Source organism: Triticum aestivum, chromosome 3A, assembly GCF_018294505.1.
Source record: "Triticum aestivum cultivar Chinese Spring chromosome 3A, IWGSC CS RefSeq v2.1, whole genome shotgun sequence".
Classification (NCBI taxonomy): domain Eukaryota; kingdom Viridiplantae; phylum Streptophyta; class Magnoliopsida; order Poales; family Poaceae; genus Triticum; species Triticum aestivum.
The window spans coordinates 230,819,649-230,891,737 of record NC_057800.1 but is presented as its reverse complement, the minus strand read 5'-3'; positions in this window follow the sequence as shown (position 1 = coordinate 230,891,737).

Below are 72,089 nucleotides of genomic sequence, written 5' to 3'. Positions count from 1 at the left end.
TCCACCGATGTACTTCTTCCTCCTATATATATCCACGTACCCCCAAACATCCAGGAGCACCACGAAAACCTAATTCCAAAGCCACAACCTTCTGTACCCAAGAGATCCCATCTTGGGGCCTTGATCACGGAGGACCTCTACATCAACTCCATGGCCTCGCTGGTGATGTGTGAGTAGTTTAGTTCAGACCTTCGGGTCCATAGCTAGTAGCTAGATGGCTTCTTCTCTCTCTTTGGATCTCAACACAAAGTTCTCCTCGATTCTCTTGGAGATCTATTCAATGTAATCTTCTTTTGTGGTGTGTTCGTCGAGATCCGATGAATTGTGGGTTTATGATCAAGTCTATCTATGAAAAATATTTGAATCTTGTCTGAATTCTTTTATGTATGATTGGTTTATCTTTGCAAGTCTCTCCGAATTTTCAGTTTGGTTTGGCCTACTAGATTGATCTTTCTTGCAATGGGAGAAGTGCTTAGCTTTGGGTTCAATCTTGCGGTGCTCGATCCCAGTGACAGAAAGGGAAACGACACATATTGTATTGTTGCCATCGAGGATAAAAAGATGGGTTTTATATCATATTGCATGAGTTTATCCCTCTACATCATGTCATCTTGCTTAAGGTGTTACTCTGTTCTTATGAACTTAATACTCTATATGCATGCTGGATAGCGGTCGATGTGTGGAGTAATAGTAGTAGATGCAAAATCATTTTGGTCTACTTGTCTCGAACGTGATGCCTATATACATGATCATGCCTAGATATTATCATAATTATTCACTTTTCTATCAACTGCTCGACAGTAATTTGTTCACCCACCGTAATACTTATGCTATCTTGAGAGAAGCCACTAGTGAAACCTATGGCCCCCGGGTCTATTCTCCATCATACAAGTTTCCCATCTATTTTATTTTGCTTTATTTAATTTCAATCTATATCATAAAAATACCAAAAATATTTATCTTATTATTATCATATCTATCATATCTCACTCTTGCAAGTGGCCGTGAAGGGATTGATAACCCCTTTATCATGTTGGTTGCGAGGATCTTATTTGTTTGTGTAGGTACAAGGTGACTCGCGCGTGGTCTCCTACTAGATTGATACCTTGGTTCTCAAAAACTGAGGGAAATACTTACGTTGCTTTACTGCTCCACCCTTTCCTCTTCAAGGGAAAACCAATGCAGTGCTCAAGAGGTAGCAAGAAGGATTTCTGGCGCCGTTGCCGGGGAGGCTTACGGCAAGTCAAGTCAAGATTTGCTCTCCCAGCAGCTAGACATTTCTGGCGCCGTTGCCGGGGAGATCTACGCCAAGTCAAGACATACCAAGTACCCATCACAACTCTTATCCTTCGCATTACATTATTTGCCATTTGCCTCTCGTTTTCCTCTCCCCACTTCACCCTCGCCGTTTTATTCGCCTTCTTTTCCATTCACCTCTTTTTCGCTTGCCTTGTCGTTATGGCTAGTCCTTTATCTATGCCCTTGTCTCCCGAGAATGAAGTTCTTAATTTTAAAAAAGGGAGGGAGAAAATCTAAAAGATGCTTGGTACAGAATTTGCAATGCGTAAAATAGATCTACTAGGAAGCAATCTACTTCCGTTCTTCTTCGCAATTTTTATGTAGGCATCACACCTTGGAATTGATATATTCTTGATACCTTTACCGGAGGAAATTTCTTGGGTAGCCATACTTTTGATTCTTATAATGCTATGATAGATTTGTTTGGCCCACCACATCTTTTGGTTAATGGAACTACTTTAACTTTGGAACATGTGATGCAAAGGCTTGAAATTATTGAAAATAAAGTTGCTACCATAGAGTTATTGAAAATTTGGATAGAAATATCCACCACCAAGTTACCCAATATGGATCTAAGGTAGGATTGGCTCTTAAATGTTTTAAAGAAAAGGGACCTGTGGTTAATGAAAAGATAGATCAAGATTCCACTAGAATTGATAAAATTGAGGATATTATTACCAACCTTGGGTCTGCCTTTTATTCTGTGAAAAACACTCCTCCTAATGCTAAGATTGCCAAATTGATGTATCTTCCTAAAAATAAGGGTGAAACTTCTAGTAAGGTAAATGCGGACCTCAAATCCATAAGTGTTCACCCCAATTTTCTCACTATCCTTAAGGAACATTTTGCTACAAATGATTTTCTTGATTTCGTGCCTAGGAGTATGATAATTAATAAAAAGAAAGAAACTCCTAAAGTTATAGGTGTCATATTGAAGAATTACCTACCAAAGATGACAATACCTAGATCTATCTTCGCTTTTATGCTTAGCTAGGGGCGTTAAACGATAGCGCTTGTTGGGAGGCAACCCAATTTTATTTTTATTCCATGATTTTTGCTCCTATTTAGTAATAAATAATTTATCTAGCCTCTGTTTTGGTTGTGTTTTTTGTGTTTAATTAGTGTTTGTGGCAAGTAAAACCGTTGGGAAGACTTGGGGAAAGTCTTTTTGATCTTGCTGTAAAAAATAGAAACTTTAGCACTCACGAGAATTGCTGCCATTTTTATTTGAACAGTGATATTTAGTTAATTCTTTTTGCAGGCGATTAATAGATAAATTTCTCACGTCCGGAAAGTTATTTCAGAATTTTTGGGGTTCCAGAAGTTTGCTTTAGTTACAGATTACTACAGAATGTTCTTTTTTTGACAGATTCTGTTTTTCATGTGTTGTTTGCTTATTTTCATGAATCTATGGCTAGTAAAAGAGTTTATAAACCATATAAAAGTTGGAATACAGTAGGTTTGACACCAATATAAATTAAGAATGAGTTCATTACAGTAACTTGAAGTGTTTTTTTGTTTTCTTTCGCTAACGGAGCTCACGAGATTTTCTATTTAAGTTTTGTGCTGTGAAGTTTTCAGGTTTTGGGTAAGGATTCAATGGATTATGGAACAAGGAGTGGCAAGAGCCTAAGCTTGGGGATGCCCATGGCACTCCAAGATAAAATACAAGGACACCAAAAAGCCTAAGCTTGGGGATGCCCCGAAAGGCATCCCCTCTTTTGTCTTCGTTCATCGGTAACTTTACTTGGAGCTATATTTTTATTCGCCACATGATATGTGTTTTGCTTGGAGCGTCTTGTATGATTGGAGTCTTCGATTTTTAGCTTACCACAATCATCCTTTCTGTACACACCTTTTGAGAGATACACACATGAATTGGAATTTATTAGAATACTCTATGTGCTTCACTTATATGTTTTGAGCTATATAGTTTTTGCTCTAGTGCTTCGCTTATATATTTTAGAGCATGGCAGTGGTTCTATTTTATAGAAATAATTGACCTCTCATGCTTCACTTATATTATTTTGAGAGTCCTTTAGAACAACATGGCTATAATAAAAACTTTCATGTAAGTGCATTGAATACTAAGAGAAGTTTGATACTTGATGATTGTTGTGAGATATGGAGATGGTGATATTAGAGTCATGCTAGTTGAGTAGTTGTGAATTTGAGAAATACTTGTGTTGAAGTTTGTCATTCCCGTAGCATGCACATATGGTGAACCGTTATGTGATGAAGTCAGAGCATGATTTATTTATTGGTTGCCTTCCTTTTGAGTGGCGGTCGGGGACGAGCGATGGTATTTTCCTATGAATCTATCCCCCTAGGAGCATGCACTTAGTACTTTGTTTCGATAACTAATAGATTTTTGCAATAAGTATGTGAGTTCTTTATGACTAATGTTGAGTCCATGGATTATACGCACCCTCACCCTTCCACATTTGCTAGCCTCTCTAGTACCGTGCAACTTTCGCCAGTACCATAAACTCACCATATACCTTCCTCAAAACAGCCACCATGCCTACCTATCATGGCATTTCCATAGCCATTCTGAGATATATTGCCATGCAACTTTCCACTGTTCCGTTGTTATGACATGCTTCATCATTATCATATTGCTTTGCATGATCATGTAGTTGACATCGTATTTGTGGCAAAGCCACCATTCATAATTCTTTCATACATGTCACTCTTAATTCATTGCATATCTCGGTACACCGCCGGAGGCATTCACATAGAGTCATATTTTGTTCTAAGTATTGAGTTGTAATTCTTGAGTTGCATCTAAAAATAAGTGTGATGATCATCATTATTAGAGCATTGTCCCAGTGAGGAAAGGATGATGGAGACTATGATTCCCCCACAAGTCGGGATGAGACTCCGAACGAAAAAGAAGAGAACGAAAAGTGGCCAAAAGAGAAAAAAAGAAAGAAGGCGCAAATAAAAAAATGAGAGAAAAAGAGAGAAGGGACAATGTTACCATCCTTGTTCCACACCTGTGCTTCAAAGTAGCACCATGATCTTTATGATAGAATCTCTTATGTTGTCACTTTCATAAACTAGTGGGAATTTTACATTATAGAACTTGGCTTGTATATTCCAATGATGGGCTTCCTCAAATTGCCCTAGGTCTTTATGAGCAAGCAAGTTGGATGCACACCCACTTAGTGTCTCTTGCTGAGCTTTATACACTTATAGCTCTAGTGCATCTGTTGCATGGCAATCCCTACTCACTCACATTGATATCTATTGATGGGCATCTCCATAGCCTGCTGATACACCTAGTTGATGTGAGACCATCTTCTTCTTTTTTGTCTTCTCCACAACCACCATTCTATTCCACCATAGTGCTATATATTGCGTGAAGATTGAAAAAGTTTGAGAACATTAAAAGTATGAAACAATTGCTTGGCTTGTCATCGGGGTTGTGCATGATTTAATATTTTGTGTGATGAAGATAGAGCATAGCCAGACTATATGATTTTGTAGGGATAACTTTCTTTGGCCATGTTATTTTGAGAAGACATGATTGCTTAGTTAGTATGCTTGAAGTATTATTATTTCTATGTCAATATTAAACTTTTATCTTGAATCTTTCAGATCTAAACATTCATGCCACAATAAAGACAAATTACAGTGAGAAATATGTTAGGAAGCATTCCACATCAAAAATACTTTTTTTATCATTTACCTACTCGAGGACGAGCATGAATTAAGCTTGCGGATGATGATACGTCTCCAATGTATCTATGATTTTTTGATTGCTCCATGCTATTATATTATCTATTTTGGATGTTATTGGGCTTATTTTTACACTTCTATTATATTTTTGGGACTAACCTATTAACCGGAGGCCCAACCCAAATTGCTATTTTTTTTGCCTATTTTAGAGTTTCGTCGAAAAGGAATATCAAACGGAGTCCAAATGGAAGGAAACCTTCAGGAGTGTTATTTTTGGAACAAACATGATCCCGGAGACTTGGAGTGGATGTGTAGCGGCCCGAGCTCAAATGGTCAACTCTCTGTGCTTCAGTGTCATCCCTGGATCGGTAATGCTGACACACACTGTACTCGAGGATTTATAACAGAGTAGCAATCACACACTTATTACATCGAATGTCTCAAAAGAGAACTTATTACAATATATATGGCTTAAGGCCATCTAATACGATAACAGCGGAAGGCTTGGAAGATAAAGGGAGTCCATCAACTCCAAGGGCATAGCTGAGCTGCACGGCAACGACCTAACGAACCTTACTCCTCGTCTGAAAAGTCTGTAGCATAATACGTTGCAGCTCGAAAATGGGTCAGCACATGGAATATGTTGGCAAAATAACACAGTAGAGCAAGAACAGAATAATGCTATCACTATATGCTTATTTGGCTGGTGGAAAGCTCTATGGTTATAGTTTTTGTGAAAAGCCAATTTTTGCCTACAACAAAGGAATAGATTTTATTTAACTGTCATGGTAGTTGAAACATCATTGAGAAGGTTCCTCGAACTCAATCCCAATTAAAGTAATTAACAACCCAACAATATTATTTAGTAGTGGTGAGATACTTAGGATACTCCAAGTACTAGATACTCAAGATGTCCATAACCGGGGACACGGCTAACCATGATTAGTTTATACACTCTGCAGAGGTTTGCGCACTTTTCCCCACAAGACTCGATCTCCTCCATTGGATTTCTTGCACTACATGGTGTTTGAGAAACGGATGACCGAGACATAGTCTTTTAGAAGCATTAACTCCTTACTCCGGGCAGACCATACCAACCTACATCCCTCTACCTGCTGATCCACCTCTTCGGAAGCTTCACGCAACTTACTCAACTATGCTAGAGCCCACAATAGCTTGTGGTTGCACACGGAAGTTTCTAGCATGAAAATATCTCAGTTCCCTTTGAGCCTGGGTGGCGGACCATAGGATTATCACACGGGTACTCCGGGATATCCTAGGACAACACTGGATTCCCCAGGTGCCCAACAAACAACCAACCCAGATGTGTATTCAAGCTGCCACCTTAAGTTGAACCATTAATTAACAATCTCACATCTGTCATGGATTTCACTCACCCAAACCATGTCTACGAGCATTACATAGCAATATAAGCAATACGTAGAAGTAACTCCCAAGGTTTGAATATAATAGGGCAATAGGTTCTACCTCATCAACTACTTCCCAACCCACATGTTAATCACATCCTAATCATGCAATGTTTGAGGATTGGAACTAATGCATAAAAAATGGGTGATAAAGGGGTATGATCAAAGTGTTACTTGCCTTGCTGATGATCCGCAAAACCTAGGGACTCATAGTAACACGCTTCGCACTCCGGGTGTTCTGTCGCAAACAAACAATAGCATACATAAGCAATCAAACAAAGAAACATGGGTAAATCTTAGATAAGAAGATCTAACCAGAAAGTTCAACTTAAGAACTCTGGTTTGCGAAAATAATGAAATCAAACAGAGCAACGAAACTCAAACTGCGAAAGAAACAAGATCCGTTTACTAATCTGGACTATGGTCAAATTTTACAACACCAAAATCATGTTCAAGTTGATTAAACGGAAAGAGGGTTTCGAGACAAAGATGTAGGCGCTTGAATCGCCTGATTCCGATAAACGAGCGAAAAGATAAACTAAAACGAAAATCGGATCAGAAATCACGATTGAAAATAATCGAGGAAAATCCGAGAAAAAGAAAACTGACAAACAGGCTAACGAACGAACGTTCGTTGTCTGCGGCTAACGAGTGAACACTATTCATTAGAACAAACGTACGAACGAACGCCCGCAAAGTAACTAAACCGAGAAAAACCGACGAACCGATCTAAAAAAATGAACTAGGGTTTCTAAAAACAACTGGATCGTTTTTTTCTAAATCGAACGAACGGTGGCGGCGGCTTATACCTCCGGTGGCTTCCGCGGCGGGGCGGCGAGGCGGGCGGCGGGGTGTGGCGGCGGCGAGCGGCGGCGGCGGCGTGCGGCGCAAGGCGGCGGGGCAGGCAGCTTGCGGCGGTAGTGGCGCGGCTTCGGAGCTCCAGGGGGGCCCGGGTCGGCTTATAAGAGGGGGGATGGTGTGGCTTGGGGAAGGGGGTGGGGCGCGTGGCCGACTCAGCCACGGCGAGCAGCGGTGGCGGGCGCGGTCTCCGGGTAGGAGACGGCGGCGCGGGGAGGTGGGCCGGCGGCCTGGCTCGGCTGAGCCTTGGCCAAGTCGGGTGCTGCAGTTTTGTTTTAAAAAAAATTCCGCTGGAACTAAATAAATCCTAGAAAATAAAATAAACACCGTCTAAATAAAATATGTAGAACAAGATGAACATTTTCTTGGCCCTAAAATGCAACTTTGAAAAACATGCAATTTTTCTAATTCAAACAAAATAGCAATAAACTACGATTAAAAAAATCAAATATTTGATTTTAATATTTTTCCTCCAATATTTCATTTATTTTGGAGAAGTCACATTATCTCCTCTCATATATTTTAATCTGAAATATTTTCGGAGAGAAAAATAATTAGAACCAAAAATCCTTGTTTCAATATTTGATAAAACTCAAATATGAAAACAGGGAAATTCCCAACTCTCTCCGAGAATCCTTGAGTTGCTTAGGATTTCGAGGATTCGCGAAACGAAATGCAATAAAATATGATATGCATGAATGATCTATGTATAACATTCCAAATTGAAAATTTGGGATGTTACAAACCTACCCCCCTTAAGATGAATCTAGCCCTCGAGATTCGGGTTGGCTAGAGAATAGGTGTGGGTGGTCTTTGTGAAGATCATCCTCTCGTTCCCAGGTGGCTTCATCCTCGGTATGGTGGCTCCACTAAACTTTGCAAAACTTGATAACCTTGCTGCGGGTGACTCGGCTGGCAATTTCAAGAATCCCGACTGGCTTCTCCTCATAGGTCAAATCACTGTCCAACTGAATCGCCTCCAAGGGTACTGTATCTCTTAATGGTATATCGGCCATCTTAGCATGACACTTCTTCAGCTGTGAAACATGAAATGCATCATGAACTCCTGACAGTCCTTCAGGTAACTCCAACTTGTAGGAAACTTCTCCCATACGTTCCAAAATTTGATACGGTCCTACAAATCTCGGGGCTAACTTTCCCTTAACTCCAAAATGTTTCACTCCTCGCAGGGGTGACACTCGCAGATATGTTGTGTCTCCAATTTCATAGGTTATTTCCTTGCGTTTTGAATCTGCATAACTCTTCTGCCTGGACTGAGCTACCTTCAGTCTATCTTGGATCAACTTAACCTTTTCTTTAGACTCCTTGATCAAACCTGGTCCAAACAACTGTCGGTCTCCAACTTCATCCCACATCAACGGTGTTCTTCACCTTCGCCCATACAGGGCTTCGAATGGTGCCATCTTCAAACTGGCTTGATAGCTACTATTGTATGAGAACTCCGCGTAGGGCAAATTGTCATCCCAACAAGATCCATAATATAGCGCCCAAGCTCTCAACATATCCTCCAGAATCTGGTTGACTCTCTCGGTCTGTCCATCTGTCTGCAGGTGGAATGCCGTACTGAACTCCAACCTTATCCCCAAAGTTTGGTGCAGCTGATGCCAAAACTTTGAAGTAAACAGTGTTCCTCTATCTGATACGATTGTCCTCGAAACTCCATGCAGACATACGATCCTGGTCATATATATCTTGGCCAACTTTTCGCACTTGTATAGGTGGTTTTCACTGGGATAAAGTGAGCTACTTTGGTCAAGCGATCAACTACCACCCATATAGAATCGTATCCTGATTTGGTCTTGGGTAATCCGGTGATAAAATCCATGCCAAGTTTATCCCACTTCCATTCGGGTATCGGCATAGGCTGTAACAATCCTACTGGCTTTTGATGCTCAACCTTCACTCTCTGACATACATCACATACGGCTACATACTCGGCAATATCCTTCTTCATACCAGTCCACCAGAAACGTTCCTTCAAATCCAAATACATCTTGGTGTTTCCGGGGTGTATCGAGTATGGTGAGTCATGAGCCTCCTGAAGTATTAAATTCCTGATCTCTATGTTATTGGGCACATAAACACGATCCTCAAACCATAAGGTGTCGTGCTCATCCTCACGAAAACCTTTGGCCTTTCCTTCACTCATTCTCTCTTTTATCTCGGCAATCTCTTTGTCATCCTTCTGAGCTTCTCGAATCTTTCCTAATAATGTAGACTGAACCTCCATTGTTGCAACAAAACCTCTAGGAACAATATCCAATCGAAGTTCCCTGAGATCCTCTGCTATCTCCTTTGGCAATCCCGTGCTCACTAGGGTATTAGCATAACTCTTCCGACTAAAAGCATCGGCTACGACATTGGCCTTGCCTGGATGATAGTGAAGCTTCATGTCATAATCCTTTATAAGCTCCAACCATCTCCTCTGCCTAAGGTTTAGCTCCTTCTGTGTGAAAATGTACTTCAAACTCTTATGATCCGTGTATACATCACAACGATTTCCAATAAGGTAATGTCTCCAAGTCTTCAACGCATGCACTACGGTAGCCAACTCCAAATCATGCGTGGTATAATTCAATTCGTGTGGTTTTAGTTGCCGTGAGGCATACGAAACAACTCTTCCATCCTGCATAAGCACACTTCCAAGTCCTAGGCGAGAGGCATCGCAATACACTTGAAACTCCTTACGTATATCCGGCAGAATCAGCACTAGGGTTGTGGTCAAACATTTCTTTAACTCCTAAAAACTCTCCTCACATTCTTCTGTCCATTTAAAATTGGTATCCTTCTTCAATAACTCTGTCATTGGCTTCGCAATCTTGGAAAAATTCTCAATGAATCTCCGATAGTATCCTGCGAGTCCAAGAAAACTACGGATCTCGCTAACTGAAGTGGGTGCCAACCATTCAGTGACTGACTGAACCTTGGTGGGATCTACTGCTACACCTTCTCCCGATATAACATGTCCAAGGAATCCGACTTCCTTCAACCAAAACTCACATTTGCTGAACTTGGCATACAACTGGTGTTCCCTGAGTTTTTCGAGAACTAAACGCAAATGCTCTTCGTGCTCTTACTCATTCTTCGAGTATACCATTATATCATCAATGAACACCACAACAAACTTATCCAAATATTCCATGAACACCTTGTTCATCATGATCACGAAATAGGCAGGGGCGTTAGTCAGTCCAAACGACATGACCGTATATTCATACAACCCGTATCGTGTGGTGAATGCTGTCTTTGGTATGTCCTTCTCTCATATCTTCAGCTGGTGATATCCAAATCGCAGGTTGATCTTTGAAAACACCTTGGCTCCTTGAAGCTGGTCAAACAAATCATTGATCATCGTCCGTGGGTATTTGTTCTTGATCGTCACCTCATTTAGCGCATGATAATCAACAACCATTCTTAGAGACTTAACCTTCTTCTCGACCAAAAGCACTGGGGCTCCCCATGGTGATGAACTCCGTCGAATGTAACCTTTCTCCAATAACTCCTTGATTAGTTTCTTAATCTCCTCCAGATCATTTGCGGGCATCCGATATGGTCGCTTCGATATAGGCCCGGTACCTGGCAATAGCTCTATCAAAAACTCGATGTCTCGATCTGGTGGCATGCCTGGCAACTCCTCTGGAAAAACATCCGGGTAATCCTTCACTATAGGCACTTCCTCCTGAACAACTCACGTGAGGGTATTCACTTGGCTACTCCTTGGCGCATGCCTAGATACATACTTAATCCTTTTTCCCTCAGGGGTGGTGAGACAAATTGACTTAATAACACAGTCAATGCATCCTCCATACTTTGACATCCATTCCATGCCTAATATCACATCCAATCCTTCTGACTCCACGATTATTAGGTCGGATGGAAAAACATGGCTACCAATGGTTAAGGGTATCTGGTCGCACCATCAACTAGCCATATAGTCTGCTCCAGGTGAACTCACTAACAGATGGGTCCTAAGGGTTTGGGTTGGTAGTTTAAACTTATCCACGAATTCCCTTGATATGTATGAATGCAATGCACCAGTATCAAAAAGAACAAGGGTGGCAAAAGACTTAACCAAAAACTTACCAATAACTGTGTCTGGCTGCTCTTCAACCTCCTCCATGTTAACGTGGTTCACTTGTCCTTTGTTGAATGGATTGGGCTTCTTTCCAGCGCTCCCATTGTCGTTTCCATTCTTCGCTTCAGGGCACTCCATGGCATAGTGTCCAGTCTTCCGGCACTTGAAACAAGTAACGTGGCTTAGGTCTCTCTTGGCGGGTGTGGCTGGATTGGAACGATTCTGATTGTTGCTTGCTCCATTCCCATTCCCATCCCTTGGGCCAGTATGATTATGGTTACTTCCTCCATTGTGGGTGTGGCCTCCATGGTTATGAACAAGTGATACGTCCATTTTGCGTCATGCTTTTATATCGATATTTATTGCAATATGGGCTGTTATTACACATTATGTCACAATACTTATGCCTATTCTCTCTTATTTTACAAGGTTTACATAAAGAGGGAGAATGCCGGTAGCTGGGATTCTGGGATGGAAAAGGAGCAAATATTAGAGACCTATTCTGCACAGCTCCAAAAGTCCCGAAACTTCACAGAAGACATTTTCAAAATATATACAAAATACTCAGTGGAAGAAGTTCACTAGGGAGGCCACACCCTACCCACGAGGGTGGGGGACGCGCCCTACCCCCCTGGGCGTGCCCCCTACCTCATGGCCCCCCTGGTGGCCCTCCGATGTCCATCTTCTGCTATATGAAGTCTTTCAATGAGGAAAAATAATAAGCCATCTTCTCGAATGAAACTCCGCCGCCACGAGGCGGAACCTTGGCGGAACCAATCTAGTGCTCTGGCGGAGCTGTTCTGCCGGGGAAACTTCCCTCCGGGAGGGGGAAATCATCGCCATCGTCATCACCAATGCTCCTCTCATCGGGAGAGGGCAATCTCCATCAACATCTTCATCAGCACCATCTCCTCTCAAAACCCTAGTTCATCTCTTGTATCCAATTCATGTCTTCAAGTCCGGGATTGGTGCTAGTAGGTTGCTAGTAGTGTTAATTACTCCTTGTAGTTGATGCTAGTTGGTTTATTTGGTGGAAGATCATATGTTCAGATCCTATATGCATATTAATACCCCTCTGATTATGAACATGATTGTGCTTTGTGAGTAGTTACGTTTGTTCCTGAGGACATGGGAGAAGTCTTGCTATTAGTAGTCATGTGAATTTGGTATTCGTTCGATATTTTGATGAGATGTATGTTGTCATCCCTCTAGTGGTGTTATGTGAACGTCGACTACATGACACTTCACCATTATTTGGGCCTAGAGGAAGGCATTGGGAAGTAATAAGTACATGATGGGTTGCTAGAGTGACAGAAGCTTAAACCCTAGTTTATGCGTTGCTTCGTAAGGGGATGATTTGGATCCATATGTTTCATGATATGGTTAGGTCTACCTTAATACTTTTGTTGTAGTTACGGATGCTTGCAATAGAGGTTAATCATAAGTGGGATTCTTGTCCAAGTAAGGACAGTACCCAAGCACCGGTCCACCCACATACCAAATTATCAAAGTACCGAACGCGAATCATATGAGCGTGATGAAAACTAGCTTGACGATATTCTCATGTGTCCTCGGGAGCGCTTTTCTCTATATAAGAGTTTGTCTAGGCTTGTCCTTTGCTACAAAAAGGATTGGGCCATCTTGCTGCATTTTTTTACTTTTCTTACTTGTTGCTCATTACAAATTATCCTATCACAAAATTATCTGTTATCTCTTATTTCAGTACTTGCAGAGAATACCTTGCTGGAAACCGCTTATCATTTCCTTCTGCTCCTCGTTGGGTTCGACACTCTTACTTATCGAGAGGACTACGATAGATCCCCTATACTTGTGGGTCATCAAGACTCTTTTCTGGCGTCGTTGCCGGGGAGTGAAGCGCCTTTGGTAGGTGGAATTTGGCATGGAAAAATTATATAGTGTGCTGAAATTTACTGTCACTTGTTACTATGGAAAGTAATCCTCTGAGGGGCTTGTTCGGGGTATCTTCACCCCGACCAGTAGAGAAAAGAGTTGCTCCTCAACCTACTGAACCTACTGAAAATGAAAATGTCTGCTTTGAAATTCCTTCGGGTATGATAGAAAAATTGCTAGCTAATCCTTTTGTAGGAGATGGAACAAAGCATCTTGATGAGCATCTAATATATGTGGATGAAGTTTGTGGATTATTTAACCTTGTAGGTGTACCCGAAGATGTTGTTAAGAAGAAGGTCTTCCCTTTATCTTTGAAGGGAGATGCATCGACATGGTATAGGCTATGTGATGATATGGGGCATGGAACTACAAACGATTGAAATTGGAATTTCATCCGAAGTTTTATCCTATGCATCTTGTTCATCGTGATCACAATTATATATATAATTTTTGGCCTCACGAAGGAGAAAGCATCGCTCAAGCTTGGGGGAGGCTTAAATGAATGTTATATTCATGCCCCAATCATGAGCTCTCAAGAGAAATGATTATTCAAAATTTTATGCTTGGCTTTCTGATAGCAATCACACCATGCTTGATACTTCTTGTGCTGGCTCTTTTATGATGGAGACTATTGAATTCAAATGGGATTTATTGGAAAGAATTAAACGCAACTCTGAAGATTGGGACCTCGACAAAGGTAAGGAGTCAGGTATGACACCTAGATTTGATTGTGTTAAATCTTTTATGGATACCGATGTTTTCCGTAAATTTAGCACTAAATATGGACTTGACTCTGAGATAGTAGCTTCTTTCTGTGAATATTTTGCTACTTATGTTGATCTCCCCAAGGAGAAGTGGTTTAAATTTCATCCTCACATAGAAGTAAAAGTAGCTGCACCTATTAAAGTTGAAGAAAAGACTATCACTTATAATGATCCTATTGTTCCTACTTCTTATGTTGAGAAACCACCTTTCCCTGTCAGGATAAAGGATCATGCTAAAGCTTCAACTGTGGTTCATAAAAGCAATATTAAAACTTATACACCTTCTGAGCAAACTAAAGTTGAAATTGATATTGCTATTGTTAAAGATCTCTTGGCTGATAATATTGATGGGCATGTTATTTATTTCTATGATGAAACTGCTAGAATTGCTAAACCTTGTGCTAAAGATAAACCTAGACCTGTGGTAGGCATGCCTGTTATTTCTGTTAAAATAGGAGATCATTGGTATCATGGCTTATGTGATATGGGTGCCACTGCTAGTGCAATACCTATTATCCTATATAGAGAAATCATGCATGATATTGCACCTGTTGAGTTAGAAGATATTGATGTCACAATTAAACTCACCAATAGAGATACTATTTCACCAATGGAAATTGTTAGAGAAGTAGAAGTCTTGTGTGGGAAAACTAAATATCCTGCTGACTTTCTTGTTCTTGGTTCCCCACAAGATAGCTTTTGTCCCATTATATTTGGTAGACCCTTCCTGAACACTATTAATGCTACCATAGATTGCAAAAGGGATGTTGTTACTATCGGTTTAGATGATATGACTCATGAATTTAATCTCTCTAAATTTAGTAGCCAACACCGTGAAGAAGAATTACCTAGTAAGGATGAAATTATTGATCTTGCTTCTATTGCCGTACCTCCTAGTGATCCTTTAGAACAATATTTGCTAGACCATGAAAATGATATGTTTATGAAGGAAAGAAGGGAAATAGATGAAGTATTCTTTAAACAGGAACCTATTATGAAGCACAATTTGCCTATTGAAATCCTAGGGGACCCTCCTCCACCCAAGGGTGATCCCGTGTTTGAGCTTAAACAGTTGCCTAATACTCTTAAATATGCTTATCTTGATGAGAAAAAGATATATCATGTTATTATTAGTGCTAACCTTTCAGAGCATGAGGAAGAGAGATTATTGAAAACTCTGAAGAAGCATTGTGCTGCTATTGGGTATACTCTTGATGATCTTAAGGGCATTAGTCCCACTCTATGTCAACATAAAATAAATTTGGAAGAAGATGCTAAACAAGTTCGTGATCATCAACGACGACTGAATCCTAAAATGAAAGAAGTGGTAAGAAAAGAAATACTAAAGCTCCTTGAGGCAGGTATAATCTATCACGTTGCTGATAGTTAGTGGGTAAGTCCTGTCCATTGTGTCCCTAAGAAGGGAGGTATTACTGTCGTCCCTAATGATAAAGATGAATTGATTCCTCAAAGAATTATTATAGGTTATAGGATGGTAATTGATTTCCGCAAATTAAATAAGGCCACTAAAAAGGATCATTGCCCCTTACCTTTTATCGATCAAATGCTAGAAAGATTATCCAAACATACACATTTTTGCTTTCTAGATGGTTATTCTGGTTTCTCTCAAATACCTGTGTCAGCCAAAGATCAATCAAAGACTACTTTTACTTGCCCTTTTGGTACTTTCGCTTATAGATGTATGCCTTTTGGTTTATGTAATGCACCTTCTACCTTTCAAAGATGCATGATGGATATATTCTCTGACTTTTGTGAAAAGATTTGTGAGGTTTTCATGGACGATTTCTCCGTCTATGGATCTTCTTTTGATGATTGCTTAAGCAACCTTTATCGAGTTTTGCAGAGATGTGAAGAAACTAATCTTGTCTTGAATTGGGAAAAGTGCCACTTTATGGTTAATGAAGGAATTGTCTTGGGGCATAAAGTTTCCGAAAGAGGTATTGAGGATGATAAACCCAAGGTTGATGCTATTGAGAAGATGCCATGTCCCAAGGACATCAAAGGTATAAGAAGTTTCCTTGGTCACGCTGGATTTTATAGGAGGTTCATTAAGGACTTCTCAAAAATTTCTAGGCCTTTGACTAATTTATTGCAATAAGATATACCTTTTGTCTTTGATAATGATTGTGTAGAAGCATTTGAAATACTTAAGAAAGCATTGACCTCTGCACCTATTGTTCAGCCACCTAATTGGAATTTACCCTTTGAAATTATGTGTGATGCTAGTGATTATGCTATAGGTGCTGTTCTAGGGCAAAGAGTTGATAAGAAATTAAATTTTATTCAATATGCTAGTAAAACCCTAGACAATGCTCAAAGAAATTATGCTACTACTGAAAAAGAATTCTTAGCAGTTGTATTTGCTTGTGATAAGTTCAGACCTTATGTTGTTGATTCTAAAGTAACTATTGACACTGACCATGCTGCTATTAAATATCTTATGGAAAAGAAAGATGCTAAACCTAGACTTATTAGATGGGTTCTCTTGCTACAAGAATTTGACTTACATATTGTTGATGGAAAGGGAGCTGAGAACCCTGTTGCAGACAACTTGTCTAGGTTAGAAAATGTGCTTGATGACCCATTACCAACTGATGATAGCTTTCCTGATGAGCAATTAAATGTCATAAATGCTTCTCATACTGCTACATGGTATGCTGATTATGCTAATTACATTGTTGCTAAGTTTATACCACCTAGTTTCACATACCAGCAAAAGAAAAAGTTCTTCTATGATTTGAGGCATTACTTTTGGGATGGCCCACATCTTTATAAAGAAGGAGTAGATGGTGTTATTAGATGTTGTGTACTTGAGCATGAACAGGAACAGATCCTACACAAGTGTCACTCCGAAGCTTATGGAGGACACCATGCTGGAGATAGAATTGCACATAAGGTATTGCAATCTAGTTTTTATTGGCCTACTCTCTTCAAGGATGCCCGTAAGTTTGTCTTATCTTGTGATGAATGTCAAAGAATTGGTAATATTAGTAGACGTCAAGAAATGCCTATGAACTATTCACTCATTATTGAACCATTTGATGTTTGGGGCTTTGACTATATGGGACCCTTTCCTCCCTCTAATGGATATACACATATTTTAGTTGATGTTGATTACGTTACTAAGTGGGTAGAAGCTATTCCAACTAGTAGTGCTGATCATAACACTTCTATTAAAATGCTTAAAGAAGTTATTTTTTCGAGATTTGGAGTCCCTAGATATTTAATGATTGATGGTGGTTCATATTTTATTCATGGTGCTTTCCGTAAAATGCTTGCAAAGTATGATGTTAATCATTGAATTGCATCCCCTTATCACCCTCAGTCTAGTGGTCAAGTAGAATTGAGTAATAGAGAGCTCAAATTAATTTTGCAAAAGACTGTTAATAGATCTAGAAAGAATTGGTCCAAGAAACTTGATGATGCATTATGGGCCTATAGAACTGCATATAAAAATCCCATGGGTATGTCTTCGTATAAAATGGTTTATGGAAAAGCATGTCACTTACCTCTCGAACTAGAACACAAGGCATATTGGGCTATTAAAGAGCTCAATTATGATTTTAAACTTGTCGGTGAGAAGAGGTTATTTCATATTAGCTCACTCGATGAATGGAGAACCCAAGCCTACGAAAATGCTAAGTTGTTGAAACAAAAAGTTAAAAGATGGCATGATAAAAGGATACAAAAGCGTGAGATTAGTGTAGGTGATTATGTATTGCTATACAACTCTCGTTTAAGTTTTTTTGCAAGAAAACTTCTCTCTAAATGGGAAGGTCCTTACGTTATCGAGGAGGTCTATCGTTCCGGTGCCATAAAAATCAACAACTTCAAAGGCACAAATACGAAGGTGGTGAACGGTCAAAGAATCAAACATTATATCTCAGGTAACCCATAAATGTTGAAACGAATGTTATTGAAACCGTAACCCCGGAGGAATACATAAGGGAAACTTTTCGGAATGTTTCAGACTCCAAAAAGGAATAGGTATGTGGTACGGTAAGTAAACCGACTCCAAAACAGTTTTTAAGGCAATATTTCTCTGTTTTGGAATATTCAGAAAAATAGAAAAATAAGAACCAGTCCGGGAAGGACACGAGGGCTCCACGAGGGTGGAGGGCGCGCCCCTACCTCGTGGGCACCTCGTGTGCTCTCCGGACTCCGTTTTTGTACACGACACGTATTTTGGTTGGTAAAAATTCATTATATAATCTCCCGGGGATTTTGACTCCCGTTTCACGCAAAAATCTCTTGTTCTTGTTTCGACCTGTTTTCTGACAGGGTTGTCGAAGCTAAGCATCATGTCATCTCCCTCCTCCTCCAACAATGAGGGCAACGATGCTTGGCTAATGAAGATAGAGCTGAAGAGAGAAGAACCCATGGAGATCAACAAGGATGAAGGGATCAAGAAGCCCACGGAGGACCAAGCTCCGGTAACAGAAGTCATCCTTCAATTTGATCACAATCTTCTTACCCCAACTAAGATTGAAGCTTTCAAGATGATCGAGTTAGCTCGTATACAAAATAAGTATCTCACACATGAAAATATTTTGTTGAAGGAGCATATCATCGCACTCAAAGGCATTATCCGCAAGTTAGAAGACCTCCTACGCTCGATGTGCGACTATCCATCATCAACAACTCCACCTTCTTCACCAACAAAAGAGACATAATCACATGGGTATGGGCATTCCCCTTGGCAACTTCCAAGCTTGGGGGAGTGCCCCGGTATCGTATCACCATCACTTTTATCTTTACCGTTTTTCTTAGTTCGATCCTTTTGGTAATATCTTGATCTAGTAGAATAAAAGTTCTTAGTATGATCTAGTTGTGAGTTTTGCTTTATAATTCCTCTATGTAATCGTGTTCGTGGGCTATATAATAATGATTAGTGTTGAGTCAAGGGCTTGATTATTTTGCCATGATCCTAAGGGAATAAAAGAAAAGAGAAAGAAATAAAAAGAAACAAAGAGATCATGTGAATTTTAAGGAGAGTAATGAGATCACATAGAAAAAGTATGATGAATAAAAGTTGTTGAGAGTTGACAAACATAGTTTTGGTCATCGTTGCAATTAATAGGAAGTAATAAAGAAAGATAGGTCTTCACATATAAATATACTATCTTGGATATCTTTTATGATTGTGAGCACTCATTAAAATATGACATGCTAAAGAGTTGACGTTGGACAAGGAAGAAAACGTAATGGGTTATGTTTTATTACATCTGAGATAAATTATATTGTCATGGATCATCCAACATGGTTGAGCTTGCCTTTCCCCCTCATGCTAGCCAAATTCATCGCACGAAGTAGAGATACTACTTGTGATTCCAAATACCCTTAAACTAGTTTTGCCATGAGAGTCCACCATACCTACCTATGGATTGAGTAAGATCCTCCAAGTAATTTGTCATCGGTGCAAGCAATAAAAATTGCTCTCTTAATATGTATGACTTATTAGTGTGGGAGAAAATAAGCTTTATACGATCATGTGATATGGAAGAAATAAAAGCGACAGACTGCATAATAAAGGTCCATATCACAAGTGGCAATATAAAGTGACGTTCTTTTGCATTAAGATTTTGTGCATCCAACCATAAAAGTGCATGACAACCTCTGCTTCCCTCTGCGAAGGGCCTATCTTTTACTTTTATCTCCTACCTTGCATAAGAGTCATGGTGATCTTCACCCTTCCTTTTTACATTTTATCCTTTGGCAAGCACAGTATGTTGGAAAGTGTTGGAAATATGCCCTAGAGGCAATAATAAAAGCATTATTATTATATTTCCTTGTTCATGATAATTGTCTTTATTCATGCTATAATTGTGTTATCCGGAAATCGTAATACATGTGTGAATAATAGACACCAACATGTCCCTAGTAAGCCTCTAGTTGACTAGCTTGTTGATCAACAGATAGTCATGGTTTCCTGACTATGGACATTGGATGTCATTGATAACGGGATCACATCATTAGGAGAATGATGTGATGGACAAGACCCAATCCTAAACATAGCACAAGATCGTATAGTTCGTTTGCTAGAGTTTTCCAATGTCAAGTATCTTTTCCTTAGACCATGAGATCGTGTAACTCCCGGATACCGTAGGAGTGCTTTGGGTGTACCAAACGTCACAACGTAACTGGGTGACTATAAAGGTATACTACGGGTATCTCCGAAAGTGTCTGTTGGGTTGACACGGATCGAGACTGGGATTTGTCACTCCGTATGACGGAGAGGTATCACTGGGCCCACTCGGTAATGCATCATCATAATGAGCTCAAAGTGACCAAGTGTCTGGTCACGGGATCATGCACTACGGTACGAGTAAAGTGATTTGCCGGTAACGAGATTGAACGAGGTATTGGGATACCGACGATCGAATCTGGGGCAAGTAACATATCGATTGACAAAGGGAATTGTATACGGGGTTGCTTGAATCCTCGACATCGTGGTTCATCCGATGAGATCATCGTGGAGTATGTGGGAGCCAACATGGGTATCCAGATCCCGCTGTTGGTTATTGACCGGAGAGTCGTCTCGGTCATGTCTACATATCTCCCGAACCCGTAGGGTCTACACACTTAAGGTTCGATGACGCTAGGGTTGTAGGGATATGTATATGCAGTAACCCGAATATTGTTCGAAGTCCCGGATGAGATCCCGGACGTCACGAGGAGTTCCGGAATGGTCCGGAGGTAAAGATTTATATATGGGAAGTCCTATTTCGGCCATCGGGACAAGTTTCGGGGTTATCGGTATTGTACCGGGACCACCGGAAGGGTCCCGGGGGTCCACCGGGTGGGGCCACCTGTCCCGGGGGGGCCACATGGGCTGTAGGGGGTGCGCCTTGGCCTACATGGGCCAACGGCACCAGCCCCAAGAGGCACATGCGCCTAGGGTTTCCAAAGGGGAAGAGTCCCACTAGTGGAAGGCACCTCCTAGGTGCCTTGGGGGGGAGGGAAACCTCCCCTTGGCCGCACCCCCTAGGAGATTGGATCTCCTAGGGCCGGCGCCCCCCCTTTGGCCCTCCTATATATAGTGGGGGAAGGAGGGCTTTTCATCCATGCCTTTGGTTGTCTCCTTCTCCCTCTCCAACACCTCCTCCTCCTCCATAGTGCTTGGCGAAGCCCTGACGGAGTACTGTAGCTCCACCATCACCACGCCGTCGTGCTGCTGCTGGTGCCATCTTCCTCAACCTCTTCTTCCCTCTTGCTGGATCAAGAAGAAGGAGACGTTACGCTGACCGTACGTGTGTTGAACACGGAGGTGCCGTCCGTTCGGTGCTAGGATCTCCGGTGATTTGGATCACGTCGTGTTCGACTACCTCATCCCCATTCTTTGAACGCTTCCGCTCGCGATCTACAAAGGTATGTAGATGCATCCGATCACTCGTTGCTAGATGAACTCACAGATGGATCTTGGTGAAACCGTAGGAAAATTTTTGTTTTCTGCAACGTTCCCCAACAGGAAGATCCTGGTATATATGGCTAATTGGATGTGAGTTTTCATGAACTATTATTGTTGATATTACCCTTGAGGTAAAATGTTGGGAGGCAAAACTATAAGCCCCTATCTTTCTCTGTGTCTGATTAAAACTCCATACCCATAAGTATTGCATGAGTGTCAGCAATTGTGAAAGACTATATGATAGTTGAGTATGTGGACTTGCTGAAAAGCTCTTATACATTGACTCTTTCCTATGTTATGATAAATTGCAATTGCTCCAGTGACTGAGATTATAGTTTGTTAGTTTTCAATGAAGTTTACAATTCATACTTGAAATTGTGATTGAATTATTACTCTAGCATAAGAAATCATATGACAAGAATTATATAAGTTGTTGTTCTAAGAATGATCATGATGCCCTCATGTCCGTATTTTATTTTTATCGACACCTCTATCTCTAAACATGTGGACATATTTTTCAATTTCGGCTTTCGCTTGAGGACAAGCGAGGTCTAAGCTTGGGGGAGTTGATACGTCCATTTTGCATCATGCTTTTATATCGATATTTATTGCATTATGGGCTGTTATTACACATTATGTCACAATACTTATGCCTATTCTCTCTTATTTTACAAGGTTTACATAAAGAGGGAGAATGCCGGCAGCTGGGATTCTAGGCTGGAAAAGGAGCAAATATTAGAGACCTATTCTACACAGCTCCAAAAGTCTTGAAACTTCACGAAAGACGTTTTCAGAATATATAAACAATACTCAGCGGAAGAAGTTCACCAGGGGGCCACACCCTGCCCACGAGGGTGGAGGCGCGCCCTACCCCCTGGGCGCGCCCCCTACCTCGTGGGCCCCCTGGTGGCCCTCCGATGTCCAACTGCTGCTATATGAAGTCTTTCGATGAGGAAAAAATAATAAGCCATGTTCTCGGACGAAACTCCGCCGCCACGAGGCGGAACCTTGGCGGAACCAATCTAGGGCTCTGGTGGAGCTGTTCTGACGGGGAAACTTCCCTCCAGGAGGGAGAAATCATCACCAACGCTCCTCTCATTGGGAGAGGGCAATCTCCATGAACATCTTCATCAGCACCCTCTCCTCTCAAAACCCTAGTTCATCTCTTGTATCCAATTCTTGTCTTCAAGTATGGGATTGGTGCTAGTAGGTTGATAGTAGTGTTAATTACTCCTTGTAGTTGATGCTAGTTGGTTTATTTGGTGGAAGATGATATGTTCAGATCCTATAAGCATATTAATACCCCTGTGATTATGAACATGATTATGCTTTGTGAGTAGTTACGTTTGTTCCTGAGGACATGGGAGAAGTCTTGCTATTAGTAGTCATGTGAATTTGGTATTCGTTCGATATTTTGATGAGATGTATGTTGTCATCCCTCTAGTGGTGTTATGTGAACATCGACTACATGACACTTCACCATTATTTGGGCCTAGAGGAAGGCATTGGGAAGTAATAAGTAGATGATGGGTTGCTAGAGTGACAGAAGCTTAAACCCTAGTTTATGCGTTGCTTCGTAAGGGGTTGATTTGGATCCATATGTTTCATGCTATGGTTAGGTTTACCTTAATACTTTTGTTGTAGTTGCGGATGCTTGCAATAGAGGTTAATCATAAGTGGGATGCTTGTCCAAGTAAGGTCAGTACCCAAGCACCGGTCCACCCACATACCAAATTATCAAAGTACCGAATGCGAATCATATGAGCGTGATGAAAACTAGCTTGACGATATTCCCATGTGTCCTCGGGAGCGCTTTTCTCTATATAAGAGTTTGTCCAGGCTTGTCCTTTACTACAAAAAGGATTGGGCCATCTTGCTGCACTTTATATACTTTTGTTACTTGTTGCTCGTTACAAATTATCCTATCACAAAACTATCTGTTACCACTTATTTCAGTACTTGCAGAGAATACCTTGCTGGAAACCGCTTATCATTTCCTTCTGCTCCTCGTTGGGTTCGACCCTCTTACTTATTGAAAGGACTATGATAGATCCCCTATACTTGTGGGTCATCAACAAGTCCTCCTGTGTTCGGGGTTAGGCGAGGTTTCTGCTGAGCTCCTGAATTATACCTTCCTTGTCCATACTTCCTCTTACGGCTCTCAATCTGCTATTGCTTCCCTTCAATCATAAGAGCCTTATCTACCAACTCCTGGTAGTTGTTGAATGTTGCCACCATCAACTGCATGCTCATCTCATCATTCAGCCCTTCCATATACTTCTCCTGCGAGATAACTTGCATCTGTGGCCACATTGTCAGGGGCATAGCGAGATAACTTGCTAAACTCATCCGCGTACTGAGCCATAGTAAAGTTCCCCTGGCGTAAGTTGTGAAACTCACGCTTCTTCATACTCATAGCTCCAGTTGAGACATGGGCTGTGCGAAATGCTTGCTGAAACTGGTCCCATGTAACAATGGCTATAGAGTAGGTGATAGTGTAATTCTCCCACCAGGAGGCTGCTGGTCCATCCAACTGATGTGCGGCAAAACACACCTTCTTAGCATCTGTACATCCTACAGTGGTTAACTCCCTTCCAATCCTGTGGAGCCAATCATCTGATATCGGCTCGGTGCTACTGGAAAACACCGGCGGCTTCAACCTCAGAAAACAGGCTAAGTTATCAACTGGTGGTGGTGGCGGTGGATTGTTGTTGTTGGTGTTGCCTTGGTTCTGAACTAACAACTGCATCAGGGTATTCTACTGCTGGATCAACTGAGTGAGCTCCGGTGGGAAAGTAAATCCGGGGTCACGTCTCGGAAGCATCTGATGGGTTTAGAGGGGAGAGATTAGAATAGAATGGGGTCTAATGAGAAAACACTACCCATATGCACATGAGACAAACACAATCATTTCACTCAATCAATCAAGCAAAGGCATACAATCGATCTAACTATCGTTACAAAAGTGCTCGGACTATACTATATACATGGTGGAATACTACTACTAATGTGGTGGTCTACTATAAATATTCCTCGGTTGAAGACTCCATGATGTCTGCTCCAGCTTCGTCTTCATAGTCATCATCGCTATCGTCGGGGTCCGTGTCGGTGTCGTCGATGATAATGTAGTCCTCCGGGCAAATCTCCTTGGATTCTTCGTCTTATCCTCCTGGTGCGGGGTATCCCATGAATACTCCTAGCTTCCTTTCTAGATCGTCATTCCTCTCCACTAGTACGATGATTTCCTCCTCATAATCTTCACGAGTATCCTTGAGTTCTTCCTCCAGTTCCGTGATCCTAGTCATCGCCTTCTTCAGGTCTATCATTCCTGCGCACATCTAGTTCTCCTGGCGACGAATGTGTTGGTTTAACTCCTGGATGAAAGCTGCAATTGATCTATCCTTCCTGGTGCTGATCATCTCCCATTGCTCATCTCGGCACCCACAAATCTGATAGATAGTGTCCTTAAGCTCCTTATGATAAACTTCTCCAATGTGTCCCATGGTGATGTGAGCTGACATACTCTTTCCTAGACTCCAGGTTGGTGCATCAAAGGAAAACTCTATGGGCTTAGTGACTGGCGTGAATGTCCTTCCTGGAACTTGAACTTGAATCATCCAACACTCCTCTTCTGGTAAAGTGGCGTTGTAAGTCCCGGTGAAGCTTGGTATTACAATGTTCACGTACCTAGTGACTTCCTTCAAGTGTCGTCCAAAAGGTGCTTCTTCATCCGGTTGTGCAAACTTGTTCCTTGTGTCTGCCATCCTAAAGAGTAGAAAATGGAGAGGGGTCAGAAATGAGAAGAGAATAGTGATCTAAGGCTTTAGCTTAGTGGTCATGTCCTACACTCAGCGTGTGCTCTGATACCATCTTGTAGCGACCTGACCTCAAACGGTCAAGTCTTTGTGCTTCAGTGTCATCCCTGGATCGGCTGACACACACATTACTCGAGGCTTTATAACAGAGTAGCAATCACACACTTATTACATCGAATGTCTCAAAAGAGAACTTGTTACAATATATATGGATTAAGGCCATCTAATACGATAACAACGGAAGGCTTGGAAGATAAAGTGAGTCCATCAACTCCAATGGCATAGCTGAGCTGCACGGCAATGACCTAACGAACCTTACTCCTCGTCTGAAAAGTCTGCAACATAATACGTTGCAGCTCGAAAATGGGTCAGCACATTGAATATGCTCGCAAAATAACACAGTAGAGCAAGAACAGAATAATGCTATCACTATATGCATATTTGGCAGGTGGAAAGCTCTATGGTTATAGTTTTTGCGAAAAGCCAATTTTTCTCTACAACAAAGGAATAGATTTTATTTAACTATAATGGTAGTTGAAACATCATTGAGAAGGTTCCTCCAACTCAATCCCAATTAAAGTAATTAACAACCCAACAATATTATTTAGTAGTGATGAGAAACTTAGGATACTCCAAGTACTAGATACTCAAGATGTACATAATCGGGGACACGGCTAACCATGATTAGTTTATATACTCTGCAGAGGTTTGCACACTTTTCTCGCACTACATGGTGTTTGAGAAACAGATGACCAAGACACAGTCTTTCAGAAGCATTAACTCCTTACTACGGGCAGACCATACCAACCTACATCCCTCTACCTGGTGATCCACCTCTTCGGAAGCTTCACACAACTTACTCAACTATGCTAGAGCCCATAATAGCTTGTGGCTGCACACGGAAGTTTCTACCATGAAAATATCTCAATTCCCTTTGAGCCTGGGTGGCGGACCACAGGATTATCACACGGGTACTCCGGGATATACTAGGACAACACTGGATTCCCCAGGTGCCCAACAAACAATCCACCCAGATGTGTATTCAAGTTGCCACCTTAAGTTGAACCATTAATTAACAATCTCACATCTGTCATGGATTTCACTCACCCAAACCACGTCTACGAGCATAGCATAGCAATATAAGCAATTGATACGTCTCCAATGTATCTATAATTTTTGATTGTTCCATGCTATTATATTATCAACCTTGGATGTTTTATACGCATTTATATGCTACTTTATATGATTTTTGGGACTAACCTATTAACCCAGAGCCCAGTGCCAGTTTCTGTTTTTCCTTGTTTTAGAGTATCGCAGAAAAGGAAAATCAAACGGAGTCCCATTGACCTGAAACTTCACGGAACCTATTTTTGGAAGGAAAATCAAACGGAGTCCCATAGATCGGGAGTTCCGCCGCCAGAAGCCTCCGTACCCACCGAAAGCCAATCTAGACCCGTTCTGGCGCCCTGCCGAAGGGGGGAATCCCTCTCCGGCAGCCATCTTCATCATCCTGGTGCTCTCCATGACGAGGAGGGAGTAGTTCTCCATCGGGGCTGAGGGTATGTACCAGTAACTATGTGTTTGATCTCTCTCTCTCTCTCTCTCTCGTGTTCTTGATTTGGCACAATCTTGATGTATCGCGAGCTTTGCTATTATAGTTGGATCTTATGATGTTTTCTCCCTCCTCTACTCTCTTGTAATGGATTGAGTATTTCCTTCGGAGTTATCTTATCGGATTGAGTCTTCAAAGATTTGAGAACACTTGATGTATGTCTTGCCGTGCGTATCTGTGGTACACTTGATGTATGTTTTGGTGATCAACTTGCGGGTTCCGCCCATGAACCAATGCATAGGGGTTGACACATGTTTTCGTGGTGATTCTCCGGTAGAAACTTTGGGGCACTCTTTGAGGTTCTATGTGTTGGTTGAATAGATGAATCTGAGATTGTGTGATGCATATCGTATAATCATACCCACGGATCCTTGAGGTGACATTGGAGTATCTAGGTGACATTAGGGTTTTGGTTGATTTGTGTCTTAAGGTGTTATTCTAGTACGAACTCTAGGGCTGTTTGTGACACTTATAGGAATAGCCCAACGGATTGATTGGAAAGAATGACTTTGAGGTGGTTTCATAGCCTACCATAATCTCTTCGTTTGTTCTCCGCTATTAGTAACTTTGGAGTGACTCTTTGTTGCATGTTGAGGGATAGTTATGTGATCCAATTATGTTATTATTGTTGAGAGGACTTGCACTAGTGAAAGTATGAACCCTGGGCCTTGTTTCAACGCATTGCAATACCATTTATGCTCACTTTTATCATTAGTTACCTTGCTGTTTTTATATTTTCAGATTACAAAAACCTATATCTACCATCCATATACCACTTGTATCACCATCTCTTCGCCGAACTAGTGCACCCATACAATTTACCATTGTATTGGGTGTGTTGGGGACACAAGAGACTCTTTGTTATTTGGTTGCAGGGTTTCTTGAGAGAGACCATCTTCATCCTACGCCTCCTATGGATTGATAAACCTTAGGTCATCCACTTGAGGGAAATTTGCTACTGTCCTACAAACCTCCGCACTTGGAGGCCCAACAACGTCTACAAGAAGAAGGTTGTGTAGTACACATCAAGCTCTTTTCTGGCGCCGTTGCCGGGGAGGTGAGTGCTTGAAGGTATGTATTTAGATCTTGCAATCGAGTCTTTTATTTTCTTGTTTTATCACTAGTTTAGTTTATAAAAGAAAATTACAAAAAAAGGAATTAAGTTTGCCTCATATGCTTCATCTTTTTAATATCTTTCGTGAGTACGATGGAAAGGAAAATTGTGCTCAAGTGCTAGAAGAAGAATGCATTAGAATGTTTGGCACTAAATATTTGAATGATGAGCATGATTGCAATGTTGTTAGTATGAATTCCTTGAATATCTATGATGCTAATGATATGCAAAGCCACAAGCTTGGGGAAGCTATGTTTGATGAAGATGATATTTTTTGTCCCCCAAGCTTTGATGAGCAAATTTACTATGATCAAAGCATGCCTCCTATCTATGATGATTATTGTGATGACACGTATGCTTTAAAGAATAATGATAACCATGAAACTTGCCATCTTAATCTTAATTTTCAATCACATGATAGTTATTTTGTTGAGTTTGCTCCCACTATTATTCATGAGAAGTAATTTGCTTATGTGGAGAGTAATAAAAATTCTATGCTTGTAGATCATGAAAAGAATGCTTTAGACGCTGGTTATATTGTTGAATTATTTCATGATGCTAATGAAAATTATTATGAGGGAGGAACATATGCTTGTAGGAATTGCAATAATATCAAGTTTCCTCTCTATGTGCTTAAAATTTTGAAGTTATGCTTGTTTTACCTTCCTATGCAAGTTGATTCTTGTTCCCACAAGTTGTTTGCTCACAAAATCCCTATGCATAGGAAGTGGGTTAGGATTAAATGTGCTAGTCATATTCTTCATGATGCTCTCTTTATGTTTCAATTCTTATCCCTTATGTGAGCATCATTGAAATCATCATGCCTAGCTAGGGGCGTTAAACGATAGCGCTAGTTGGGAGGCAACCCAATTTATTATTGTTCCTAGATTTTTGCTCCTATTTAGAAATAAATAATTTATCTAGCCTCTGTTATTATTGAGTTTTTATGTTTTAGTTAGTCTTTGTGCCAAGTAGAACCGTTGGGAAGACTTGGGGAAAGTCTTGCTGATCATGCTGTAAAAAACAGAAACTTTAGCGCTCACGAGAATTGCTGCCATTTTTTATTGGAGAGTGGTATTTAGTTAATTATTTTTGTAGATGATTAATAGATAAATTCCTCACGACCAGAAATTTATTTTTGAATTTTTGGGGTTCCAGAAGTTTGCATTAGTTACCGATTACTACAGACTGTTTTGTTTTTGACAGATTGTGTTTTTCATGTGTTGTTTACTTATTTTGATGAATCTATGGCTAGTAAAAGAGTTTATAAACCATATAGAAGTTGGAATACAGTAGGTTTAACACCAATATAAATAAATAATGAGTTAATTACAGTACCTAGAAGTGGTGTTTTGTTTTCTTTCGCTAACGGAGCTCACGAGTTTCCTGTTAAGTTTTGTGTTGTGAAGTTTTCAAGTTTTGGGTAAAGATTCGATGGATTATGGAATAAGGATTGGCAAGAGCCTAAGCTTGGGGATGCCAAAGGCACACCAAGGAAACATTCAAGGACAACCAAGAGCCTAAGCTTGGGGATGCCCTGGAAGGCATCCCCTCCTTCCTCTTCGTTCATCGGTAACTTTACTTGGAGCTATATTTTTATTTACCACATGATATGTGTTTTGCTTGGAGCATCATTTTATTTTCTTTTGTTTTTCTTGATGTTTGAATAAAATACCAAGATCTGAAATTATTAAATGTTAGAGAGTCTTCATATAGTTGCATAATTATTTGACTACTCATTGATCTTCACTTATATCTTTCGGAGTAGTTTGTTGTTGCTCTAGTGCCTCACTTATATCTTTTTAGAGCACGGTGGTGGTTTTATTTTATAGAAATAGATGAACTCTCATGCATCATTTACATTATTTTGAGAGTCCTAAACAGCATGGTAATTTTCTTTGGTTATGAAACTAGTCCTAATATGATGGGCATCCAAGAGCGATATAATAAAAACTTTCATATAAGTGCATTGAATACTAAGAGAAGTTTGATGCTTGATGATTGTTTTGAGATATGGAGGTAGTGATATTAAAGTTGTGCTAGTTGAGTAGTTCTGAATTTGAGGAATACTTGTGTTGAAGTTTGCAAGTCCCGTAGCATGCACGTATGGTAAACGTTGTGTAACAAATTTGAAACATGAGGTGTTATTTGATTGTCTTCCTTATGAGTGGCGGTCGGGGATGAGCGATGGTCTTTTCCTACCAATCTATCCCCCTAGGAGCATGCGCGTAGTGCCGAGGTTTTTGATGACTTGTAGATTTTTGCAATAAGTATGTGAGTTCTTTATGACTAATGTTGAGTCCATGGATTATACGCACTATCACCCTTCCATCATTGCTAGCCTCTTCGGTACCATGCATTGCCCTTTCTCACATTGAGAGTTGGTAAAACTTCGCCGGTGCATCCAAACCCCATGATATGATACGCTCTTTCACACATAAACCTCCTTATATCTTCCTCAAACAGCCACCATACCTACCTATTATGGCATTGCCATAGCCATTCTGAGATATATTGCCACGCAACTTTCCATCATTCCGTTTATTATGACACGCATCATCATTGTCATATTGCTTAGCATGATCATGTAGTTGACATAGTATTTGTGGCAAAGCCACAATTCATAATTCTTTCATACATGTCACTCTTGGTTCATTGCATGCCCCGGTACACCACCGGAGGCATTCATATAGAGCCATCTATTGTTCTAGCATCGAGTTGTAATCATTGAGTTGTAAATAAATATAAGTGTGATGATCACCATTTTCTAGAGCATTGTCCCAAGTGAGGAAATAAATAAAAAAGAGAAAGGCCATAAAAAAGGAGAAGGCCCAAAAAAGGGGGGAGAAAGGCCATAAAAAAGAGAAGGCCCAAAAAATGAGAGAAAAAGAGAGAAGGGACAATGCTACTATCCTTTGCTACACCTGTGCTTCAAAGTAGCACCATAATCCTCATGATAGTGTGGGGACCCCGACTCATAAGTCGTGATCACTGACTGCACGTGTACAGTGATCCCAGAGATCAATGCTCACTGAACACACTAAAGCTGAATAACAAGAGACTTACATCCATACATATCATATTACACAAGTAGGACCGTTATGGTCAAGTCTTGAGTATAACATTACATCGGAAATCTTCGTCGACAACTTGGACCCATGCCATCTGCCTTAACCCTACAGGCATTGCAGCGGAAATCTTCGACTCGCATGTTCGTCACCGAAGTATTCTTCATCATATCCCGTTCTTTCATGCCTGGCCAATAAAATAACCAGTGCCAAGCCAATGAGTACTTTGAATGTACTCGCAAGCAACCCATGTTTTGGCTCAAGATACAACAATGCATGACATAGGTAAATTTTTGCAGAAAGCTAATTTTGTTGTGTTATGACATGTTCAACAACTGGTAAAACATGCATCATATGAATTGAAGTAACCTTAGGAACTGGTTATAGATATCAACATAAAGGGAGTGGGCTCCAACCCAACTCATCCATGTCAGGTCCTTTGACTTGACCCAAGTAGTTCTTCCCACACACACTGGTTTGTAAACAAGTCGACATAGCCCAAGAGCGGTTACCCAACTGTCCTTTACCATGGACACGGCTATTCGAATAGTTTTACACTCTGCAGAGGTTGCACACTTTACCCACAAGATCCAGGGAACTTCCATGTCATCCATGACCCGTGGTACCTCAAGTACCCGGGGTAAGCACCCGATCATTACCTTTCCCTAGACGACACTAACATAGAGTCCACTTGATTGGTAGCAACCCCCGTGCCCAACATTTCTCATCTTAAGAATTTGGAGCCATGCTCCCATATTCATCTCATACCACAAGCACGGGGTACCAACGGTGTGTCCGGTGCCCTGGAAAAACAGTCATGGCCACCCTACCTGGCACGACCCCATCCCGAGAGAGCGCAACAACAACTCTCTCGTCACTAGTAATGCAGGCTCCAAGCTAGTATCGGCCTAGGTAATCAATAATGCCCTTTCCCATATAAGGGTAGAGTGGTTGCGCATGTAAGGTTGGAATAACGGTCGCAACTTAAACAAATCCGTTTTGGAAAACAACTCACTTGCCTCGGTACACCACTTCGTCATCAAGTGGCTACCCAACTCATCATCTCCCTCGGGCATAAGTGGCACCCGATGGGGTTTTCGAAAAGTCTTTTGGAAATACTTTGTCTCCATTACCATGCATATTCCCGTCCCTTTTTGCGTAGCAACTACTTTAGCATCCTATCTACACCCACTCGCATAACCCTCATAGGATGGTAGGGTCATGCATAATGCAAGTATCAACAAGGAAGTAACAGAGGCAGACCATCAAAGTGGTTACCACCTCATCATGATTCTGTTGCAACAGCAATATGGTGCTATATGACATGCATAAAAATGGTTTCATATACATGGTCAAAGGGCTGCTTGCCTGGCTCAGCAAATTCTTCAAACCTTCTGGTCCATCTCCAAGTACTCTGTCTACTTCGCCAACTAGCGACGGAAACAATCACAATAAGCAACACAACAAGGCAAAAATAAAATTGCTCTAAAAATGTGAGTTGGACTTTTCTAGGATACCTCTGGTCATATGAGGAATGAGCAAAGTAATTTCAATGGAATTGGATAAGTGAATATTTTGGAACATTTCAATATCAAGGATATAAGGGATTTAAATGGATCTGCAAGTTGTCTATAGAATGCCTTTTTATAAAAATGAGTAAAAGTACCCATTAAATCAGGCATGATTTTAGAAACATTTAGAAATTGGTTTCACTGGATTTGGAGTTGAAATGGATTTTTGAAGTGGACTTATGTGGCTAAATGACCTTTTTATAGATCGAGGGGAAATTAGGCAGGGTAAAAATGTTCACTATGGCTCATTAAATAGAACTTGATTTATTGAGTCAGCAGAAATTTGAATCATCAAATTAGGACACTATTTGACTTCTCTAGGGATTTTACAAGCTATCTGGAAAAAGAAAAAGAAAGAAACAGACAAGGGCTTTACACTTAAGAGGCGCACAGGGCAAGGTTTAGTAGCAGGATGCCACTGGGCCGGCCCAGCGGCTCGGCCGCACGTGCGCAGGGGCCACGTCGGAGGCGACTTCATGAAAATATGCCTTCGCGTAGGAGAGGCGGTAACGGCGGAAGCCGTCTCCACTTAAATGGGTGGGCCCGTCCACTGGGTCGCTGACACGCGGGCCCCAGCGGCAGGCCGCCTTCAACCTCCCACGCGGCGTGACGGGAAACAGAGGAGCGCGAGGCCGAGCAGCGCCGGCGCTCTCCCCGGTGGCACAGACCACCTCCGTCGACGCCCAGCACACCAGCATGCTCAGGAGAGCGTGCCGCATCCGTCGAGGTGCGCCACGATCGCTGGGGTGGTCGGACACGAGCAACGCATCGCCCGTGACGGACGACGGCGATGGTGTGGGTGGGACACGACGTTGCAGCCACGGAGAGGAAGAAATGGAGCTCGAGAGATGTCCTTGGGGAGGTTGGTGATGCTTTGGTGGAGTCTAAAGGGGAGGGGAGATACCACAGAGCGCAAATTTAGGAGAAGGCCGACGACATGGCTCCGACCATGGAGGTGGGCGGAGGGCACGAGAGGGAGAGGTAGGTTGGTCTACGGGATGCACGAGAGGAGGAGAGATCAAACGTTGAACAGAGAGGACTCGGGCTGGCCTTATATGGCGAGCCACGGAGCACCGTGGACGGCGACCATGCCCGCGGCCTAGGCAACGCCAGGGGCCGAATTGGCACACTAGGCCATGTCCGGGGTGTTCGTGGGCGTGGTCTACGACCAGGGAGAGGATAGAGGGAGCGGGGCGAGCTCCAGGAGGGCCCCGAGCTCGTGCGCCCACTGGCCGAGCTGGGTGGCGTCGGGCGAGCTCAGCAGGGTGAGAAGGAGAGAGGGGAAGGAGGGGGCCGACTAGCTAGTGTGTCGTGGACGTCGAGGTGACCTCGGGAGACACGGACCCAGCGCCCAAGGTCGTCGAGTGCCTCAGAATGGGCAAGCTACAGTGCGGGAGTGCACTGTAGCCTGCTCTAGAGCGCGTCCATGGCATGCCATGGCATTTTAATAGTGCCATGGGCATGTCTTATAGTGTCTGGGGGTTTTGGGGGAGAGTAAACAAGGTAGGAGTGGCATTAGATGCCCTAGAGAGCCAGTAGATGAGAGGGGAGGTGGAGAGAGAGGTGAACAGTGGCTGTCCAGAGGGGGAAAATGGGGTTTTACCCCATTAATCATGGAGCCTTGGAAGAGGGGGAGCTACTGGAGGTAGGAGGTGACCTGGGGCAGCTGTGGTAAAAACTTGGGCTCATGGAGATTAGTGGAAGAGGTCAAAATGATGATTTTGGAAAAATGGCAGAAGGTGTTTGTTGTTGGTTTGGGCAAGAAAATTAATTCCACTTGCCATGAGACTCCAAAGGGTGAAATGAAACATATAATTAGGGCCTTCCACCAATTTGGAGCTTATTTGGGCAAAGTTGCCAATGTAACTTTGGTAAACCCTAGAAATTAGCAGAAATGGCTTTACCAAGATTTAGTCATGCAAATCAATTCTCCTTGATGCACCACTTGGTGTAGTGTCATCATTTGAGGATTTTAACATGTCCACAAAAATTCAGGTCAAACGGACACACTTGGAAATGTAGATTTGTTCAAATTTGATTCTGGTCAGAGAGGGTTTTGGGGCATTTGGTGAACCAAAATGACCTTAATTGAGATGAGGCTTTGTAAGGTGATCACAATATGCATTTGTGACTTGCTGGATTTTCCTTGGATTTTTATGAAAATATTTCCTGTAGAAATATTTCAAATCCTTGAAATGGGCAGAAAGGGTTTTGGGAGGTTTTGTCCAATATTTTGAACATGATCACGTGTTGAAACTCTTATATATGGAAAATATATGTCCACTGAGTTTTCCTGATTTTTGTCAAATATTTAAAAAAAATATTTTTTCCCTATTAAAGACCATTTCTGGCCTTAAGGAAAAGCTTTTGAATAAAATAGAAAAATAACTTTTAAAATTATATTTTTGTGGTTTATGGGAGTCCTATATCTAATAGGATTCGAATATACCTTTTGAAAGATTTTTAACACCCCAAATCAAGTACTTGCAGTGCAAACCTCAATTCAGGTGTTTTTGGAAAACAAATTTTAGAAAATACTTTTTGGCCAAATTATTTTTGTAAGAAAATACTATATTGATCTATACACATGTCATGATCATTGGGCAGAAGCTTGGGGCAAGGAGATGAGGTATAGAAGTTGGAGGATTTATTTGATTTTTAGAGCACTTGCAAACAACACACAAAATCCAATCAAGGCAAGGTCCAAAACACTCAGAAGTTTTTGTCAAACCACATTTTATCATGATTGTTAGCTTAAGTGTAGTGGCATGAAAATCAGGGTGTGATAGATAGAGAGTCTCTTGTTTTTTCACTTTCATATACTAGTGGGAATTTTTCATTATAGAACTTGGCTTGTATATTCCAACAATGGGCCTCCTCAAGTGCCCTAGGTCTTCGTGAGCAAGCAAGTTGGATGCACACCCACTTAGTTTCTTTTGTTGAGATTTCATACATTTATAGCTCTAGTGCATCCGTTGCATGGCAATCCCTACTCCTTGCATTAACATCAATCGATGGGCATCTTCATAGCTCATTGATTAGCCTCGTTGATGTGAGAGTTTCTCCTTTTTTGTCTTCTCCACATAACCCCCATCATCATATTCTAATCCACCCATAGTGCTATGTCCATGGCTCACGCTCATCTATTGTGTGAAGCTTTATGAGTTTGAGAGTACTAAAGTATGAAACAATTGCTTGGCTTGTCATCGGGGTTGTGCATGATGAGATCATTCTTGTGTGACGAAAAGGGAGCATGACCAAACTATATGATTTTGTAGGGATGAACTTTCTTTGGCCATGTTATTTTGAGAAGACATGATTGCTTAGTTAGTGTGCTTGAAGTATTATTATTTCTATGTCAATATTAAACTTTTGTCTTGAATCTTATGGATCTGAACATTTATGCCAAAATAAAGAAGAATTACTTAGAGAACTATGTTAGGTAGCATTCCACATCAAAAATTCTGTTTTTATCATTTACCTACTCGAGGACGAGCAGGAATTAAGCTTGGGGATGTTGATACGTCTCCAACGTATCTATAATTTTTGATTATTCCATGCTATTACATTATCAACCTTGGATATTTTATATGCATTTATATGCTATTTTATATGATTTTTGGGACTAACCTATTAACCCAGAGCCCAGTGCCAGTTTCTGTTTTTTCCTTGTTTTAGAGTATCGCAGAAAAGGAAAATCAAACAGAGTCCAATTGACCTGAAACTTGGAGTCTTGGAGTCCATGTAAGGGAAGCAACGAGGAAGCCACGAGGCAGGGGCGCGCCCACCCCCCTAGGCGCGCCCTCCACCCTTGTGGGCCCATCGTGGCTCCCCTGACGTACTTCTTCCTCCTATATATATCCATATACCCTAAAAACATCCGAGAGCACAATAGATCGGGAGTTTTGCTGCCATAAGCCTTCGTAGCCACCGAAAGCCAATCTAGACCCGTTCCGAGACCCTACAGGAGGGTGGAATCCCTCTCCGGTGGCCATCTTCATCATCCCGGTGCTTTCCATGACAAGGAGGGAGTATTTCTCCCTCGGGGCTGAGGGTATGTACTAGTAGCTATGTGTTTGATATATCTCTCTCCCTCCCTCTCTCTCCCTCGTGTTCTTGATTTGCCATGATCTTGATGTATCGCGAGCATTGCTATTATAGTTGGATCTTATGATGTTTTCTCCCCCCTCTACTCTCTTGTAATGGATTGAGTTTCCCCTTCGAAGTTATCTTATCGGATTGAGTCTTTAAAGATTTGAGAACACTTGATGTATGTCTTGCCGTGCGTATCTGTGGTGACAATGGGATACCACGTGATTCACTTGATGTATGTTTTGGTGATCAACTTGCGGGTTCCGCCCATGAACCTATGCATAGGGGTTGGCACACGTTTTTGTCGTGATTCTCTAGTAGAAACTTTGGGGCACTCTTTGAGGTTCTATGTGTTAGTTGAATAGATGAATCTGAGATTGTGTGATGCATATCGTATAATCATACCCATGGATACTTGAGGTGGCATTGGAGTAACTAGGTGACATTAGGGTTTTGGTTGATTTGTGTCTTAAGGTGTTATTCTACTACGAACTCTAGGGTTGTTTGTGAAACTTATAGGAATAGCCCAACGGATTGATTGGGAAGAATAACTTTGAGGTGGTTTCGTACCCTACCATAATCTCTTCGTTTGTTCTCCGCTATTAGTAACTTTGGAGTGACTCTTTGTTGCATCTTGAGGGATAGTTATGTGATCCAATTATGTTATTATTGTTGAGAGGACTTGCACTAGTGAAAGTATGAACCCTAGGCCTTGTTTCAACGCATTGCAATACCGTTTATGCTCACTTTTATCATTAGTTACCTTGCTGTTTTTATATTTTCAGATTACAAAAACCTATATCTACCATCCATATACCACTTGTATCACCATCTCTTCGCCGAACTAGTGCACCTATACAATTTACCATTGTATTGGATGTGTTGGGGACACAAGAGACTCTTTGTTATTTGGTTGCAGGTTTGCATGAGAGAGACCATCTTCATCCTACGCCTCCTACGGATTGATAAACCTTAGGTCATCCACTTGAGGGAAATTTTCTACTGTCCTACAAACCTCTACACTTGGAGGCCCAACAACGTCTACAAGAAGAAGGTTGTGTAGTAGACATCAGCAATACGTAGAAGTAACTCCCAAGGTTTGAATATAACAGGGCAATAGGTTCTACCTCATCAACTACTTCCCAACCCACATGTTAATCACATCCTAATCATGCAATGTTTGAGGATTGGAACTAATGCATAAACACTGCGTCATAAAGGGGTATGACCAAAGTGTTACTTGCCTTGCCGATGATCCACAAAACCTAGGGACTCGTAGTAACACGCTTCGCACTCCGGGTGTTCTATCGCAAACAAATAATAGCATACATAAGCAATCAAACAAAGAAACATGGGTAAATCTCAGATAAGAAGGTCTAACGAGAAAGTTCAACTTAAGAACTCCGGTTTGCGAAAAGAATCAAATCAAATGGAGCAACGAAACTCAAACTGCGAAAGAAACAAGATATGTTTACTAATCTGGACTAAGGTCAAATTTTACAGTACCAAAATCCTGTTCAAGTTGATTAAACGGAAAGAGGGTTTTGAGACGAAGATCTAGGCGCTTGAATCGCCTGATTCTGATAAATGAGCGAAAAGATAAACTAAAACGAAAATCGGATCAGAAATATCGATTGAAAATAATCATGGAAAATCCGAGAAAAAGAAAATTGACGAACAGGCTAACGAACGAACGTTCGTTGTCTGCGGCTAACGAGTGAACACTGTTCGTTAGAATGAATGTACGGACGAACGTCCGCAAAGTAACTAAACCGAGAAAAATCAGTGAACCGATCTAAAAAACGAACTAGGGTTTCTAAAAAAACTGGATCGTTTTTCTTTAAAATGAACGAACGGCGGCGACGGCGGCGTATACCTCCGGCGGCTTCCGCGGCGGGGTGCGGCGTGCGGCGACGAGCGGTGGCGGCGGCGTGTGCAGCGGCGTGCGGCAGCAGCGGCGGCGGCGGCGTGCGGCGGCGGCGCGGCTTCGGGGCTCCAGGGGGGCCCCGGGTCGGCTTATAAGAGGGGGGTGGCGTGGCTTGGGGAAGGGGGCGGGGCGCGTGGCCGACTCTGCCACGGCGAGCGGTGGCGGTGGGCGCGGTCTCCGGGTAGGAGACGGCGGCACGGGGAGGTGGGCCGGCGGCCTGGCTCGGCTGGGCCTCGGCCCAGTCGGGCGCAGCGTTTTTTTAAAATAATTCCGCCGGAACTAAATAAATCCTAGAAAATAAAATAAAAAACTAAAAATGCCAAAACAAATTTTCACCGTCTAAATAAAATATTTAGAACAGGATGAACATTTTCTTGGCCCTAAAATGCAACTTTGAAAAACGTGCAATTTTTCTAATTCAAATAAAATAGCAATAAACTCCGAATAAAAAATAAAATATTTGATTTTAATATTTTTCCTCCAATATTTCATTTATTTGGGAGAAGTCATATTATCTCCTCTTATATATTTTAATATGAAATATTTTCAGAGAGAAAACTAATTAGAACCAAAAATCCTTGTTTCAATATTTGATAAAACTCAAATATGAAAACAGGGAAATCCCCAACTCTCTCCGAGGGTTCTTGAGTTGCTTAGGATTTCGATGATTCGCGAAAAGAAATGCAATAAAATATGATATGCATGAATGATCTATGTATAACATTCCAAATTGAAAATTTGGGATGTTATAGGACGTCAAGCAATCAACGAGGCGGCCACGAGGCAGGGAGGCGCGCCCTCCACCCTCGTGAGTCCCTCGTTGCTCCACCGACCTACTTCTTCCTCCTATATATATATCCAGGTACCCCCCAAACATCCAGGAGCACCATGAAAACCTAATTCCACCGTTGCAACCTTCTGTACCCAAGAGATCCCATCTTGGGGCCTTTTCCGGAGCTCCGCCGGAGGGGGCATTTATCACGGAGGGCCTCTACATCAACTCCATGGCCTCTCCGGTGATTTGTGAGTAGTTTACTTCAGACCTTCGGGTCCATAGCTAGTAGCTAGATGGCTTCTTCTCTCTCTTTGGATCTCAATAAAAAGTTCTCCTCGATTCTCTTGGAGATCTATTCGGTGTAATCTTCTTTTGCGGTGTGTTTGTCGAGGTCCGATGAATTGTGGGTTTATGATCAAGTCTATCTATGAACAATATTTGAATCTTCTCTGAATTCTTTTATGTATGATTGGTTTATCTTTGCAAGTCTCTTCGAATTTTCAGTTTGGTTTGGCCTACTAGATTGATCTTTCTTGCAATGGGAGAAGTGCTTAGCTTTGGGTTGAATCTTGCGGTGCTCGATCCTAGTGACAGAATGGGAAACGACATGTATTGTATTGTTTCCATCGAGGATAAAAAGATGGGGTTTATATCATATTGCATGAGTTTATCCCTCTACATCATGTCATCTTGCATAAGGTGTTACTCTGTTCTTATGAACTTAATAGTCTAGATGCATACTGGATAGCGGTCGATGTGTGGAGTAATAGTAGTAGATGCAGAATCGTTTCGGTCTAATTGTCTCGGACGTGATGCCTATATACATGATCATGCCTAGATATTCTCATAATTATTCACTTTTCTATCAATTTCTCGATAGTAATTTGTTCACCCATCGTAATACTTATGCTATCTTGAGAGAATCCACTAGTGAAACCTATGCCCCCCGGGTCCATTCTCCATCATACAAGTTTCCCATCTATTTTATTTTGCTTTATTTACTTTCAATCTATATCATAAAAATACCAAAAATATTTATCTTATTATTATCATATCTATCAGATCTCACTCTTGCAAGTGGCCGTGAAGGGATTGACAACCCCTTTATCGCGTTGGTTGCGAGATTCTTATTTGTTTGAGTAGGTACGAGGTGACTCGCATGTGGTCTCCTACTGGATTGATACCTTGGTTCTCAAAAACTGAGGGAAATACTTACGCTGCTTTACTGCTCCACCCTTTCCCCTTCAAGGGAAAACCAACATAGTGCTCAAGAGGTAGCACATTACTCTATTTTTCCATGAACTTAATACACTAGATGCATGCTGGATAGCGGTCGATGTGTGGAGTAATAGTAGTAGATGCAGGAAGGAGTTGGTGTACTAATCTTGGACGTGATGCCTATGTAATGATTGTTTCCTAGATATCGTCATAATTATTTGAGGTTCTATCAATTTCCCTACAGTAATTTGTTTACCCGCCATTTGCTATCTTTCTTGAGAGAAGCCACTAGTGAAACCTACGGCCCCCGGGTCTTCTTCCTCATATATTTGCTTGTGATCTACTTTTCCTTTGCATTTTTTTTCAAATCTATTAAACCAAAAATACAAAAATACTTTGTTGAACTATATTTTATTTGTGATCTATTATTTCAATCTACTACAATTTTCTGTCATCGTTACCCGAAAGGGATTGACAACCCCTTTAACATGTCGGGTTGTGAGATGTTGTTATTTGTGTGCAAGTGTTGTTTATGTTGTGTTGCTTGGTTCTCCTACAGATTCGATAACCTTGGTTTCTTCACTAATGGAAATACCTACGGTCGCTGTGCTGCATCATCCCTTCCTCTTTTGGGAAATACCGACGTAGTCCTAGCAGACAGGAGCTTTTCTGGCGCTATAGTCAGAGAGCAATCATAGGCATCCAAGAGGGATTTAATAAAAACTTTCATATAAAGTTCATTGAATACTATGAGAAGTTTGATTCCTTATGATTGTTTTTAGATATGAAGATGGTGATATTAGAGTCATGCTAGTAAGTAGTCGTGATTTGAGAAATACTTGTGTTAAGGTTTGTGAGTCCCGTAGCATGCACATATGGTGAACCGTTATGGGATGAAATCAGAGCATGATTTATTTATTGATTGTCTTATGAGTGGCGGCCGGGGACGAGCGATGGTCTTTTCCTACCAATCTATCCCCCTAGGAGCATGCGCGTAGTACTTTCTTTCAATGACTCATAGATTTTTCCAATAAGTATGTGAGTTCTTTATGACTAATGTTGAGTCCATGGATTATACACACTCTCACCTTTCCACCATTGCTAGCCTCTCTAGTACCACGCAACTTTCACCGGTACCATAAACCCACCACATATCCTTCCTCAAAACAGCCACCATACCTACCTATTATGGCATTTCCATAGCCATTCCGAGATAATATTGCCATGCAACTTTCCACTGTTCCGTTTATTATGACACGCTCCATCATTGTCATATTGCTTTGCACGATCATGTAGTTAACATCGTATTTGTTGCAAAGGCACCATTCATAATCCTTTCATACATGTCACTCTTGATTCATTGCACATCTCGGTACACCACCGGAGGCATTCATATAGAGTCATATTTTGTTCTAAGTATTGACTTGTATTTTTGAGTTGTAAGTAAATAAGAGTGTGATGATCTTCATTATTAGAGCATTGTCCCATGTGAGGAAAGGATGATGGAGACTATGATTTCCCCACAAGTCGGGACGAGACTCCGGATGGAAAAAAAAGAGGCCAAAAAAAATGAGAGAAGGCCCAACAAGAAAATGAGATAAAAGAGAGAAGGGACAATGTTACTATCCTTTTACCACACTTGTGCTTCAAAGTAGCACCATGATCTTCATGATAGAGAGTCTCGTATGATATCACTTTCATATAGTAGTGGGAATGTTTCATTATAGAGCTTGGCTTGTATATTCCAATAATGGGCTTCCTCAAATTGCCCTAGGTCTTCGTGAGCAAGTGAGTGGGTGCACACCCACTTAGTTTCTTTTTGAGCTTTCATAAGCTTATAGCTCAAGTGCATACATTGCATGGCAATCCCTACTCACTGACATTGATATATATTAATGGGCATCTCCATATCCCATTGATACGCCTAGTTGATGTGAGACTATCTCCTTATTTTTGTCTTCTCCGCAACCACCATCTATTCCACCTATAGTGCTATGTCTATGGCTCACGCTCATGTATTTCGTGAAAGTTGAAAAAGTTTGAGAACGTCAAAAGAATTGCTTGGCTTGTCATCGGGGATGTGCATAATTTGAATATTTTGTGAGATGAAGATGGAGCATAGCCAGACTATATGATTTTGTAGGGATAAGCTTTCTTTGGCCATGTTATTTTAAGAAGACATAATTATTTTGTTAGTATGCTTGAAGTATTACTATTTTTATGTCAATATTAAAGTTTTGTTTTGAGTCTTACGGATCTGAACATTCATGCCACAATAAAGAGAATTACATGGATAAATATGTTAGGTAGCATTCCACATCAAAAATTCTATTTTTATCATTACCTACTCGACGACGAGCAGGAATTAAGCTTGGGGATGCTGGATACATCTCCAACGTATCTATAATTTTTGATTGTTCCATGGTATTATATTATCTGTTTTGGATGTTTTATATGCATTAATATGCTATTTTATATGATTTTTGGGACTAACCTATTAACCTAGAGCCTAGTGCCAGTTTCTGTTTTTTCTTGTTTTAGAGTTTTGCAGAAAAGGAATACCAAACGGAGTCCAAATGGAATAAAACTTCCGCGACTATTTTTCTTGGACCAGAAGACACAAGGAGAGTTGGAGTGCAAGTCAAAAGAGCCACGAGGTGGCCACAAGGGTGGAGGGCGTGCCCAGGGGGTGGGGTGCGCCCCCAACTTTGTGGGCCCCTTGATGACCTCCTGACCTAGATCTTCCCCCCTATATATACTCTTATACCCCAAAAACTTCCAAGAGAGCCACAAAGCCACTTTTCCACTACTGCAACCTTCTATACCCGTGAGATTCCATCTAGGGGTCTTTTCCAGCATCCTGCCGGAGGGGGATTCGATCACGGAGGGCTTCTACATTAGCACCATTGCCTCTCCAATGAAGCATGAGTAGTTTACCACATACCTACGGGTCCATAGCTAGTAGCTAGATGGCTTTTTCTCTCTCTTTGATTCTCAATACAAAGTTCTCCTCGATATTCTTGGAGATCTATTCGATGTAATACTCTTTTGTGGTGTGATTGCCGAGATCCGATGAATTGTGGATTTATGATCAGCTTATCTATGAATATTATTTAAATCTTCTCTGAATTCTTATATGCATGATTTGATATCTTTGCAACTCTCTTCGAACTATCGATTTAGTTTGGCCAACTGGATTGGTTTTTCTTGCAATGGGAGAAGTGCTTAGCTTTGGGTTCAATCTTGCGGTGGTCGATCCTAGTGACAGAAGGGGAACCGACATGTATTGTATTGTTGCCATCGAGGATAACAAGATGGGGTTTTAGTCATATTGCTTGAGTAAATTCCTCTACATCATGTCATCTTGCTTAAGGCGTTACTCTGTTCTTATGAACATAATACTCTAGATGCATGCTGGATAGCGGTCAATGTGTGGAGTAATAGTAGTAGATGCAAAATCGTTTTGGTCTACTTGACACGGACGTGATGCCTATGTTCATGATCATTGCCTTAGATATCATCATAACTTTGCACTTTTCTTCAATTGCTCGACAGTCATATGTTCACCCACCGTAATAATTCCATTCTTGAGAGAAGCCTCTAGTGAAACCTATGGCCCCGGGTCTATTTTCCATCATATGAGTTTCCGATCTACACTTTTAGTTTCCTATTTACTTTCTTTGCAATATTTTACTTTCTGTTCCATAAACCCAAAAATACCCAAAACATTACTTTGCCGTTTATCTATCTCTATCAGATCTCACGCTGCAAATAACAATGAAGGGATTGACAACCCATTTATCGCGTTGGGTGTAAGGTTAGTGTTTGTTTGTGCAGGTATTCGGTGGCTTGCGCGTTGTCTCTTGTTGGCTTGATACCTTGGTTCTCAAAACTGAGGGAAATACTTACTCTACTTTGCTGCATCACCCTTTCCTTCAAGGGAAAAACCAACGTAAGCTCAAGAGGTAGCAATCACTATGAAGAATTTGAAAGATACCAAAACCAACATTTTTCCCTCTAGAACGAGGGGAGGTAAGGAACTGTCATCTAGCTCTGCACTTGATTCACCTTCTGTTTTGAGTAATCTTGCGACACCTACACCTGCTATTGATTCTAATATATCGCAAGTAATTGATGATGATACTTCTGCTATGCATGATGCTTATGATGATACTAATACTTTGCTTGATAATACCTTGCCACTGGGTGAATTTCTTGATGAACAACTTGCTAGAGCTAAAGATATTGAGAATGTTGAAACTGATGATATTTTTTGAATCCGATGAAATTATTGAAAATGAAAAATTTGAAACACCAGATAGGACTAGCTCTTCTAGATATGAATTTCTTGTTATACCTGAGGGTTATGTTATGGATGGAGAGGTAGCTAGGGACTTTCTTGCTTGTAAAGATAGAAAGGATCTTAAGAAACTGCTTGTCAAGTTGAAAGAAAAATCTCTGAATGATCCTAAGTTTGCTACTTCACCTATCTTTGTTACTGACAAGGATTATGAATTCTTTGTCGAATATTAGTTAATTACTTTGGTTTAATTTGATCCTTTCCATGGTAATGCATCTGAAAATGTTGTGCTCTTCCTACTAAACTTAATGATATAGCCACCCTATTTGCTCATGAGGAAAAATTCGCTAATACTATGTTCTTAGGTTATTTCCTTTCTAATTAAAGGGTGACGCTAAGATATGGTTTAATTCTCTTGCTCCTGGTTGTGTGCGTAGTCCCCAGGATATGATATATTACTTCTCAAAAAAATATTTTCCTGCTCATAAGAAGCAAGCTGCTTTACAAGAAATATTTAACTTTGTGCAAATTGAAGAAGAGAGTCTCCCACAAGCTTGGGTGACGATTCTCCAATTACTTAATGCTTTGCGTGATCATCCTCTCAAGAAAAATAAAATACTTGATATCTTTTATAATGGACTAACCGATGCTTCTAGGGACCACCTAGATAGTTGTGCTGGTTGTGTTTTCGGGGAACGAACTATTGAAAAAGCTGAAGTACTATTGAATAATATATTGAGTAATGATAATGATTGGACTCTTCGTGAACCACCTCCTAGGCCAACTCCGAAGAAAAGATGTATTCTATTCCTTAGTCCTGAAGATATGCATGAGGCAAAGAAATCTATGAAATAAAAAGGTATTGAAGGTGAAGATGTTAAGAATTCACCACCTATAGAAGAAATACATGGTCTTGGTAACCCGACACGGGTAGTAGAGGTAAATTCTCTCTATAGATTTGATGAAGGTGATATTCCTCATAATAAGTCTGCTAGTCAATGCTTGGATGAATTTGACAACTTTATAGTTAAGCAAGAAAATTGTAATGCATATGTTAGTAGACAATTGAAACGAAATTCTTATATGCTTGAACTCTTGGGTTATTGTATGTGAAGAACTCTTAATGGTCTCAAGTTCGTTAGTAAACATGCTTCTATGGTAAAAACTCAAGTATGATCATGTTGTTAGAGTTATGACTAGAGGTGGTAAAATGACTCAGGAACCTTTGTATCCTAAAGGCCATCCTAAAAGAATTGAGCAAGAATCTCACAGAATTAATACGGATGCACCTAGTCCTCCTAGTAATAAAAATAAAAACAAAAGTGATAGGACTTTGCATGCTTCTAGTGAACCTGTTATAGACACACCTGAAAATCCAAATAATCTTTCTATTTCTGATGCTGAAACACAACCTGGTGATGAAGAGCCTAGTAATAATGTTAACGATGATGTTCATGTTGATGCTGAACCCAATAACGATAATGATGTGGAGATAGAACCTGATGTTGATCTTGATAACCCACAACCTAAGCATAAAATATATGATAAGAGAGACTTCATTGCTAGGAAACATGTAAAGAAAGAGAACCATGGGTTCAGAAATCCATGCCCTTTCCTCCTAAACCATCCAAGAAAAAGGATGATGAGGAATTTGAGCACTTTGTTGAAATGCTTAGACCTGTCTTTTTGTGTATGTGCTTGACTGATATTCTGAAAATGTCTCCTTATGCTAAGTATATGAAAGAAATTGTTACAAATAAAAGAAAGATACCACAAGCTGAAATTTCCACCATGCTTGCTAATTATACATTTAAAGGTGGAATACCAAAGAAACTAGGAGATCCAGGAGTACCAACTATACCATGCTCCATTAAAAGAAACTATGTTAAAGCTACTTTATGTGATTTGGAAGCTGGTGTTAGTGTTATGCCTTTCTCTTTGTATCATAGACTTGATTTGAATAAGTTGACACCAACCGAAATCTCTTTGCAAATGGCTGATATATCAACTGCTATACCCATCGGTATTTGTGAGGATGTGCCTGTTGTGGTTGCAAATGTTACTATCTTAACAGACTTTGTTATTCTTGATATTCCCGAGGACGACGGTATGTCGATCATCCTTGGTAGACCCTTTTTGAATACTGCAGGGGTTGTTATTGATTGCAACAAGGGCAATGTCACTTTTCATGTTGATGGTAATGAGCATATGGTACACTTTCCGAAGAAACAACCTCAAGTTAATAGCATTAATTCTATTGGAAAAATTTCAACAATTTCTATTGGAGCTTTCAAATTCCCTATTCCTACTATCAAAAAGAAATATGATATTCTTATTGTTGGGGACATGTATATCCCAGTTGAGGTAACCTAGTGTTATAGGAAGATTCTCCGGTTTCATGTCATGCGGAAGAAGTTTGTTAATAAGACTTGATCAACCTTATTAGTGGAGTCCTTTTGACACGCATGAGATGGATGAATTTAATAATCACAACCTTCTGTACCCACCTTTTACTTTCTGTTACTTAGAATAAATAAAGAAAAAATATAATTATTTTTCTATTTTCTAAATTATCTGTGCAATAAAAAAATGGCTAGAAAATAAAAGTTCTCCAAATGCCCTGAAAATTTAGTATGATTTTTTCTGGAATATATAAGAATTTTTGGCACTAAAACACATCAAGGGGTGCACCAGTGGGCCACAAGCCCACAGGGCGCGTCCACCCCCTGGGCGCGCCTACAGGGCTTGTGGGTCCCATGTGGGTCCCCCTCACTTACTCCAGCACCCATTCACTTCGTCTTCCTCCAGAAAAATCCCCCCATTGCTCAAACTCGTGTTCTTGCTCATCTTGCTGCCATTTTCGATCTCCTTGCTCAGAGCTTTGTTTCCGAAACTATTTCAAGAGATTGTTCTTTGGTATGTGACTCCTCCAATGGTCCAATTAGTTTTTGTTCTAATGCTTTATATATTGCAATTTTTTGCTGCTGTAATGACATTGTTCTTCAGCTTGCATGTCAAATTTATGTGGTCCAAAGTAGTTTTGTTGCATGATATAGCCTCTAGACACTTGTGGGAGTAGTTGCTATCAAACTTGTTGAGTTTTGTTCACTTTTATTTTGAGTCACTAAAAATGTCAGAAATTTTCAGAGAAATGAAAAACCATGAGGAGGTGGTTGAGGGGTTCTTCGAGACGGTATTCAGAGGGAAATGAGAATGAGGAGAAGAAGAAGCCCAAGTACGACCTTCCTCGCGCTGCGGAGTGATACATCTCCAACGCATCTATAATTTAAGAATTATTCATGCTGTTATATTATCACTCTAGGATGTTTTAAAATCATTTTATAGCAACTTTATATAATTTTTGGGTACTAACCTTTTGACATAGTGCCCAGTGCCAGTTGTCGTTTTTTGCTTGTTTTTTACATCGCAAAAAATCAATATGAAATGGAGTCCAAATGCAACGAAACTTTTTGAAGAATTTTTATGGACGAAAAGACACAACTTGGGCTAAGGAAGTACCAGAGGGGTGCCCCGAGGGGGGCACAACCCACCTCGGCGCGCCTGGGCCCCCTAGGCGCTCCCTGATGGGTTGTGCCCACCTCGATAGCCTCCCGCACCGCCTCTTCGCCCTATAAATTCCCAAATATTCCAAAAATCCTAGGGGAGTGGATTGATCAGAATTTCTGCTACCACAAGCCTCTTTAGCCATGAAAAACCAATCTAGACCCCATTCTGGTACTTCACCGGAGGGGGAAATCAAGAACGGTGGCCATCTTCATCATCCCGGCAACCACCATGATGAGGAGGGAGTAGTCCACCCTCAGGGCTGAGGGTTTGTACCAGTAGCTATGTGTTTAATCTCTCTCTCTCTCTCTCTCTCTCTCTCTCTTTCTTTCTTTCTAATGTTCTTGAGATGTCACAATCTTGATGTATCGCGGACTTTGTTAACATAGTCGGATCATATGGTGTTTTCGCTTCTCTATCTTATTGTGAATTGAATTTTCCCTTTGAGATTTCGTTCTTATCGGATTGAATACTTTTATGGATTTGAGAACAACGTATGTCTTGCTATAAATACCCGTGGTGACAATGGGTATCATATTGATTCACTTGATATATGTTTTGGCACTCAACTTGAGGATTCCCGAGGTGACATTGGGGTAATCTATGCATAGGGGTTGATGCACGTTCTTGTGTTTGTTTCTCCGGTAGAAATCTTGGGGCACTCTTTGAGGTTCTTTGTGTTGGATTGAGTATTATGAATCTGAAATTGTTTGATGCATACCGCATAATCAACTCATAGATACTCGCGGTGACATTGGAGTATCTAGATGACATTAGAGTTGGTTGATATGTATCATATGGTGTTATTTTAGTATGAACTCTTGGTTAGATCAATCGGAAAGAATAACTTGGTGTTATTTTAGTACAATCTCTAGGGTAGATTGATCGGAAAGAATAGCTTTGAGGTGGTTTCATACACTACAAACAATTTCTTCTTATGTTCTCCGCAAGATAAGAACTTTGGAGTGATTCTTCATCGCACGTGAGGGAAGGTTATATGATCCAATTACATTAGCATTGTTGAGATATTGCACTAGTGTAAGTACGAACCCTAGGACTTATTTCCAAGCATTGCAATACCGTTTGTGCTCCATTTTATCAATTGCTACCTTGCTGTTTTTTATTTTTCCTATTACAAAATTCAATATCTACTATCATTACTATGCTTCTATTACCATCTCTTCACCGAACTAGTGCACCTATACAAATTAACATTGTATTTGGTGTGTTGGGGACATGAGAGACTTTTTGTTATTTGGTTGCAGGGTTGTTTGAGAGAGACCATCTTCATCCTATGCCTCCCATGGATTGATAAACCTTAGGTCATCCACTTGAGGGAAATTTGCTACTGTCCTGCAAAACTCTACGCTTGGAGGCCCAACACGAGTCTATAAGAACAAGTTGTGTAGTAGACATCAAGCTCTTTTCTGGCGCCCTTGCGGGGGAGGTGAGTGTTTGAAGGTGTATCTTTAGATCTTGCAATTGAATCATTTAGTATCTTGTTTTAACACTGGTTTGGTTTATAAAAGAAAACTACAAAAAATGGAATTGAGGTTGCATCATATTTTTCATCTTTATAATGTCTTTTGTGAAAACGATGGAAATGAAAATTGTGCTCAATTGATAGAAGAATAATTCAATAAAATGTTTGGCATAAATGACGAGCATGATTGCAATGTTGTTTGTATGAATTCTATGAATATCCAAAAGGCTAATGATGATTGCAGTAGTCATGACAAAAATGTTTCTTATAAGCATGTCAATTTTTATGGAGTGGAAAGACTTTGTGAAGACATGCCTTATAGGGATGATATATTTTGTAAGAAGCATAAAGATTATAGAATCAATTTTTTGCTCATAGTGATAGATAAGTTTGCTACAAAATTATGTTCTCTTTATCCTATTACTTGTGAACTTTGCAATAAAGTTGGTCACCTTAATTTCCAATGCATAGTTTTTCATGATCGAATTGTGTCCAAATATTGCAATAACTTGATCATCCTTGCACTTTATAATGAACTTTGTTTATTTTTGGGGTGTGAAGGATTGTCACATTAAAATGGTTGGTTTGAAGCATTCATATTCACAGACCATGTTGAAACTAATTTGAAAGAAAAACATATGTTTTCCATGGTAATGCTTATATTGCCAACTATAGAAAGATGGGAAAACCAATAGAATATAAAAGGAATACTAATGAAAGGGTAAAGATTTCCACTTTCCCTCCTATTGTCTCTCATGATGAAATAGGTGACGGGGAGGAGCTACCTATTCAACCTATCTCATCACACATGATGTGGTGAAGAAGAAGAAAAGAAGAAAGAGTAGAGGTAAAAAGGTATCTCTCCCAAATAATGTTGCTCCTATTATTGTTGTGCCTCATGAAAATGAATCAAAAATAATTGTGGAAGATGATGCACTTGATGATGATATTGCTTACTTGTCTTATGACACAATGTCTGAAAGAACTATTGATAATGATTTTGTTATGCCTATTGCTTGTCGTGATGATTATGATTGGGAAGATAATGATACTTCTTATAATCTTGAAAATCTTTTTGGCACCAACTAGGAAAACTATGATAAAAATTGTTATACTATTGTTGTTATTCATACTATTAGTGATAAGAGTGGTTATGCTTATGATATGCCAAGTGATACGTCTCCAACATATCTATAATTTTTGATTGTTCTACGCAATTATATTATCTGTTCTGGATGTTTTATATGCATTAATATGCTATCTTATATTATTTTTGGGACTAACCTATTAACCTAGAGCCCACGGCCAGTTCCTGTTTCCCCTGTTTTTGAGTTTTGCAGAAAAGGAATACCAAACGGAGTCCAAACGCAATAAAACCTTCGAAATATTTTTTCTTGGACCAGAAGACAACCAGAAGACTTGAGGAGCCACGAGGCAGCCACAAGGACGAACGGCGCGCCCAGGGGAGTAGGGCGCGCCCCCACCCTTGTGGGGCCCTCGTGCACCTCCTGACCTAATTCTTTCGTCATATATGCCCATTGAAAGGATCGATATGGTTGACTAGAGAGGGGGGTGAATAGGCAACTACCAATTTTTAGCTTTTCTTTACCAAATTAAACTTTGCATCTAAGAAGGTTGTCTAGATGTGCAACTAGGTGAGTAACCTATATGATGCAATAACCACAAGCATACAAGCAAGCAAGGGTAGAAACAATAAAGAGCTTGTACAAGTAAAGGTAAGAGATAACCAAGAGTGGATCCGGTGGAGACGGGGATGTGTTACCGAAGTTCCTTCCTTTTCAGGGGAAGTACATCTCCGTTGGAGCGGTGTGGAGGCACAATGCTCCCCAAGAAGCCACTAGGGCCACCGTATTCTCCTCACACCCTCACACAATGCGAGATGCCGTGATTCCACTATTGGTGCCCTTGAAGGCGGCGACCGAACCTTTACAAACAAGGTTGGGGCAATCTCCACAAGTTAATCGGAGGCTCCCAACAAGACCACGAAGCTTCACGACAATGGAATATGGCTCCGAGGTGACCTCAACCGTCTAGGGTGCTCAAACACCCAAGAGTAACAAGATCCGCTAGGGATGAGTGGGGGAATCGAAAATCCCTTGGTGGAAGTGTAGATCGGGGCCTTCTCAACCACTCCCGAGTAAATCAACAAATTTGATTGGCTAGAGAGATAGATTGGGCGGAAATGAAGCTTGGAGTATTTAATGGAGCTTGAGCAATAAATGGAGCTTGGGGGAGGAAGAGGTAGGTGAGAAGGAGGAAGGGGACTCCCTTTTATAGTGGGGGCAACAATCCCGCTGCCCCCCCCCACCAACCAGCCCCGCACAGGGCGGTACTACCGCTGAGAGGGGGCGGTACTACCGCCAGGCGACGGTACTGCCGCGCCAACCAGCGGTACTGCCGTGCTGAGGAGACTTAGTAAGGAACAGACCCAAATGCGGTACTACCGTGGTGGTAGGGCGGTACTACCGCTCCTGGAACGGTACTACCGCCACTACAACTGTGACTAGTGCTGCAAAACCCGACACGAGAAAAAGACCTCTCGAATCGAGGCGGTAGGAGCCAGACTACCCAGCGGTACTACGGCAGAAGGGTCAAGGGCGGTAATACCGCTGTGGAGCGGTACTACCGCTTGTGACCCTTCGGCCGTAGTACCGCAGGCAGTGCGGTACTACCGCTGGGGCGCGAGAGAGAGGGAGAAGGGATCTCTCAATCACCAAAACTACCTTGAGAGAGATATGCCGTAACAATCTCCCCCTTTTTGGTGGATTGATGACAACAAGGGATTTGCGCAAGGAAAAGAATTAAAACGAATAAAACTAAGAACTACAAAATATAGACGGGCTCCCCCAAAATGTGTGCACCAAGATAAGGCACGACACACACATTCGGACCAACACTCCCCCTATATTTTATAGTCCAACAACACTAAGCACAAGATATATGAGAGAAGAGAATAAACAAGACAAGCATGCATCTCATAATAAACTATAGTACTCTGAAATGACATAAGTAATAAGGTAGCGATAGGGAGCATATGTCTTACACCATATGACTAGGACTAAGGTCTCACACCATACCAAAAGAAACACACAAGAAACCACAAGACGACTCAAAGCACGACACAAGAAGCAAATCCCTACACTCTCTCCCCCTTTGGCAGCGAGACACCAAAAGGGCAAAGAGGGACACTACGACTCCAGGTGATGGGAGAGGAAGGTCTCGAACATCACATCTCTGCATCTTCATCGTGGGTCGAAAACTGCTCGGCATCGGAGTCGGTCCAATGGCAATTCTGATGAATTCAGTCCTCCTCTTCAGTGATCTGACCCTCAGACCCACTGGCAACTGTTGCTCCCATCTGACGCATGAGCTCCTTGTGGCGCATCCTGGCATGCTTCTCCACCACATGAGTCATGTACTGACCATGGGACTCCATGCAGAAAAGCTTCTTCATCTTGCTCTTAAGCTTCTGTGCCCACGACGGTTCTGCACTAGAGGGGCCAAAGTTATCCTCAGGAGCATCAGTAGCATCCTCACCCTCGGTCTCCATGGCAGAGGCAGCAGCAGACGGACCCCCTGTGGCAGCAGTAGCAGATGGACCCCCTGTGTGAGGTGCTGTCCAGTTGTCCTTTTTCCTCAAACGCTTGATCTCATGAGAAACCAAGTCTCCAGTCTCTAGCAGCACTCTAGGATAAGTTCGTGCCTAGGCCCTCTCAATGAGCCGCATAATGAATGGACCATAGATAGGATACTTGCGCTCAGACACGGCAGAAAGAAGTTCAGACCACATGACATGAGAGATATCCAGGATCTCTCCAGTGCTTGCTTCCTTCTCATGCTGACAGAAAAGGAGCATGTCCACGAGGTAAGAGTGGACCATATCCAGATTCCCGATCCGAGGGAAGAGAGTCTCACGGAATATGCGATGAAGAATGTCCAGATACGGAGACAGCTCATAGGTCTTCTTCTGAGTGACTGGGTGAACCTTCACAGTGCAGTAGGGCCAAAGGGCTTGCTTGTGGGTGGATGTAGCATTGCGGTGAGGACGGAAACCGACAGGAGTCTCAAGCCCGGTATCCACCACATCAAGTAACTCCATGAAAGCCTTCCACTTGACAGAAAGCAGCTTGCCATTGGTCATCCATGTCAGAGTCCTGTCGACATCCGTCCCAAGGTGGACGGTGGCATAGAATTGAGCCACCAAATCCGCATCGAAATCCTTATTGAATTGCATGATCCTGAGAATGTTTAGCTGAGTGCACATCTGAAGAGCTTCGCCAAAGTACTCCGGATCCTTCTCCATAGCATCAGTGTCAATGGAGCGAACATCAACAAAAAGATTCTTCTTGGCCTTGATCACATCAAAGTAGATGGCAAACTGAAAACGGTTCCAGAACGGGCGGTTGACCAAAGTGGGTTCTTGGTCCACCGCATAGGGGTTGCGGCGACGCTTCTCCCAAAACTCCTTGTTGGTCATCTCAGTCACAGTCTTCCCTTTTGGCTTGTTGGCGGCTCGCTTTGATTGCTGAGGAGGTGGAGGAACACTTGCAGAAGCACTTGCTGGAGGCAGTTGGGAGCTCGAGGAACCACCGGCAGGCTCTAAGGTCCGGTAGCGTTTTGATGTGGCACGCCCGGGGTTGATACGGCGACCTTGCTGCTCGGAACGGTCATCACCTGGAGCCAAACACAAGAACAACGCGAAACAACCAGAAAGAACGAGCATAAGCCAACAAACTCAACAAAAGGATCAAGGTAAGGCAGGAAAATCATGGAAATTGGCATTCAGCGGTAGTACCGTGACCTTCCCGCGGTAGTACCGCCGCAAGCGGTAGTACCGCCCAAAAGGGAGCGGTAGTACCGCTCTAGGTCAAGCGGTAGTACCGCTGCAAGAGAGCGGTAGTACCGCTTGAGGCGGAGAAACAACAGTTTCTTAACACGAGGCAGTGAAACAGCGGGTTCCTACTACCGTGGTCAGATCCGGCACTACTGGCCTACAAAATTCAAAAATAATCCTACCAAACTCTAATCGAGATAGTCTAGTTGCTTTCTCCAACCAACTCAAGCCTAGATTTAGCCAAAAATCTAGAGATGCAACCACCATTGCCCCTAAGAAACAAGAACTAAAAGGAGACAAAACGAAAGAAAGAACGGGGGCAATACCGGCATCCATGGCAAGAGGACGAGGTGGGGATCGACTCCACCAAACGAAATGGAGAGGGACGCCCCGGAGACAGAGATCCGCTGGAGCCCTCCCGCGACGAGAGGAGGCTGGAGAGAGGAAGAGACAAGAGGGGCGAAGTGAATGGGTATGGGGGAGAAGAAACCTCCCCCTGCCCCGACTTAACCCCCTGGTCCCGTCCCTCAGCGGTAGTATCGCGCTGGGGGGCGGTAGTACCGCTTATAAGCGGTAGTACCGTGCACCACCAGCGGTAGTACCGCCGAGCACGCCACGGCAACTAAACAGACACGGCTTTAGCTCGACGAAACGACAAAAACGGAAAACACACCAGCAAACGACCAAGACACACCTCTTCACAAGAGGGCGGTGGCCGAGGCCACCTATGTCTGAGTCAAAAGGTATGGCACCGTGAAGATTTTAACCTTGGGCCCATGACCAAAACTCGTCTTTAAGCACAAGTGCCATCAACAATGGCTAAAGTGAAAGACTTGATCAATTTATGCATAATGGGGGGAGGGAGAGTTCATTGAGAGAACAACACTCCCCCTATGTCCATGCCTACACCTAAACTAGACAACAAGTTGAGCGTGATAGGGTGTGCGCGGGTTCAAGCAACATTGCTTGAATCAATGATATTTAGCTCATGCCTTAACTCGCGAAATCTTGCTTCATCCAAGGGCTTCGTGAAAATATCTGCAAGGTTGTCATGAGTGTTGACATAGTTGAGCTCGATCTCTCCTCGCCTAATGTGATCCCGGATGAAGTGATACCGAATCTCAATATGCTTCGTCTTGAAGTGTTGCACTGGGTTGAGAGAAATCTTGATGGCACTTTCATTGTCACACCAAAGAGGCACTTTGTCACAAGTGACACCGTAATCCTTTAAAGTTTGCCTCATCCATAGAAGTTGTGCACAACAACTACCGGCGGCAACATACTCCGCCTCAGTGGACGAGAGAGACACACAACTTTGCTTTTTGGAAGACCAACTTACCAAAGAGCAACCAAGGAATTGGCACCCTCCGGAAGTGGACTTCCTATCCACTTTGTCTCCCGCCCAATCGGAATCCGAGTACCCTACAAGCTTGAAGTTTGATCCTCTTGGGTACCATAAGCCAAAGTTTGGGGTATGAGCCAAATATCGAAAGATTCGTTTGACCGCCACATAGTGACTTTCCTTAGGTGCGGCTTGAAACCGTGCACAAATTCCCACACTCAACATGATGTCCGGTCTAGATGCACAAAGGTAAAGCAAGGATCCAATCATGGAACGATATACCTTTTGATCCACCACTTTACCATTGGGATCTAAGTCAAGTTGGCACTTGGTGGGCATTGGAGTGGAGGCCGGCTTGACGTCACTTAGCTTGAATCTCTTGAGCATGTCTTGGGTGTATTTGGATTGATTGATGAAGGTTCCTTCTCTTCTTTGCTTCACTTCGAACCCTAGAAAGAACTTCAACTCTCCCATGGAGGACATCTCGAACTTTGAGGTCATGAGAGCGGCAAATTCCTCATTGAAAGCTTTGTTAGGAGAACCAAAGATAATATCATCAACATATAATTGGCACACAAACAACTCCCCTTTGACCTTCTTAGTAAAAAGAGTGGGGTCGATTAGCCCAACTTCAAAACCACGGTCTTGTAACAACTCGGTAAGGTGGTCATACCACGCACGTGGGGCTTGTTTAAGGCCATAGAGTGCCTTATCGAGTTGATACACATGATCGGGAAAGTAGGGATCCTCGAACCCGGGGGGTTGCTTGACGTAAACCAATTCATTAATGGGACCATTAAGAAAAGCACTCTTCACATCCATTTGTTGTAACTTAAAGTTATGATGAGAAGCATATGCAATCAACATGCGAATGGATTCAAGACGAGCAACGGGAGCAAAGGTTTCACCGTAGTCGATACCCTCGACTTGGGAGTAGCCTTGTGCTACCAAACGAGCCTTGTTGCGAATGATAATCCCATGGGCATCTTGCTTGTTCTTGAATATCCACTTGGTTCCAATGACATTATGGTTCCCCGTTGGCCTTGGCACCAATCTCCACACTTTGTTGCGCTCGAAGTTGTTGAGTTCTTCGTGCATGGCATTGAGCCAATCCGGATCTTCTAGCGCCTCATAGACCTTGTGGGGTTCCACACAAGAGACAAACGCGTGATGCTCACAATAATTTGCTAATTGTCTACGAGTGCTTACCCCCTTTCTTAAGCTTCCAAGCACATTCGTCATGAGATGATCCTTGGTGGAGAGCTTGGAAGCAACCTTGGCGGCACGACGCTCTAATTCCTCCTCGGTGGTGAGTTGAGGAGCGGTTACTTGATCATCTTGAGCGCCGTCATGAACTTGTTCTTGATCTTGAACTTGCTCGGGGGAGAGAACTTGACCTTGGGCATCACTTGGTGTGTCAACACCGTCTTGAGTATGATCTTGCCCTTGGTCTTGTTCATGAGGTTGAGGGCCTTCACTTTGTTCTTCGGAAGCGTGTGGGCCTTGGGTTGGTGATGGCTCCACTTGAGTGGAGCATTGTCCTTCTCCTTCGGCCACAAGGGGTTCCTCAATGGGTAGGATGAAACCAACACCCATTCTTCTTATGGCTTGAGGAGGAATTTCATCACCTACATCACAAGTGCCACTTTGCTCCACTTGGGAGCCGTTATTCTCATCAAACTCCACGTTACACGTCTCCTCAATAAGTCCCGTGGATTTATTGAGGACACGGTAAGCATGAGAGTTTGTAGCATAACCAACAAATATGCCCTCATAAGCTCTAGCCTCAAATTTAGACAACCGAACACCTTTCTTGAGAATGAAACACTTACACCCGAATACCCGGAAGTACTTGAGGTTGGGCTTGTTACCGGTGAGTATCTCATATGGGGTCTTGTTCAAGCCCTTGCGGAGGTAGAGCCGATTGGATGCATGACACGCGGTGTTGATGGCTTCGGCCCAAAAGTTGTATGGAGACTTGAACTCCGCCATCATGGTCCTTGCCGCATCCATCAACGTCCGGTTCTTCCTCTCCGCAACACCGTTTTGTTGAGGGGTGTATGGTGCGGAATATTGATGCTTGATTCCCTCATCACTAAGAAATTCATCCAAGGTGTAGTTCTTGAACTCGGTGCCGTTGTCACTTCTTATTGTCAAGATCTTTGCATTGTGTTGACGTTGTGCTTCATTTGCAAAGTCAATGACGGTTTGTTGGGTCTCGCTCTTCCTCTTGAAGAAATACACCCACGTGTACCTTGAGTAGTCATCCACAATCACCAAGCAATACTTCCTACCTCCAAGACTATCGAAGGATGGGGGCCCAAAAAGATCCATGTGAAGGAGCTCCAAGGGCCTCTTTGAATAAATGATAGTCGTGGGAGGGTGAGCCTTCTCATGTAGCTTTCCTTCGATACAGGCACTGCAAGCACGATCTTTAACAAAACTAACATTCGTTAGTCCACGGACATGGTCCCCCTTGAGAAGACTTTGCAAAGATCTCATATTGACATGGGCTAAACGGCGATGCCAAAGCCATCCCACATCAACTTTAGCCATTAGGCATGTCGCGGTCTTAGTGGGTCGCTCCGAAAAGTTAATCACATATAGACCATTCTCGACATGCCCAACAAAAGCTACTTTAAGAGTCTTGCTCCACAAGAGGGCCACGGTATCGATATCAAAGAAAGTGGCAAAGCCCATGATTGCAAGTTGACGAACGGAAAGTAAATTGTATGCAAGGGACTCAACAAGCATGACCTTCTCGATCGTGAGATCATGAGAGATGACCACCTTGCCAAGTCCCAATACCTTAGAGGATGAGGCGTCACCCCACTCGACATTGGTGGGCATAGATGGAACTTTGTGCACGTCCACCACCAAGTCCTTGCTTCCGGTCATATGATTTGTAGCTCCGCTATCGAGCAACCATGATCCACCACCGGAAGCAAACACCTACAAGAGATCAATGCTTGGTTTTAGGTACCCATTTTGTAATGGGTCCTTTGATGTTAGTAACAAGGGTCTTAGGAACCCAAATAGACCATTCAATGTACTCATGAAGAGAACCAACAAATTTGGCATAAACATGCCCATCACTAGCACGGCATAACACATAAGAAGGATTAAAATCGCCGGCTTTGTTGGGAGGGATGACATTGCCCTTCTTGACATTGTTCTTCTTCTTCTCCTCGGGGGCACTCTCTCCCTCCCTCACAAAGGTTTGCATGAGGGGAGGAGGTCGTTTGGTCTTGTCATTCTTCTTCTTGTTCTTGGAGTCGGGCACGTACCCAACCCCTTCCTTGGCCACACCTCCCTTTTGGTTGATCAAGAGATCGTTGAGGTTCTTCTTGCCTTGTATGCAAGTCGCAAGACCTCTCTCAAGTTGCTCCTTCAACTTAGCATTTTCCTCAACAAGATGTATATGCTCACAACACGGGTTAGTAGCATTTGCATTATCAATTAAAACCATATGAGGAAAAGTTGCTTTCTCCTTAGTTAGCTTCACTTGGAGTTGATCATGAGACTCCTTGAGACTAGCGTGAATACCCTTCAAGGCCTTGTGGGCCTTGTCAAGTATATCAAACTCCTCTTTGAGTCTAGCAAGATCAACCCCGAGTTTGGCCTTCTCGGAATTTAGCACACGAGAAACAATGAGGGCATGATCATAATCTTTCTTTAACTTAGCATGATCAACGTTGTGTGACTCCTCAAGAGCCAAACGAAGACCACGCTCTTCCTCAAGAGCATTGGAAAGATCCGAAATCTCATCGGCATAGTCACGACTATGCCCTTCCATCTTAGAGATGGTGTCTTCGTGAGCCTCGATCATGTCATTGGCCTCACCAAGTTGTTCCAAGAGAGCAACAAAGTGCTTCTTGGATTTTCCCTTGAGTTTGCCCATAAAGCCTCAAACTCGTTAGCCTCCACATTAGCTCCCTCAAGTTCATTAATGCTATCCGTTGGGAAGGATGATTAATGATGGTAGTTTTGATGTTGGAGGTTACCTTGTTGGTGGCTTTAGCCATGAGGCACTTGGCGGTGATGCTCTCGTTGGGTGAGTCGAAGAGAGACACCCGTGACGTTGTTGCAATGGCAACGGAGGCCATGGCAACCGACTCATCATCTTCATCATCGTCATCATCCTCATTGTACTCTTCTTGCACAACCAAAGCCTTGGGAGGAGTCTTCTTGGTGAAGTTGTTCTTGTTGGGGAACGACTTGGCCTTGTCCTTTCGGATGAGTTTGCCACCATTGTCTTCCCTCTTCTCATACGGGCATTCCGCAACGAAATGACTCACGTTGCCGCAATTGTAGCAAGTTCTTACACGTTGCTTGCCCCTTGTGCCACTCGAGTTGTTTTTGCTAAAGTTGGGCCTCGAGTTTTTCTTGCTCCAAAATTGCCTTGAAGCAAGTGCCATGTGTTCATGATATGCATACTTCGTATCTTCGGGGTTGCTCTCCTCTTCTTCCTCTTCTTCTTCCACGGTGAGCTTGGCCTTCAATGCAAGGTTAGGCTTCTTTGCCCGTTGAGAACGGAGCACCGCATTGTCGGCGGTCTTGTCCAAAATGTTCATGGCCACAAACTCATCCAACACTTCGCTTGAGGTCAAAGTGTGGAAGTCCGGTCTTTGACGAATGACGGAGGACATGGCCTTGTGGTAGGGCATCATTGCCTTGAGGAATTTGCGCTTGATCCAATTGTCATCCGTGTCCTTGCTCCCGTGATCTCGTAGTGAGACCGCGAGTTTGGTTACTCTCCGATAAAGCTCACGAGGTTCTTCATCTTCCTTCATTGCAAACTCATCGGCCTCATCTTGTACCACTTCATAGTTGGAGCGTTGAATGCTTGCGCTTCCCCGGTAGAGAGACACGACACAATGCCATGCATCTTTGGCCAAGGCGAAGGGACGAAGATGAGGTAGGTCTTCGGGTGGAATTGCATCTTGAATGATGAAGAGAGCATTCTCATTGAATTGATTGTCCGCGGCTTCTCGAGGAGTGAAGTTGCTTGGATCATGTGGATAGAAACCTTCTTCAATGATTCTCCAAAGGTTAGTGTTCACATGATTTAAATGACGTTTAAAGCGGTAAACCCAAGAATCAAAATCCTCATTTTTCACAATCTTAGGGGGAGGACCGGCATGATTCAAATGAGTGGAAGGAACCGGTCCACCATAAACAAGTGGTGGTTCCACATGGGCAAAGATGCCGGTGCCATTCTTGCCACTAGAAGAAGGAGCCTTTTCACTACTAGCTTCCCCCTTGTCGGGGATAGCATCCGACACCTTGTTGGCGGGATCACCCACTTTCAACGGTGCGGTGGATAGTTTAAGCCCCTCAAGAAATTTAGTAAACATGCTTTCAACTTCGGTCGTCATGGAGGTTTTCAATGTCTCCAAGGCCACATTGAACTCCTCACGAGAGACCGAAGTTCCCCCATCTCCCGTAGACGAGATCGGATTCACACCGGAGTGTTCCTCCACACCGTCTACGGTATCAACCATACTCTTTGGACGGTAAAGTCCTTAATAAAGAGACGAGGCTCTGATACCAATTGAAAGGATCGATATGGTTGACTAGAGGGGGGGGTGAATAGGCAACTACCAATTTTTAGCTTTTCTTTACCAAATTAAACTTTGCATCAAAGTAGGTTGTCTAGATGTGCAACTAGGTGAGCAACCTATATGATGCAATAACAACAAGCATACAAGCAAGCAAGGGTAGAAACAATAAAGAGCTTGCACAAGTAAAGGTAAGAGATAACCAAGAGTGGATCCGGTGGAGACGAGGATGTGTTACCGAAGTTCCTTCCTTTTGAGGGGAAGTACGTCTCCGTTGGAGCGGTGTGGAGGCACAATGCTCCCCAAGAAGCCACTAGGGCCACCGTATTCTCCTCACGCCCTCACACAATGCGAGATGCCGTGATTCCACTATTGGTGCCCTTGAAGGCGGCGACCGAACCTTTACAAACAAGGTTGGGGCAATCTCCACAACTTAATCGGAGGCTCCCAACAAGACCACGAAGCTTCACCACAATGGAATATGGCTCCGAGGTGACCTCAACCGTCTAGGGTGCTCAAACACCCAAGAGTAACAAGATCCGCTAGGGATGAGTGGGGGAATCGAAAATCCCTTGGTGGAAGTGTAGATCGGGGCCTTCTCAACCACTCCCGAGCAAATCAACAAATTTGATTGGCTAGAGAGATAGATCGGGCGGAAATGAAGCTTGGAGTATTTAATGGAGCTTGAGCAATAAATGGAGCTTGGGGGAGGAAGAGGTAGGTGAGAAGGAGGAAGGGGACTCCCTTTTATAGTGGGGGCAACAATCCCGTTGCCCCCCACCAACCAGCCCCGCACAGGGCGGTACTACCGCTGAGAGGGGGCGGTACTACCGCCAGGCGACGGTACTGCCGCGCCAACCAGCGGTACTGCCGCGCTGAGGAGACTTAGTAGGGAACGGACCCAAATGCGGTACTACCGCGGTGGTAGGGCGGTACTACCGCTCCTCGCACGGTACTACCACCACTACAACCATGACTAGTGCCGCAAAACCCGACACGAGAAAAATACCTCTCGAATCGAGGCGGTAGGAGCCAGACTACCCAGCGGTACTACGGCAGAGGGGTCAAGGGCGGTAGTACCGCTGTGGAGCGGTACTGCCGCTTGTGACCCTTCTGCCGTAGTACCGCAGGCAGTGCGGTACTACCGCTGGGGCGCGAGAGAGAGGGAGAAGGGATCTCTCAAGGAAGCTGAGGACCAGGCGGAGGTGCCAGGCCCCCAGCGGTACTACTGCTGTGGAGCCACGGCAGTACTACCGCTGCAAAGCGGTACTGCCGCTTGTGGCTTCTCAGCGGTACTACTGCTGAGTGCGTGGTACTGCCGCTTAGACCTAGATAGAACAAGGAAGAGAGGAGAGATATCTTCAATGGACAGGAAAAGCTCAGAGGGTGGGAAGCTGATGTGTACGTGATGATTCCACCCAAGCAAAACCCTAGCAGACCTCCTCTTGATAGTACGGTGCCCTCTACACAACTAGTCCACCGAGAAAGAAACGAAAGAGCTACACCATCTTGAAATACACTTCAAGGGGAAGAACGCGTCTCGTGCCAGGGGAGAATCTGTGAATTAAACAAAGCACAAGATTAGTCCGCAAACATGTTGTCATCAATCACCAAAACTACCTTGAGAGAGATATGTTGTAACACCCATATATCCCCAAACCACTAGAGGCATCCACAAAAACACTTTTCCACCGCCGCAACCTTCTGTACCCTTGAGATCCCATCTAGGGACCTTTTCCGCCACCCAGCCGTAGGGGGATTCGATCACAAAGGGCTTCTACATCAACTCTATTGCCCTTTCGATGAAGTGTGAGTATTTTACCTCAGACCTATGGGTCAATATATAGTAGCTAGATGGCTTCTTTTATCTCTTTGATTCTCAATACCATGTTCTCCTCGATGTTCTTGTAGATCTATCCGATGTAATACTCTTTCGCGGTGTGTTTGCCGAGATCCGATGAATTGTGGATTTATGATCGGCTTATCTATGAATATTATTTGAATCTCCTCTGAATTCTTTTATGCATGATTTTATATCTTTGTAATTCTCTTCGAACTATCAGTTTGGTTTGGCCAACTAGACTGGTTTTTCTTGCAATGGGAGAAGTTCTTAGCTTTGGGTACGATCTTGCTATTTCCTTTCCCAGTGACAGTAGGGGCAGCAAGGCACGTATTGTATTCTTTCCATCGAGGATAAAAAGATGGGGTTTTCATCATATTGCTTGAGTTAATTCCTCTACATCATGTCATCTTACTTAATGCACTAGACCAAAGATTGCGCGCGTTGTTGTGCCCATCTATTTTTACAATAGAATGGCAATAATTTTTGAAAAGAGTGAATATGACCTCTTAATAATCTAACACTATACAAAATGATATTGTTGTAAAAATATACGTGTAGATAAATAAAGAAAGAATTTAGCGCTATGCAGAATGGCATCACTGAACAATTTAAGAAATATGGCATCTTAATATAAACTTAAATTTGAGAAAATACATTAACAAACCAAAAAATAGACATTAACAAACTCCTTAAAAGTGAATTAATACTGCACATGAACAGTCATTCCACAAGACTGCTTATTGTATTTTTAGCAAATTCTGATGGATGTTTGGTTTAATAAATTTCTCAACCTTGGCTGTGTAAAATAGGGGTAGGTGAGTAAATATAAGAACATGGCACATCATCACAAACTCTTAATGCAGGCACTGAATCTAGGATTTGATCAATGCATGCCATTGGTAGCTATGGAACAAAGGAATAGAGGTTAAACTAAGATTTCTTTTGAAATAGAATACCAAAGCTGGATAACAGTAACTTATTTTCGACCACAGAGACATCCAAGATTATGTCCTACACAGTAGCAACATACAGAGCATTATAATCTATAGAAACTATGCCATCTTGTGGCCAGTAGTATACATCAAAAAATCTTAGCTCACATCTGAACCTACACCTCATATCAACACCAACATGTCATGCACCGTCCTCCCAGAATTTACTTGTATTAATTACTAAAGCTGAACTAATATTTTCAGAACCAAATCCAGTAATGGAGAATTAGATGGACTTATACTACTTTATTTCTGCAATACATATATTTTAATTGTTGCAGTGGCCTTCAATTCTAGCTCCAGGTTATTCCAAATGGCTTCTTCCATGAAAGAACATGCCTTGGACTCCATTCGGAAGTCCTCCAGCTTCTCTAAATCCCCAACTCCGTCTCCTCATTCATGTATGCAGCTTCTCGCAGGAATCTTGTTTCGTTCGGCACACTACCTGTGGTTTCTGTAGGCTTCATTCCTACAACACATATAATTATTATTAATCAATAAATTATATATGTTGCTTAAAATTTATCCTTAGCAGCAACACTCCACGGTAGCATTGTTTGAGATTCTGAATTATAAACATAGCCAGTAGCATCAAATTTTATAAATCATGAGCACACATATGTACATTCATAATAACGTGAGACATGTGAGTACATGTATACAATATACTAACCTAGTAATCATGAGCTTTATTATAAAAATTGCGCCAAGCAACCCAGCAGAACCGGTTCCACTACCTAATATGAATGCATTTGCATGAAACAAAAGGAGTTGGGCCAGTGTTAGAGGAAAAGGTTTGCAAATCAGCTTGAGGATTCCCAGAGCCAGCCCAATATGCTACGGCGAATTAGGAACCAACAAAAAGCAGTACTAATGACCCACAAGTATAGGGGGTCTATCGTAGTCCTTTCGATAAGTAAGAGTGTTGAACCCAATGAGGAGCAGAAGAAAATGACAAGTGGTTTTCAGCAAGGTATTCTCTGCAAGCACTAAAATTATCGGTAACAGATAGTTTTGTGATAAGAGAAATCGTAACGGGTAACAAGTTAATAAAGTAACTACAGTGCAGCAAGGTAGTCCAATACTTTTTGTAGCAAACATTGGTACGCGTCGGTGCTATACAAACGGTTTTTAACCCCTTTCCGTGATGGCATTTGGAACCGCGCCTAGTGACTGACGGCGATAGGGGGGTCCTTCCCACACGACCCAGAAACCGTCGGGAATATGCCCTCCTGGCACACACGCTCAGCAAAATGAGTTCGTGTGCGACTGGTGAGCCCTCAAATACGGAAATACGTACAATAGAGCTAAAAAATACAATTATACAGGAAGAATTATTTCCGGTCACAAGTACATCCCACACAGTCAGTCCCCGCTAAACGTTTCCGTTCATATGTACATCCCACACAGTCGCTCCAAGGAAAATGTTTCTGTTCACAGGTACATCACACACAATTTTTCCCGTTAAATCGTTTGTGATAATGTTGCCATTGCACACGATATTAACAATTTTATTGTTTGCATTATTGAATGCATCAGACACGGTCCTTAGAAGAAACTGTGTGGCAAATGCTGTCCATCACACACAATTTTCATGTGGTAAACGTTTGCACAAGGTGGCCTAACACAAACAGTTTTCAGGAGAAAGTCGTGTGTGATTGTTCATCGATCCAACACGGTTTATTCCTAGAAACTGTGTGTATTGCACGTGGTCATCGCCCATGGTATTTTTTCAATAACTGTTTGCAGTAGCAAATTACAATTAGCAGGCTAATGGCCCTATTATTAATAATTCATTTATTAATCTAATTGAAATTCATATTAAGCACATAATATATTTCATTTCCATATTAAGGAAGCAGAATTTCATAATTGAAATACATCAGAGTACAACATGATATAACTTTAGCACTCAGCTACCCCATTACACAACTGCACCAGCACCAACTTTCACATGCAACATGTAGAACCTTTTGAAATTAGCATCATAGACGGTATATAAACAGGTGTATCTCATCTGGAAAACTGCTGAAGGGGAAGGCGAATATTGATCCGTCATTCATGTTGAAGGTCCTTGCAACCTTAGGCCAGTGCATGTGGATGATTGATCGTCAGTCCTTCGTCCTCTTCAGAAACACTTCAATATTAAACCATGGTTGTTGTATGAAAACCTTCCTCGCCTCCTGACCATAGAGATGGTTTGAGAGGTAATCATCAGTGAACTACTTTGGAAAGGCCTAAAAACAAGGATGTGCATAAATATCTTCTCTATATTGGAAATGGGGCAAATGAATAAAAAAAGACAAGGTATAATAGTTAGTACCTTCTTGTAGTGAACTGATGTCTTCTTCATTGTGGACACAAAGATCTTGTTGTTTCTTGTCGCTAATTTCATTATCCTAACATTCTTTTTGAGTTTCTTGACTTGATTGATATTCGTGGACAACTCATTTCCCCATATGCAAAAAGGGTTGAGCAGTGGGTCAAAACCTCTTACAGCAGGACCTACATGTGCAAGACCAAATTGTTAAAAACCTAAATATTAGAATGGTTCCTGCAATTGCATAATAATGTGCTATTAGACAATGCACCATGCACGTGCAGTTAACTAAACACCACAACAAATGAACCAAAAGTTAACTAAGCACCACATTGCACAATATAACATACTCCTAATAGAAGATTAGACAGTTAACCAAACCAAGCATGCTTAACAACTTGGAAATATAGCAATTTTATTTGTTTCTCATGTATTTAGTACAACCAAATTCGATTTATTTCTCACATGGTATATAATGACAGAATGCAGCCACAACAATTGAACATCACATTGCTGAATTGAACCAAATAGTTAACTAAACACCACAACAAATGAACCAAATGTTAACTGAGCACCACATTGCACAATATAACATACTCCTAATAGAAGATCGAATAGTTAACCAAACCAATCATGCTTAACAACTTGGAAATATATCAATTGTATTTGTTTCTCATGTATTTAGTACAACCAAATTTGATTTATTTCTCACATGGTATACAATAACAGAATGCACCCACAACAATTGAACATCGCATTGCAGAATTGAACCAAATAGTTAACTAAACACCACAACAAATGAACCAAATGTTAACTGAGCACCACATTGTACAATATAACATACTCCTAACAGAAGATCGGACAGTAACCAAACCAAGCATGCTAGACAACTTGGAAAATTGCACCCTGAAGAATTGAACATAACATTTGCAGAATTGAACTAAACAGTTAACTGAACACCACATTGCACGACATATAGAACATATACTCTAGAGCAGAAGATTGCATGGTAAAAGTAGTGTAGCGAGCCGATCTCAATGGATCAAAGTCTCCGTGCTTAAGTGTCATCCCTGGATCGGTATGCTGACACACACAGTACTTGAGGAATTATAACAGAGTTCAATCGCACACTTTATTACATCGAGCTCCTCAAAATAGTATTTATTACAATAATATGGCTGAAGGCCATCTAATTAAAATAACTATGGAAGCTTCGAAGGTAAATGAGTCCATCCAACTCCATGGCAAAACTGAGTGCAGAACAATGACCTATCGCACCTTACTCGCGTCTGAAAAATCTGCAACATGAAACTTTACAGCCACAAAGGGTCAATACATTGACTGTATTGGCAAGTCACACCCAAAGTATGAAAACAGACCTATCATCTACATGCAAGGACATATAACAAGTGTATAGTTCTAAGGTTTATTTTGCATAAAGCCAATTTTGTCCTACTTCTACTCACTAGCCAAATTTTATTCCTTTACATTTTTATTAACCTATTGTTAAATTGAACTGCCTCCAACTTAACCCACCTATGAGAGCCTCCGAGGATCATAGGTTCCAAAATTGTTATTTCCATAAGAGCCCCCGGGGATCATGGTTTAACTAAACCCACATCAGAATAATTATTTCGGATGAGAAGATCTTCCAGAGGTTTCAAGTCCAATTGCTCAAAGTTGTCCGTACACGGGGACACAGCTAATCATGGTTAGTTTGTACACTCTACAGAGCTTTGCACACTTTTCCCCACAAGACTCAATCTCCTCCGTTGAATTCCTCGCACTGCATGATGTTTGAGAACTGGATGATCGAGACGTAGTCTTTCCGAAGAGGTCCCCTTAACCGATAGATAGGCCGGTACACCTACAATTCCCCTACATCTGCTAGCCTATCATGGAAAGGTTTCCCACAACTTACCCAACTATGCCAGAGGATGTAATGGCTTGTGGCTACACACAGAAGCTACTTGATATGAAACATGTCCAACCTTTTTGAACCTGGGCGGCATTCCCCACCTTTTCCTGAGTAATGCAGAGCCTCCCGGAGGTTACATACTTGTCGACTGGTCCCGACAAACCTTTCCGCCCAGATGATTGATTAATTGGTATTGCAGAGCCTCCAAGGAAATACAATACATATAAGTTGTTAATGTAGTCATTACTTAAGTTCTCTCACAACTTTCATGAATCACATGGTACCCAATCCACGTCTACCATATCATGGCTAAGTAATAAATACACTATAACGATTCCCAATGTGGCGGAAAAGACTATCAGGATCTGGCTAAACATATGGCTACCCTATCTGGGTTTAACATAGCATAGTAGCCTACACATGCATACTACTGTGTTGATAGAGGGCACTACATGCATAATTAAAACATAGGATGGACATGATCAAAAGTGGAAACTTGCCTGTTAAAGTTGATGAAGTACTCCACATTCAAAGTCCTGACAATTCTACTCTTGGCACTTCGGATAATCTAGCGTGAGCAAGCAATAACATACATAGGCACTCATGCACAAGATTCAAAGAAAATATATCGGAAAACTTCGAAAACAAGCAAATAGCCCTTGCGAAAAAAAACAATTTTCAACAGTACTAAAATTATGTGGATTAGATCTTAAAAGAAAGTTTAGGTCAAGATCTTCGATTTGCAAAAAGAATCAATGCAAACGGAGTTACGAAACTCAAGATACGATCAAAAGAAGTTCAAATTCAAATCAATTTGAATTCAATTTTTAAAACTTTCAAAAACACTATTAAGTTGGTTATCTAGATAGAGGAGATCATGATGAATAATTTGGCATTGGTTTCATCGAATTTGGAGAACCGTGTAAAAAGTTGTGATCGTGTGAAAACCAGGGGCTAAACTATAAGAAAAGTAATCGCATTTGGGTCCCTGGCTACAAAACAGAAAACTAACGGACGAACATCCACTATAGAAACTTAAGCGATGAAACTGTTCACTACAGAAGCTAAACTAATGAACGTTCACTAAATAAAAAAACGTTTCAAAAAACTAAAACGATCTCGTCCTTCGGATCAAGATCGGACGGACCAGAGGGAGGCGGGGCATACCGCGGCGGCGGCGGTGTCGGCGACGAAGAAGACGGCAGCGGCGACGGCTCAGGTCCGGTCGGGGCGGCCGCTTGGGTGGTCGAGGAGGGCAGTGGAGCGGTCGGGGAGGTGCGGCGGGTGCGGTGCTGGCGGTGGCGGCGGTCAATGGCGACGTGGGCAACGGCGGCGGCGGCTGCTGCTGATTTGAGGAGGAGAGGGGGTCGGGGCAGCGCTATAAATAGGAAGGAGGGGAGGGCGACGGCTTGGACGAGGGGGCAAGGCGAGGCAGAGTCAGAGGCGGCACAGCGGCGGACTCCAGCGAGGCGTGGCCGAGCGGGACTCCGGCTCAGGGAGAAGGCGGCACGCTGGGCTTGGCCGCGGCCTGGCGGGCGAGCTGGGCCGGCCCAGTTCGGCTGAGAATATTAAAGAAAACTTTTCCAGAAATAAGAAAAAGACGAAAACTATAATAAATAAAATTGAAAAAAATTCTAGAAAATTCACATAATTATATGGCCTTATTATTGACCTAGTGAACATTTTTCGGGCCTAAAATGCAAGTTTTTAAAATACAATTTGTAGTTCTAATAAACTACGCGATAAAATAAATAATCTTGCAAATAAAATCAAATAAAGTATTGCAAAATTCAAAATTCCATTTCCAATATTTCTTTGCTCTATTTGAAGAAGTCCTTTTATCTTCTCTCTTTATTTTATTTATTTGAAATAATTGGAAAAGAATTTTGAATAAATCAATTTGATCCAATTTGCCAAATTTTGAAAATTCAAAAATGGATTTTTGGGAAAACCTCCAACTCTCTCAATTGGTCCTTGAGTTGCTTAAGGTTTCTAGGATCAAAATGTAAATAAAACAAATGGGCAAAATGCATAAATCATGGATGCATATGAATGATTTTAATAATAACATCCAAATTGAAAATTGGGATGTTACAAACAGATAGCACAATTCACTAGAATTTGTCAAGGAAGGGCAGTAGCTAGCAAACTAAACATGGGTCCTTATAGTGAGCTAATAAGACAAGCCACTCCTCATTGTCAGAGATATCGATGACGATTGGCTCCTTAGACATGGAAGAAGGCGAGGCCTCCGCTTCATGGGTGCCCTCGTCATAGTGGTGAGTTGCCTGAGCCATTCCGTGCACCAACCTGCTGGCTCTCGAGATGAGGTAAGCACGTGCACGCTGAGAAAACACCTCGTAGTCTTCTTCGAAGGCACCAACGGTGGCCTCGAGAAAACGCCACGAATTCTCGTTTAAAGCAGCCAACTGCGTCACGGCGTCGGCATGCGATGCATCGACGGTGGCCTTGACGTTTAGGTGCTCCTCCAAGATCTGGCGGTCGGCACGAATGGCAGCCATCGCGACCTCATCCGTGCGTGCGGCCGCGATTTGCTTCTCCGCTACGAAATGCTCCTTGAGATCCTGGCTATACTACGTGCACCATGGCTTAGGGCGGCGCTTATTTGGTGGAGGGTCGGTGATTTGGGTGGAAGGTGTCGCGCTCGCGCCGGCGGTGGGGCATGTGGGATGTGGAAGGAGGAGGTGGATGGGGATCGGGTGTGGATTACCTGCCTGGATAGGCGAGGCCGAGCAGCGTGAAGGAGGGTCACCATGAGGAGGCAGCGCTGCAAGCAAGGAGTGAGGGTTTCAAATTGGAAAGGAAGGCGGAAACAGGGGAAATGTGGCTTTTGGTAAGGGGGAGGGGCGGGAGGTAGATATTTCCGCGGAAGCTAAAAATTTGGAATTGCTCCAGCAAAAAAACTGGCGCATAAAGTGTCATTAGACATGGTCCCTTACTCAGAACTATGTACGATATGTGAACATCACAAATAATTCAGATAGCTTAACCCGTGTGTGATGAGTTTGAACGTCAAAAATTTGGGCTTGAATTTCCATGGTTAAAGTGGTCATCCACGTCATTGCATAATTTGGGTACACAAAGGAGACTACAGAACATCCACACTTCTTAATTGAGAAAGTTCAGCAATTAAACAAAGCTAGTTGACCTAAACATTACTCTAACAAATTAAAGACCGGCACTCTTATAATTAAACAAAATAGAGAGTACTACTATGGCTGGTGCTCGTC